General features: G+C 34.3%; 6 protein-coding genes across 13 annotated transcripts in view; 3 read left to right on the forward strand and 3 right to left on the reverse strand.

Annotated features, from left to right (window-relative positions):
- The first annotated feature begins 2,266 nt into the window (after positions 1-2,266).
- Positions 2,267-9,668, forward strand: LOC130612550 (pyroglutamylated RF-amide peptide receptor-like). Of its 2 annotated transcripts, XM_057433876.1 has the most exons (3): positions 2,267-2,461; positions 4,379-4,611; positions 8,116-9,668. In XM_057433876.1, exon 3 carries the CDS (start codon positions 8,124-8,126, stop codon positions 9,225-9,227), a length of 1,104 nt encoding a protein of 367 aa, XP_057289859.1. In that variant the 5' UTR covers positions 2,267-2,461; positions 4,379-4,611; positions 8,116-8,123; the 3' UTR covers positions 9,228-9,668. The 2 variants fall into 2 exon arrangements, with proteins under 2 accessions (XP_057289859.1, XP_057289858.1); XM_057433875.1 differs by lacking the exon at positions 4,379-4,611 and having other exon boundaries at positions 2,269-2,461; positions 8,116-9,657.
- Positions 9,669-18,841: 9,173 nt separating this feature from the next.
- Positions 18,842-21,852, forward strand: LOC130662559 (uncharacterized). Its single transcript, XM_057461454.1, has 2 exons — positions 18,842-19,032; positions 19,108-21,852. The coding sequence occupies exon 2, from the start codon at positions 20,101-20,103 to the stop codon at positions 20,788-20,790; it is 690 nt and encodes a 229-aa protein (XP_057317437.1). The 5' UTR covers positions 18,842-19,032; positions 19,108-20,100; the 3' UTR covers positions 20,791-21,852.
- A 1,356-nt stretch (positions 21,853-23,208) lies between these two features.
- Positions 23,209-44,368, reverse strand: LOC130662556 (folliculin-like). 5 transcript variants are annotated; one of them, XM_057461448.1, is made up of 21 exons: positions 44,086-44,366; positions 40,479-40,564; positions 40,307-40,373; positions 39,564-39,596; positions 39,306-39,439; positions 32,918-33,040; positions 32,765-32,830; positions 32,547-32,583; positions 32,360-32,444; positions 32,115-32,272; positions 31,927-31,981; positions 31,795-31,821; positions 31,651-31,694; positions 31,361-31,474; positions 30,323-30,376; positions 30,152-30,256; positions 26,061-26,098; positions 25,917-25,984; positions 24,943-25,045; positions 24,151-24,213; positions 23,209-23,807 (listed from the first exon to the last, which is right to left on the reverse strand). In XM_057461448.1, exons 1-21 carry the CDS (start codon positions 44,152-44,154, stop codon positions 23,684-23,686), a joined length of 1,653 nt encoding a protein of 550 aa, XP_057317431.1. In that variant the 5' UTR covers positions 44,155-44,366; the 3' UTR covers positions 23,209-23,683. The 5 variants fall into 5 exon arrangements, with proteins under 5 accessions (XP_057317431.1, XP_057317432.1, XP_057317435.1 ...); XM_057461449.1 differs by lacking the exon at positions 30,323-30,376; XM_057461452.1 differs by lacking the exon at positions 44,086-44,366 and having other exon boundaries at positions 40,307-40,378.
- Positions 33,069-39,301, reverse strand: LOC130662558 (uncharacterized). The gene is made up of 2 exons (XM_057461453.1): positions 35,853-39,301; positions 33,069-35,602 (listed from the first exon to the last, which is right to left on the reverse strand). The coding sequence occupies exons 1-2, from the start codon at positions 36,225-36,227 to the stop codon at positions 34,943-34,945; spliced, it is 1,035 nt and encodes a 344-aa protein (XP_057317436.1). The 5' UTR covers positions 36,228-39,301; the 3' UTR covers positions 33,069-34,942.
- A 9,332-nt stretch (positions 44,369-53,700) lies between the features above and the next one.
- Positions 53,701-62,040, reverse strand: LOC130612428 (lysosomal alpha-glucosidase-like). The gene is made up of 18 exons (XM_057433732.1): positions 61,580-62,040; positions 61,192-61,337; positions 60,815-60,983; positions 60,524-60,620; positions 60,334-60,446; positions 59,618-59,875; positions 58,963-59,178; positions 58,367-58,569; positions 57,305-57,438; positions 57,074-57,225; positions 56,401-56,549; positions 56,244-56,328; positions 55,285-55,341; positions 55,049-55,173; positions 54,860-54,951; positions 54,704-54,750; positions 54,291-54,440; positions 53,701-54,006 (listed from the first exon to the last, which is right to left on the reverse strand). Exons 1-18 carry the CDS (start codon positions 61,955-61,957, stop codon positions 53,905-53,907), a joined length of 2,673 nt encoding a protein of 890 aa, XP_057289715.1. The 5' UTR covers positions 61,958-62,040; the 3' UTR covers positions 53,701-53,904.
- Positions 62,041-71,092: 9,052 nt separating this feature from the next.
- Positions 71,093-72,089, forward strand: part of LOC130662384 (uncharacterized) — a 6,627-nt gene continuing 5,630 nt past the window's right edge. Inside the window, exons 1-2 of one of the 3 annotated variants that reach the window (XM_057461240.1) lie at positions 71,093-71,330; positions 71,922-72,089. The exon at positions 71,922-72,089 is cut by the window's right edge and continues 22 nt beyond it. The gene's annotated coding sequence lies outside the window, so the exon portion shown is untranslated. Of the gene's footprint in view, positions 71,331-71,461 lie in introns of those variants that run through there. The other 2 variants (XM_057461242.1, XM_057461241.1) reach the window with 2 other exon arrangements.

Genomic DNA, 72,089 nt, shown 5'->3' on the forward strand with positions numbered 1-72,089 from the left:
CTTCTGCAACATCCATATCACGGTAGCTTTTGCCACCATGTTTATTTGGAGTAAATAAATCTGACATATAATCTCCAGGTATAGTGTTCTCAATGGAATGCCTTGGTAAGTTCATCATATGGATTCTTGCCAGGGTGCCAAAACAGAGTGAGGAAAATAATTAAAATACTGTCTCTGTCTACGTCCGTAAAAAAATGCGTTATTCATTTCGATAGATGTAAATGCAGATGTAACATTATTTACCAGTTATTTAACAGAGTCTAGAGATAGCATAGTTGAGGGGATGGAAGTTGTTTTTTAAGGAAGACGCTCTGTAAAGATAGAGCATTAGCACAGCATTTTTTTGTATTTATTATTTCATATCTGAACCAGAACTGGTATCTGGATAGCGTAATGTTAGTTTAAAAAACGGGTAGTTTATTCAAAAACATCATTATAATAACACGTTATTTGTGGCCTTTTTTAAAACCACGGGAAGTAGTGAAAAATACTCATGCAGTACTTAAAGAAGGGACGAACAGCCGCGGGCACGGCTGTTGATTAAAAATTCATAAAGCCAGAGTTAATTTCAAAGACCGGATACGCTGGTCTGGAATGTTCCATAAAATCTTGACAATTGTTTAGTTTTTGTATTATTTCATTAGCATCAGATCTAGTAAAAAATGGCTTTAAAAAAAGATATGCCTGTTTTTATATTAAAGGGTTAATTAAAGCCGTTTATTTCAAAAAGGTTAATTTTTGCGTAAAAAACTTCGCAGAAGAACCACACGCAAATTATGCCCTGAACACTGTTTGTAGGAGTTTGTTACAAAATACCATTTTTTCTTTTATCCATAAATGCTAAGTTATTTGTACACAAATAATTTGTGTACAAATAATAATATTTGTACTTGTACACATTTGCCAAACTGGTGGTTATACTCAGTCACAATATTGGATCTTTCTCAGTGTTGTGATGGCAACGCATTGATAATAACATTGTTTTATCAAAAATAATAAAGAAGACAAAAGTGAAAATTCAATATAGCAAAAATGCTATTAGTTGAATAACACGACTAAAATATTTTTATTTTTATTGCTGAACTAATTCATGAGTAAATATAAAGATAAAATTTGTAAACAAAGCTGAAACCGTTGAACGTTCGATTTGTTGTTGAAAGTTTCCGGTCTGTGTATTTATCGAATTTGGCGCCATCTGTCATCATAACAAACTTTATCGTTCGAAGCTAGAGGTATGTTGTGAAAAAGCGAGCCAAATTACGAAAAAAATATTATTGGGCATGACAGATTTATAAAGTTCCAAGAAATACTAAAGAAGGTTATAAAATGCTGACGCTACAGTTGTGTGCAAAAATATTTTGGGTTATCTTCAGTTAAGATCTTATTTTTTATGTTTATTGGTAAGTACATCTTAAAATTGCTTCTTCTTGCAACAACAGCCATACTCTGTACAAATGTTGCTTGTAAGGAATATAGATATTCAGTTATGAAACATAGTTATTTGGGTGTGGTTATAGTAGTTATTTTATTAGATTTTGAGATTTAGAAGTTCCTTAATTGTTGCTTCCTCGCTTAAAATTTATTTTGTGGTTACCACAAAGAGTTTTTTGTTTGCATGCACCGCAGTTTATGCACTCTACATCCACCGTGCAAAATGCATTAGTTCAACAATAGATTTCGAAAAGCACCAATAGTTGCGTTACCAAGCGCTCATGATTCCCAGGGTTGTTTAAAAAAGACTTGATTATACAAGACTAACTCAATCTACTTAAGGAGAAAATAGATTTAGACAGAAGTGCGAAATAATATTTTTGAGAGCTCCTAATCGTAAAAACAAACACTTCCACTCTGTTAAAGTCTTTGGATGGTAGAAATTTAAGTACGCCAGATATTAAAAAGGCTACTTAAATGTGAGCACAACTAAGTCGCCAGGACACTACATCCCAATGTGGAAATATCTACGTATTCTTCACTAACCAACAGAGTTTTACCGTGACACCACCCATGCTATTCTCCTGCCTTAGAGAATTTATGTTTTCTCTTCTGTATAAATTATATTAATTACTCGCGCAATTATTCAGAGCAAAATAGAACTATTTTGTGTCGCAACACACATGTTAAATCTGTGCTTAAACTTGTCAGTTAAGAAATGTTCATGTATTTAACCTGTTATTACTCTGATGTAGACCAGCCACAAGTTTCTTTGTTTAAATATCTAGGTAACATTTACTATCAATTCAAATTAGGCTTTGACGTGGTTTGTGTCCATTGATCTTTTGATATTCCGGAGTAAAGAATAATACCCTTTGTTTACAATTTCAACATTTACAACAATCAGATCATATTTCAAGTACACGAAATAAGAATGACAACTAAACTTCGATAGATATGATCATTAGCAGGAATGTAAAGGTTGGTTTTTAAAGCATAAAAGTTTTATAAAAATGAGATTTTTTAATTGGTGAGTTTGCTTTAGCTTAAGATAGCTATAATTTATATATTTATTGCATATAATTCATAATGTTATCTTGTATATTTCTAAGATCAATGATGTCATAGAAATGACGATTATTTCTACACGTCTCTGCATGCTTTTCACTTGTATCAGCAACAGTGTCGTAAATGGTTTTCACTCCTGCCTGTAGTCCTTGGAGATGCCATCATATCGTCTTATGATCTAATAATCAACATTGCGTTGGCGTTGTGCTTACGTTTAAGTGTAATAAATTTTTCATTAAGAAGGATCTGCGATCGTCTACTATGCAATTCTTCGTGTAGAATCAGCTAATCTGTTTTCGAATATTTTACATTTTCACCTTTTACGTTAAGAGTCTCATTTTTCTTTTTTTTTATCATATATGTTGCTTCATTAGAAACTAAATCTTACAAAGTTTTTATTCGAAAATTTAAATCTTTATTTTCACGAAATTCTAGATAGAAGTAAAAAAATGTTGAGAGTGAGAAAATTAAATAATCGTCACAGCAAACAACAAGCATACAATCGATGTTTTGTTATAAAAAGAGTTAATCGCCATATGCGAACAAATTTAAAAAAAAATATTAAAAAACAGCTTAAGCATTTATAAGGACAGTTATAATAAGGGCTGTATCAAATACAGCTAGAGGTAGTAGCTTTACTTAATCTATTAGATTTTTAAATTTGGCTTAAATCATTGTGATCTACTAGGAATTGGTCCTAGTAGATCACAATGATGTACTTGCAAAGCTATTGTAAAATATTTCCGATTGATTAGACAAATTTAGAAGTTTTAAACTTATCGTCCGAATTTCTAATCCTTGAAAATTCCTTCTGAAGCACTACTTTGTTTCTGGCAAAGTTTCAAAGGATGAACAAAATAAAAACACTAGCAATCAAGCAATATTATAATTTGGTTTATTTGTAAACAAATCTGTAAACAAATCTGAAGCGATAGTAAATGTCCCAAACTTGTATTTTTGTAGCTACGTGTCATTTGAGAGCTTTTCCGCCAGGAGAAGAAAATGCTAAATTGAATCATAAAAACAAAACCTGATATATTTTACTATGTTGTTAAATCATCAAAGATGTCTTTTAAGAATCACATGATGCGACAGAAGCCTGTATCAAAATAGAAATCTATAACATTTATGTACAGCTCAACTTACAGTTGTTTTTATTTAGTTATTATGCTATTATGCGATAAATAAGCCTAAGGCTTTGGTTGGTCAATAATATAGAAGAAGAATGTCACAATTTGCATGACTTTCGCATGAATTCACAATACTTTCTTAGGTATTCTTTCCCATTTTAAGAATTACTTTTAAGAATTTTAGCATTTTTAATTTCACCGGATTTCCTTTATCACGTTGGTTCCTTTTTTATATTTTCTGTCCATTGTCTTTTTCACAAAATCAAAACATTACGAAACTTCATGAACTTAATCAAGACTTCTCCGTTTTTCCATCATCTGACACGTGAGCAACACTTGATTAGAATTTCTATGGAGACAAATGAATATAAACATTGTTGTCAAGTATTTCTTTACTTTTGCAAGTGTCAACAAAACAAATAAATCATGTTTTTAACTTTTTATAAATTATATAAATAATAATTAAATTTCCTGTGATTGAGATCGTGAGCAACTATAAAACAGGGCCCACACAAGGGTTTTGAAAGTAAAGGGGCCACATTTAAAAGAAGCTGCAAAATAAGAGTCAACCCGCTGTGCTCGGCACGAGGAACTTCGAATTTTAGATTGCTTTAGAACGACAGTGTCTAGATTGTTTTTGTTCGTTAATTAGAAGTGTCTGCTAATTTGCGGACATTGTTGGTACAGGGAATTTTGTTCGTTAATTAAAAGTGTCCGCTATTCTTTATTAAGGAAATCTTTTGTTACAGATTGCTTCTTGCGCTGGATTGTCAAGCTTTCAAATCTGTTTCACCTTCCCTCATGCGATCCACGTGAAATAGCCTGTTCAGCAACTTTAAAGCTTCTCAAAGGCTGACATGTGATTCTCCTACCAACGTCACCACTATTACTGTCGTCATTGCGTAAATTGCACCAACCGCAACATTTCCCTCAATGCAAGGTTGACGCTTATCTCCAGTCAACTTCGTCGAAGGTAATAGCGGTAAGTGACGTGCACGTTTCATCATTGAAATCCAAGTATACTTCAGCTTTCATGTCACTGTCGGTTGGCATCTCACAGGTTAACTTATCGTCACCTTCAGCCAGTTGCGCAACAATGCCACATTTTTCAAAGCAATTTTTAATCGTATTGTGAGAGACTTAACCCTATTCGGTCCGGGGGGGGGGGGGGGAGGATTCCACCCCCTCTGACGGTTTTTTTTAATAACTCCTTATTGCTTTGTTATATGGCTATGATACTTACTGAGTTTCAATATTTATCTATTAGACACTTGCATGCTAAATTTTTAGGTCCCATACCTTTCAGAGGATTTAATATTGGCCATTACTCGAAACTACCCCTAAAAATCTCTATGAAATCCTTATAATGGGGAAAATGTAATAACTCCTGTTACGATTATCCTTAGATCTTAAAAGTTGCAACACAACTTTGTTTCATCAAGAGGAATCATTTTGGATAATTTGGACACGTGACTAATCCGATTTCCCGATTTTGTCGGATTTTACCCGAAAATCGGAAAAAATTTATAAAAAATTATGCGAAAACCATCATTAAAACTTACAAAAACTGTGACAGTCATTCGTTAACCTAATTAAAAATTCTTTCTGTAGTCTTAATTTGCATCCAGCACGTTGGGTTTGACAAATAAAAGACTTGGTAAGTTTTGTTGCAGCATTTGCTTGCCGAAAACATCGAAAGTTTTTGCTTCTCCAGATGATCATTGGTTTTATAACTTTCCCATCATTAAAACTTACAAAAACTGTGACAGTCATTCGCTGCATCGATCCCTTTCCACCTTTGTTTGTTTTTGTTTTCTCTTTAGTCAAGTTCTTTACTATGGAGTGATGTGAAGAAGCAACCGCTTCCATCCATATTCTAAAATGTCCTTCAAATCATATCCTCTGATAGCTGTCAATCGCTCCATCCATGATTCTACGGTGATATCTGACTCCCCAGATATTTGTTTCTCCCAAATACCGTAAATCAATGTCTATTAGTTGAGCCAACCGTCCGATGCCTTAAAATATGCTAGCCCAAGTTGGTCTAAGAATGACCTGATGTGCATGGCTTCTTCTTTCAGTAGAGATCCAAAAATTCCCGAGGCCTCGCATTTCTCGTAACAAGCGTAGATTGCTTTATATTTCTGGTGGTTTTCTCGTTGTAAGTGGTTAAAACCTTTCCCTTGTAATTTCTCATATTCGGCTTTTGAACGAGTTTTGTTGGCCACAACATTGGTTGTTTCAGATTTTGCCAATTTTAATTTCGTCTGGCATTTCCCTGCAGCTCACCTTTCTCTTCCTTACTCTGCTTAATCTTTTGATCTGTTTATTCAAAGTTAGGCAATGTCTAAAGAACTTTCCAGCTGCTCTTTCCTTACTACTGATCAATGCCATGACTGCGGTACAGTGTTACCGTGTTGTCAAATGAAAGCGTAGCTATTTTTGTATATCAAATTTAAGTTTGAATTTTCGAAAAGTTTTAATCAAAAATTCCAAAAGTTAAAATACGTTTCCAAATAACGTTCGAATCTTCTTAATATAAGTCTTCACAGTTCAACTTAATTTCGTTCCTGGCTTTCTGGTTTATTCAAGACAAGAAATTTCAATTTGACAGACTTTTTACAGCTTGCGAAATGGAGAAGTAGGAAGATTCTTTTAAGTTCCATAGAAGAGAAAATTGAGATCGTCATTAACAACTCGTTTTGTGAATTTCTACCGCTGAATTTCTACCGCAGTCTACCGCTAGAAACTTATGAATGAAAAAGTAAAAGGACATATACCATTAAAATTCTTCCAGGCAGCTTTAAGTTCTTACAACTATACAGCACACTGCAGTGTCAGTGAAAAACATGTGAACAGAGAGGCACAATATTGACTAACAATTTTTGTTACATACACGCTCTGCGGACCACAAAAGCTTAATTTAAACTAATGAAGCCACTGCAATGCACATATAACCTGGAATGGCAGGAAGATGACGTCATCAAATAAGCCATGAATCCCAAAACTCTGTAACAGTTCGTCAAAAGTACATAATCCTTATACATTTTTTGATCAGCATTTCAAGCTTTACATAACATAAGCAACGGGTTATTGAATTTCTAAATTATATTTTTTTGTATATTATTGGTGTGTTTTTGCTGACGTTAGCAAAATCTTAAAACTTTGATCAAAAGGGGGCGACTACATATTATTTTGATCAGCGTTTCAACCTCTACACAATACCGGTTGCAGCTAATGAAAATTCATGAAAAAATTCTTTGTATTTTAAAGGGTCAATGTAGACGTCAACAAATTTCAAATGACGAATCTTTGTTATTTTTTTCTAGGAAGATTTTTTTACGAGCTTTATCGACTAGTTCTTTAGTAAAGGGCAGCTGTAAAACATGTACTTCGATTCATGATTTCATAAAACCAAAAAGAATGAATTATGGAAGATGACTGTGCAGAAAAAACGAACCTTATTGTTCTACGGCTTTAGCCGGTAGAACTTTAAAATGGGCTCTCTTTTTTGTCGCCGTTTTTACTACAGACTAGTGAGCATGGCGGGATATCAGTCTAGTGTAGCGTACAGGAATTATTAGTTTTTGACTGTTATAACATTCCGTACAACGAGTTTCAACAGGCTAAAATTCGTTTTAAGAAACAAAATAAATCATAAATAGTTTTTTATTTTTATTCTTAAGTTTCATTTAGGTTTTATAAAAGCAGTGTTTACAAACTTGAAGTCATTTTTCTACTAATTTTATATTTTTTATTCTCTTTTGCTATGCCAGTTAAAATAATTAATTATTAATAATGTGAGCATTTTTTCTGCACAATTAACTAAAGCAAATACTCCCCCGTAGAGGATTACTAGATCAGTAATACGCCGTAGAACTTCCTACCGAAACGTCTACAATCCTGGCCAAAGTTGATTGAGAAAAGGCCAAACACATGTGGATTTATTATCTTTATTATCATTATTTTGGTTTCTGTGGTCCCATGTGTAGAGATTCTCTGTTTTGTTGACATAAACTAGCCAGCAAAATTATGGTATGTGTATACTAAAACATTGCAGGTTTTCACTTATAGAATAGTAGCTAGTTTCCAGTCCCCCTCTTCCACCATTTCAATGTTGAAGTCATTGTCACAGTTTGAAAAATGCAGTTGGCCACTCAACCCACAGCCAGCCATTGGCTTTAACATTAAAATGGGGGGAGAGGGGGGCTTACATCTTTGTTTATCTTATAAGCTTATGTTGCATTGGAAATTTTATCAACAATTTTGGCCAGGATTGTAGTTTATTTTATGTTTAGTTTAAAGACATTTTATTTTTTCCTTCTATGTATCTACATTACCAAACTTAGCTTGTTTCTTTTCGCATTTCCCATTCTTTTAATGTATTTTTCAAGGGACTAACAACATTGTGTTTTTATTCAATACTGGATAATCAGTTACAAATCTTACTAAATAATGTGTTGATTACCTTTGCCTTTTTTTGTAGACAACAACATGACATCGATGAACACGACTCAAAGTACGAACATTACAAAACCCAACGAAAGAATATTCTCGGAGTCCATATTTTCCGAGTTTGAGCAGAACTTAATAACGTACAGCTTTGTTGCCATAACAGTACTTGGCATAATATCCAATGCAGTTGTATGTTACCTTATACTGCGATATAAACGATTGTGGGTAATTGTGAATATCCTGATATTGAATCTCGCCATCTCAGATATTATAGCCTGTTTCAGTGTATATCCGTTCATTTTTTTGAACATACACTCAACAGATATTCGTGGTAGTGGAGCAAACCTGTTATGCGGATTAACAGAAGGGTTATCCATATTCTTTATTGGTGCATCGGTGTCATTACTCACTCTAAGTGTTTTATCAATCAGTCGATACTTGGTAATAAATCATCCCCTAAAATTGGGATGGAGACTTGAAAAAAAGAGTATGAAGTATATATTCACATTGATTTGGTTATCGAGTACAGCACTGCTGATTCCAAGTTCCGTATCGTTCAAATATAATAACGAAAAAAGATTTTGTGATCGATATTGGGCACCTGGTGTACATACGTTAACCTATTTTACATGTACTGGAATACTCGGTGTAATTATCCCATTGACGTCTTTAACTTTCACCTACATAACATCGATGTATACGTTATTTCTTAAAAAGAGCGTGCCACAGAACAGAGTGACACGCCCTACCGGTAATTTAAAAGTTAAGCAGAGAGTTATTATATTGCTTGGAATGTTAATCGTCGTCTATTTGATTTGCTGGACACCATTTGCAATTTACTGGTTACTGTCTGTAGGACTGGATAAATATAGCGGTGAAAATGAGATTGAAGGCATTCGCATATCAAGAGTTGCAATATTTATTGCCTTATGTCAGACAGTTTTGAATCCTATTGTATATGCTTTTTCGAACGGACAACTACGAGGTGTTGCAAGGCAATCTTTGAAATTAGGAAAAACAAACTCAGTAAGTAGTGTTAGTAATGGAACGAATTTAACGACGTTTAATAGAAGACACACGTTTCATGTAAGAGACACAGAAGATCATGATATTCCGTTTAGATGTCGCGAAATGACTTTGTAAAGATTACCCTAAAATCATTGATAACGACCGACAAGTAATCATAATTGTGTTATTCGAATTTGAAATAATGTTCTGTTTAAACTGAAGACACGGTAAAGACATTATAAATTGACAAGAAGTGCCACTTACATAAACGACTGGTATCATTTGTACAAAGAAGATACAATTAAACATATCTATTATAGTGATGATCAACAATGTATATATAGTACAACCTTGAAAATAAGATGTTTGGAAAAATGTCCGTTTTCCAGCTCTTTCTCTAAGTGGGCAACATCAATTACCCATTGTTCATTAGCCAGTAGGCCGCAAAAGTTCTAATTTGGCAATGGTGTAGGTGGAAAATTTGCTAGATGCAATTTTCACAATGTCGCATTACGGGTCAATCCACTCCAGCATGCATAAAGGTCCGTACATGTCACTTGATAAAAAAGACGTTCTTGTGGTTGCGATTTTCTAAATTTCGTCCTTTTGTCCTAATATATTTTGTCCAGGGTTGTAGCTAACGTAATTTTGGCGCATTTATAGCAAAAATCGTCTAAATATGTACCATGCTGTGACCTGAAGTAAGTTATAACGTTTTATTAACATGTACTAAACAATGTACACATATAGCACATATAGCTTCTAATTCTTATTCCCATTGCGCCTTGGGCGAAGTCGCAATTGGGGTAGTGTGCGATGATATGTAGCGATAAAAAGTCCATGTGCGCTGGTGCGGGGATCCTTTACTATACAATATCCATACTCATGTGAGAATTGCGACAGTTAAAAAGTCGAAAATGATACTGTGAACAGAAAAAAAAATCTATACAGAGCTTCATTTATTTAGCGACCACACGAAAAACGGAGATAAATCACATGAGTCAACCAATGTAATGTAACTGTGCGTACAAAACATTATTAGTATTAAATAAAAATGGTTTTCGTTTAGTAAACAAAACATCTTATGCTTATCATTATTAAGGCATTATACAATGTGTGACAGGGTGGGATTACAACATTGAATTCCAAAGTGCGAGCGGATTACTAAGTGCGACGGGATTACAAAGTGATACGCTAAGATGTCTCGAACTTGAATAGATTGTTTAGCTAAAAAAGAGAAACAGAAGCAAGACAAAATATATGAATAAGTTCTTTGACCCTGTCTGTAATTCTATTGTAGCAATGCATCACACAAGATTTCCCTATGAGTATCCTATCAAACGTTTGATCGTTTTGCAAACATGCAACGTAATTACGGTAAAATTACTTCGCTATTTGTTGCTTTACACAGGGATGGCGATTGGATTTGCATGCAAGTAGCTTTTTTAACCTTTTAAAAGTTTATTTTATCACCCTCTTATAAATATAAATCTGGCAAAACAAGATATTTTTTAAATGCTAATAGCTATATGAGTGTTTTGAGATCAAATATTTTAAAGCGGCAGGTAAACTTTGTTAAGTAAATTGTCAGCTGCAGAGTTTCTTTGTGCTTTTATTCATGTACTCATGTTTGCGTTTATTGTTTCAACCATAATGATTTATGTCACCGCTTTTTGTTGCTGATTTTTAAATTGATGGGACTGATCTACCTGAGCAAGATGATTTGCTATCCAACTTGTGCTATCAATGCTTGAAGGCTGCTGTTCCATCACTAACGAAAGTTAAAATTGGGCCATCCATTCGTACTTCTTCCTTGTTTTTATGTCAAAATTAGCAAAGGATATTATTTTCAGTACTTGTCGTTTGTTCCCCAACGCCCAAGAGTTCTAACTCTGAGGCTAGCCCTAACTCTAACCCTTTCGTGACCGGAAAGAACCTTAGTTATTTTCGAACTAACGTATAAAAGTGCCTGCTTTTCCAAACTAGAAACACTATCACTTATCCAGATAAAACTTCGCATTGTGAATAGTTGTTTCTCTGGTTCCATTTGCACTCCCCATATCCTAAGAGCTTTGGTTCAGCACAAGCATTGTATATTATCTGTTGTGACGTATAAACAATATCAGCAAATTGCTTAAATACCAAACGCTTGTCTGTTTTCAAAAGCAAAAACTAACGCCTAAATTCTTTATAAGAAGACAAGTTGGGTTTACAATAAGAAGCACGTTTGTGGGCTTCAATAAACCCAGTTATTCTTATGATGTCTATTGTGTGGTCATTTAAGGTTATAAATAATTTAGAGTTAACAAAATAAAAAGAATTGATTAAGTAGATCTTTTATGATATTGACGTACGTGAAATATATTTTTTTCTTGCTAACGTTGCACGGGTTTACTTCTGAGTATTATTGCAAGGTAAGGTTCGTTAAGTCTCCGTGTTAAGTTTCTTTTTTTATTATGGGGATGTATAACAGCTATTCTTAAAAGACAAGATTCATGAAAATTTAAACGTTTCTTTTCTACAGTATACTCACGCTTAGTGAGGACCTGGATAAAAGACACTTTGTGTTTGTGTATCGATTGATCGCGTCCTTGTCCCAAGTGTCCCTTGGCCCCTGAACCAATATTATTAAGCGGCCAAATTAATCAAAAAGACCAAGTGCCCTGAGCACGGAGTTGGATTGATCGCAGGAATTTGTCAGGATGCGGCAAGTTGTCCATAAACAAAAGTAAACTTTAAAACCCTCGACATATGAGACACATTGCTCTCATGTATTAAAGTTCCACCAAAAGATTCGGTTGGTTGAATCTTTGGCTAATAACTTTATCACATGACCTTGGTTAGCCAGGCTGACTCGGCATGCCGGTCTGAAGTCAGCTCGGTATTGCGTGAAGTTTTCTTAGCTCGGGTTGAAAAATGGTTGCGTGAAAGAAAAGTTTGTGCTTTTTAATTTAAGTTTTATACGGTAAACTCAGACATAGAACATAGAATACAGTACCGGGCATAAAAGGTAATGTACAGAAACACGCGGCTCGGTAGATGGTAGTGAAGGCTTGTGCTGGGGGGCTGGAACTACCAATGGGGCTCCTGTAGTGAAAGAAAAGACAATTGCAAACTCGTATCGTTATCGTACTGTTAGCTCAGTTGGCGGAGCAGTGGGGTGCTTCCCCAATGGTCGTTGGTTCAAATCCTGCTTTCTCCAATTTTTCTGATTCTTTCTTCCGCACTTTAATTATGCACTAAACAGAAAATTTTATTTAAACCGAAGTTAGGATATACAGTTAACACCCGGTAACTCAAACCTCCAAGGGACAAGAGAAGACAGTTCGACTTAACGGATGTTCGGCTTACACAAAGCTCCCGTTAATTTGAACTTAGAGAGAAATGAGATATCAGTTCCAGTTAAGGCAAAGATATGCCATTAGTAATTCTGACTTCGACGGATATCGTTTCTTACGTTAAAGTGTTCCATATCCATAAAAGAGTTTGGAAAAAGTGCTTCAAAAAAAGGTTTATGGCGAAATTAACCCTAACAACTCTGTGGACAAATATGCTGTCGCTGTTAAGGGGAATGGGTACCTATGGAAAATACATTACCACTATTACTAAAAAAACAGTAAATCTTGGAGATGGCGATGGCAGGCAAGCGCCTTGCATTATCCAACTTATAATTTAAAAGAGGACTGACTCTAACTTGTAAGGAAGTAACTTTTGGTACGTACAAGAATGTATTTATTTTCTAATCTTTTTTCCACTCCAGCCATCCATCTGATGCTTTAAAATTTGTATGATCAAAACTTTAAGCAAATTGAAGAGTCTTCTCTTTTATCATATTGCCATCAAAAGGAACATTTTGGCCCTTTTGTAAAGAGAACCATTTAAAAACAGCTTTTTCGAAATTTCTGGCTACATTACATACCAGTATTCATTTTCGAGCATTTATTTTCTACTTAGATACTAAAAAGTTCGAGTTATCGGAAGAAATTAACCCTATTCGCTCCGGGGGTTTTCTGACATATTATGACCGGCGGGCGCACAGGGGGCGCCCCCCCTCTCGATAACTTTGCATAGGGTCATTTAAATTAAATCAATCTTGGCACACTTATAGTTCTCAGGATAATCCTAACAAGAGTTTTTATATTTTCCCAGTTATAAGGGTTTCATAGAGATTTTTAGGAGTTATTAAGAAGAAACCGTTAGGGGGCGGGATACCCCCCCCCCCCCCCCCCCCCCCCCCCCCCCCACGGACCGAATAGGGTAAAGGGGGACCAAAGAATAATTCGAGAAAACGAATGTTCGAGTTATCCGGGGTTCGAGTTAACGAGTACTTTTTATAAGGAGGTATTAAGAAATGTCCAAGAAGCCGTAGAAAACAGTTCGAGCTAATAAAGGCTCGAGTTAACCGGTGTTCGAGTTACCGGTAATCTACTGTAGTTTTTTGGGGTATTACGCCTATACAGATGTGTGACACAGTATACCTGGTGTGGCTATTAATGTTTTAACTTTCACGGAAACTTATTCCAATAAGTTAAATAACATTCATCGATTGAGTTTGTTATGCCATGGTAACAACGGGTTGTACTGTGCGCTTTACTGGATTAACAACATCTGCGTATTTGTACTCACAGCGCTCCACCTGAAGGCGTGATACAGTTTGCAGGTCTTATTAAGCGCTCCACAGGGCGTTTATCCCAGGTCACACAGTTACTTGCTTAACGACGGTTCGACGCCGATTCCCCCGGTTAGTTTTTCTCGCTGCGCTTATTCATAGGTCACCGAAAAACGTCTCGCCATCCGATATGCAAAGAAAGACAACAGGTGGTGGGATAAAGGTTGTTTCCGAAAATCTTGAATTTAGCTAATGGATGCAGAGTTTTTTTCAACATCACAGAATGAAATTTTCACTACTCTTATTTTAGACAACATACTGATTAAAAGTTAAAATTTGGCCAACGTGTATCGTCCAGCATTTTTTGCTAATACCATCCTAGACAATGCAGAAATCGATGATGAAGAATGGCGCGAAAATCTATCCAATGATTCACTCTACGAGTTACAAGTCCCGCGATCTTGCCACAAGACATCAATTTGCCGCATCTCCATATCGAATAAGATATCTTGCCGCAAAGTCAATAAGAGAAAGATTGGCCGGGCTCCATTTTCAAGTTAGCTGCTTCTCTTTGTTGTGACATTCCACGTGACTGTGGCTTCAAATGTATCGGTTGTTACTTTCTAGGTACAGCTTGGACATCTTGGTAATTATAGCCAAAACATTGTCACGCTAAGAGTAAACTGTATTTCATCTGTTGAAGTTTCTGCCGTCATCTCCATATTGAATAAGGTATCTCAGATTCTCTTTTCAGCAATTCTCCTATGGCGTATGTTTAGCTCTGATAACGTTTCACCTATGTAAATGGCAAAGCAGATAATTTTGGCGCTGGTGATTCATTGTTAGCACGAGCGGAATTTAACATTTGATTGGCTGTGGTTGTGTATGTGCTTTTTTTTGAAAAGATCGAGCTTCTTTTTAGCGATTGATGGCTTCTTATTATTATTTGGTGTAATCTCATCTCCAATATCGTCTTTGTCATCTACACTATTTTTTTTTAATTTTGGAGTTAAAAATGTTAGTTTATTAAAAACGGCTATTTGCTGATATGGTTCATCTATAGCCTAAACCCTCTTAGTATTTCGTTCTTTCATCAACTCTTTTCCAACATGTCCGCCAAAAAGATTTTGTCTGATCGAGGCCATGTTTGTATCAAAAGGTGTTGCCATTTCCGAGTAAGCTAATTCTTGTCACTAACCATGGTGAACGTCCCACAAACAAGGTTTCGATTCGAGAAGATTCTGATTAGCAGTGAAGTTCTTTTGGAATCTACCTTCGCTGGTGCTGCTTTTAGCCTTTTCTGCTTTCTTCTTTTTAGCTTCGAACTTCTTAAACAAATCTCCATTCACAATGGATTTGTTTTTACTTTCACTAGAAGACATGACTTCACGTGCCAGCTATCAATCCAAGAAATAATTTTTACTTTATGTTTTCTGTTGTTTTTGTTTTTGATTTTCGCCAGCGAAGGCGGAATCTTTAAAATCGGCTGAGGAGATAGATAGAGAGATAGACGGATAGAGACATCGCAGCTAGGCTGCCCGAAACTTAGCCGGGCTAAAGATTTTTTTTTGAGAACGAGGCTAAAATGTGTTTTAGGCCAATAAGAATCTTAACAGTGCAACAGATTGTTTTATTATCCAATGAACAATACTTTATTTTAAAGTTTATATGCTATCGAATGTTGAAGCTCGTGCAGTGTAGCATAATGAAGATCGTCTTATAATGCACCATCTTTGATGTTACGTCATTCCTTTTTGTACAATTTTGCAAGCACGTAGACTAAAGATATATTCAGCGGAACTAATTAATTTTTCATGCATTTTATTTTTATTTATTAAGTAACATTGCAGGTTAGTTACAATAATAATTGAGAATACTCAATGATTTGTTTACCCCATAATTCTCCGTTTTCAAGATCAACTTCAAATTTTAAAATCTTTTAGGCTAACGGCGGAAATCTTCAAGCCCCTGGGCTTCTTGTTTGTCTTTTCGAACAATCGAATGTAAAAAACATTCGAAAGACACTCTTTTGTGTTTTTGCACTCAGCGCAGTGATAAAAAAGAAAAAATTGATGAAAGCAACTCAAATGCATCAAACACCCATGAAACAGCAAAAATTAGTTTGATGAGCAGAATAATTTGGATGAAAAGTTTGTTCGAGAACAAACTTCATTAAACTCTATCAAACTCGCTTTTTCCTTATTTTCATTTTTCACAAAAATATGGTTCATCTAAAATGCGAAAATTTTCATCAAGATTGCAAATTTGATGAAAATTTTGACGCACATCTGCCTGCCTTAAGCAGTTTATTACTCTTTTTGTAGATAAGATATTTTAACAGCAGAACGGCAGGTTAACTAAATATATGCCTTTTAACCCTATTCGGTCCGGCGGGTATTTCGATTCCTCCATAAATTTTGACAACTTTTTAGGCTTGTCAAAATTGAATTAGACCTAGACACACTTATAGAACGTTATGAAAGAATCAAAATGGCAGCAATAAATTTTCGCTTATGTCAGCACTTTTTCTGTGACGTCATCAGAAGCTTAAAATTTGTCTAATATAACACTATCCGTGTTATATTAGAGCTATTTAACATATTTTCTTTACATAGTTTGATGAATGAAGGGCAAAAAATTGCCTGAAAATCCGTTTTTTCCCATTTTCAAGTAAAATCCAAAAAAAAAAATAATTGGATTTATCACGTGACCAAAACTTTCAGAAGGCTACCTCTCGACGAAATAAAGTTGTCTCGTAAGTTTCAAGTCCGAAGGATAATCCTAACAAAAGTGGTAACGAATAATATTTCCCCGATTATATAAGGATTTTATAGAGATTCTTAGGCTTTAGGGGTAGTTTCGAGAGTAATAGCCAATATCTATAGCTCTGAGAGGTATGAGACCCAAATATTTGGCATACAGGTGCCTTATAAATATACTCAGTAAGTATTAAAACCATGTTGCATAGCAAAAAAGAGTTATTAAAAAATAACCAGCAGGAAGGGAGGGGGTGGAATCAGCTTCCCTATTCCCCGGACTAAATAGGGTTAAGAAAAATACTTGTTTGTAATATTTATAAGCGCTACAGTTATTTATATTATACCAAGCTTTGTGTCAGCCATTGTAGAAACGCCTTCCTATTGCACGCACTCTCCCTCACTATAGCAGAATCAGAACTTCGTCGTCAGTGAAAAGATAAACCTTAGCATAGCAACTAACCTACATTAGACATTTTTGGCAAAAATAAACATTTAATATTTCACAAAAATTTAATACAAAAAGTATAAGCTGTTACTGCATTTTTGAAAAAGCGAAAAATTCTAAGATGAAATCAAAGCAAACGATATTTTGCTCGGCAGACGCCACCATATTCGCCGTCAAATTTGTCCCGTGGAAATCATTATTAAAGAAAATCCAACTTTATGCGCAAGTGACACAGAGTAATGAAGAACTAATGAGAAATTTTTGACCACAAAAGAAGCGATACAATAGTACTAATTAGTTTCGAATGACATTCACCGTCCGCAGCGAGGAAGTGTAGTTCCGACATCTAACATTTAAATAGATCAACTTAGACAGCAAGGGGGGGGGGGGGGCAGTACTGAAATAACCAAAACTCATGCGATTAACCAGCATTAGAAACAACGCATTTGCTTTCCTGTTCAACAGAGATTTTTCAGTTTTAACTGAAATCAGATTGAATTTTTAAACTTGACAGAAGAGCGCAAATAATGTTGTTAGGAATGTAAAAATAAATAAAAATAATAATTTAAAGAAGGAAAAAAGTAAAAAAGAAGAAAAAAAATTAATAAGCTAATAAAAATCATGTGTGAGCAAATAATGAATCGCAATACGTGTTCTAAAAATCAAACTGGAAAAAACATATATGCCCACTCCAAAACCTAGATTTTTTGGGTTCTCAAGTCCACAGGAGGCTGGGACCTCCGATATAGATATGCTAAATGGGCAGAATAATGGGCACAAAATTTTGCATACACAAAAAATGATGACATTATTATGTTTGTGTTGATGTCATCATTTTTGTAAATTCTTAATTTTTTACCTAATAATAGTTTCAAATACTCTGCAAGTCGTTTGGGGACAAATAAGTAGATAAATAGTAACAGAAATTTTGGTTTGATGTCCAAAATTTATTTGGAAAAAGGGGAATTCAGGAGCCATTCGTGCCATTCAATTTCTGACTCTTTACTGCAAGATAAAGCTAAAAAACATGTATCGAAATAGTTTATACGCTTTCAAAAACGAACGTAAACAATATAATTGAAGATGTTGAAAAGGGAGGGCGTCAGATCTGAACTTGATAAATTTATGAGTGATGATGAATACTTGTGAGAATACTACAAGGAAATTACAAACTTTGGAATCTGACAATTAAAAGTAGCTAACAAAGTTATTTTTAGCACAGTGTCGTTTCTCCTCATAATCTTTGCTGATAAATATAATATTAGATTTACCACCAGTGTCACTCGGAAAAATAACTGAGTATATAAAAATATATCCTGACAAAACGAAACAGCGGAAAACTTTCAACTGAAGGTTATTTGAACCATGGAATCTAGTTATGACAAAGTAAAACAATATATAGAACATCAAATTTTAAAATTTCATATCGAAGACTTGCATGGTTTGTACGTGGTTTGTATATAACATAGATTCCAGTATTTATTATTGTGTTTCGCAAGACTTTTCTTGCTTTTCTTATTTTAGTCAGGGGCGTAGTCATGGGGGGGGGGGGGAGGGCAGAATGACCGCACTCGCATATAATATCAATCACAAAAAAATACACTTTAGACATGATTGTTTCGCACGTAATTTATTGATGTGTATATTTTTTATTTATTTTTTTATTGCTGCAGTCTCAAAGTTTTTCTTAGCATCATGTTGCTTATTGGAAAAAACATATCATATAGCAAAAAACGCATCGTGTAAACATAGCTCAATAACAGACAATAAGTTTCCTGCCATTGCATTGTTTCCGCGCATTGGTTTAACATGGGTAATGTTAATTACAAGTTTTCCGTCATGGTAACCACAACTTTGTGTCCTGTTGTTTTCTTTCTATAAAAGAATTAATCAATCTTTAATTATATTTGCATTAAAGTGATTGTATGTTGATTATTGATTCAGATATACAATCAAGAGGGCAGGCTTTTATTTATTTACTTTGCTATTTGTTTCTGTGAATGAATATGTTCAAAGTAGTTTTTAAAAACACAAGAAGTTGTTATTACAAGATCTTATGGTAAGAAGTATACATAACTAGATTGTGAAACATTTACTGGGTGAAGTTTGAACTATGTGTTTTTAAACGTATGTTGTTACTCTTCTTGTTGCAGTTGTTGTTGTGGCTGCTGCTGTTAATCTCTGTTGTCGCTCTCGTTTTAGCTCAGAGTTCAGAGAAATTGTTAAAATGTAGCCTTTAAAAGTTTAAGAAGAAATGAGGAGAAATTCGTGCTAAAAAGTGTCGTGCAAAGTCTCAAAACATTTTCTAGTGAAAATTCTACTCTGCAGTTCTTTTTATTTTGCTGTATTTTCGCTCGTATATCCATTTTTTCTTGTTGTTATTTTTGTTAATTTTAGATGCTTTTGTTGTTGTTGTTGTTTTATAGTTTTTATTGCTCTTTTACATTGGTCGATGTTTTTGTTATTTTTGTTTTTTTTTTATTTTTAGTTTAAATATCCGTTGTTTAACGCCGATACAACACCATATTTTCTTTAATCGTGACTTTTTATATCATTTGCTTATTTTTCTTTCATTTATATAGATTAAGGTTTGAGCTGTTTTGATGGTAGAATAGGAATCGTCGTCATAAGAACTTCCTGCAAGTAAAGATGTTTTGTTTTTTGCAAACTGACTAATAACGATTGTTTACCAATGACTTTGTGAGACTGTAGTCATGTGCATAATCTTGGATAATAATTTCATTGATTAAAAGTAAATAGAGGAATTAAAGACTCATGGACAGAGATTTGCCATGCTTGTAGATATAACAGAACCTGATAGCGACTTGGTTAAAGTATTTTACCTTATAGGCACAAAATGTTGTGTACATATCACATTTTAATTCCACATATCACCTCACTTAAAATTTTCGGCAAACAAGTTGACGTCATAAGTTTTTATCAACTCTTAGTTGCCAGGCATGTCTGTTTTTAGAAGGAAGGGAAATTTTTTCCATGTCACACATAAATATTTTAGTGCTCCCTGTTTTCGTTTCTTGACTACTTTAAGATCTTGTGGTTTTGAAGTTAATTATTGTATATTATCAAAGTTTAAGTTATTGCCATAATTGTTATTATCATTATTTAACTCGATAAGTACTGACTATCCATTCTAGAAATAAAGTACTAATTGATGAATAAGTGAGTTTATTAAAGATGTCTTCATCAGCGTTTCACATTCCACGAATCGTGGTACAAAGTCCAGACGAAGTAGACGAGTTGCTTGGAAAATATATAAACAAACTATCTGCCCCATGCAAGATTAACACAAAAGAGAAGTTAAGAGAAAAGTTACGAACAAGAAGAGGCGGTACTAAACGAAGCCTGGAAACTACTTTAGAAACCATAAAGGAAGAATTCGACCTTGATAAGTTGAGACACCTCAAACATAAAACGTCCGAAGAAGAACAACAAAACAACAAAAAGCAATTAAGACTGCAAGATTCTTGCTTCTGTCAACAAACCTGTTGCGATAATATCAGCCAGAACTCTGCAGAGAATGACATTAATTATACCTGCAATAATGAAACATGCGATAACTCCTGTTACGATAGCAACAACAACGAATTTTTTGCGACGTCATTAAGTTTGACGTCAAAGGACACTAAAGTGACTTCATGTATAACTCCATCATTGATATCAATTAGCATGAAACCGGTTATGCCTGTTAGCATCACACCGGCGTCGGTCATTAAGCCTATACCGGTAACCTTAAAATCATCCTCATTCGGACTTAAACGAAAGTTACTGCCATTAGTGCCTGCGATGAAATGTGTACGACATTTCAGCAGTTTGACGTCAAATTTTGAAGAAAACGTATCGGCCATGAAGAAGATGAAACTTTAATTATTTCAAATGCGCAGGAAACAAAGGCGGCATTTATCTAACAGAGTTTAAAGCAGGTGTATAGGGAAATGTTTCCGGACGAGGTGGGACGGTATCTAAAGAATGAGTGAAATCACACGACGGCTATGTTTTCATTTCGCCTATCATATATTAGGTATATATACAATGTATGATCACTCCTTTGCATAAACAAATGTGTTTTATACAAGTTCTTTGGAGTGAAAAATACGTGTCACAAGTTTCGCCGTCACCTCTAACAAGACATATTAATTTCACGTTAAACGAAAAAAGAAAGGGCAATTTTGGGCAATTTATTTGTTCTTTATCAAAATTTCTCAGAATAATTTAGACTTGCTTGCAAAGCCTTGTATTAATCTAAAGATCAAAATAAGTTTTAACACAATTTTCATGTGATTTAGTATATCTACTGAAATGCTTATAAAAATCAAACCTTCGCGATTATCAGCTTTAATCTCATTGTCGACGAAGGGGTATTTCAAATAATCTTTAGAACCATCCGCTTATTGTTGTTGCTGTTATTTTTACTTTTGGGCGGACACTAAGTCTTCGTGAAGCAAGCACATCAAATAATTGTAAGAATTTGGCTAGAGTGTTGCAAAATTAAACTTAGGCGAAACTAATTCAGCTTAAAAGTCCAATTTTTTATTTTAATTTCGCTATTTCTGGTTAATAAATCGATTTTCTTATTTCGCGCTTGACCTCAAGATCATTTTCCACAATTTATTTTCGCAGTTGAGCTAAAAATCATTTCCCCCACATCTTAGGTTTTGCGGTTTGTAGGACCTGGGAGAGAGCGAAATTGTCATGCCATAATGCATTTGAAACTAAACATTGGTTGATCAGTTAGTTCAGGTTATGTTCTCTATATTTTATATAGATATTGTATATAATATACAAGTGTTAAACACGATGTAGATACAGTATATAATTGTGAAAGTTATTAGTAATTTGTTTTTTATATCTTTCTTTTTTTCTCCCTGTTGTATTTTTCTGTTATCACTACATTACTTCACGTAAGAATATAGGTATTCTTTGTCATGACATATCCGTGTGTTATTCTCAACAGAGAATGTTTCACCCCGTACATAGTGTGGTAGGTTCGTTTGCAACACCCAGTTCTGGGGAGCGGATCGTATGTTATGGTTATGTGCAAAGTAGTTCTTCTTCAATATGTTTCACGTAAGAAGATGGCCTCATATTTTAGATGTTTTAATTGCAATATCCGTACGTGGCAATAGCCTACAGATCAAAAATTGTTTTTTTTGCTCGTGTCTGCTAAAAGCTAGTTAATAAGACATGGAAGCAACATTTAATGTTGTGCTATAATGATTGTAAACTAATGTGCACTAGGATCCTCTTCCCAGGATCCTAGTGCATAGCAGTACCAATAGGAACTTCAGGCTATCCTGGTTCCTTGTTGAACAATTTCAATAATAATAATAATAAAAAGTCGGTTCCCAAAACATTAAGTGTTGAGCAACAACAGTCGTACAACAGTCGTGCAACAGTCGTACAAAAACAATGCAAGTGCTCGTGCACGACAATCACTGCCTTTAATGGGAACCAAACTTAAAACTAGATATTAGTAAAGAACGAGACCATAAATAGTTTCTTTTTCTGTTTTAATTTCTGTCGCAAACAATAACACTGGGTATGTGACGAAATAGGCTTTCATCAAGGTCAAAAACATTGAGAAAATCTTGTTAGGATGCATATCTCAGAGAGATTTATTTTGTTTTAATTGTACTTTTTTAATTTATATATGCGTCATATATACATATACAATTCTTCCCGTTTTTCTCAGAAACAAGACAATTACTACTATAATACTAGACCAATTATTGTTGGATTTTCGTTGTTTGTGTTTCAAAAAAAATTTACTTTACGCTATTTCATATATATACTTACGCCTTTTAAGATGAAGAACCATGTAATTTATGGACATACTTGAAATAAATCGGTTATTATTATTATTATTATTAACCCAACCGATTCAATTACTGGTGTCCTAATGTTTTAAAACAGCCAATGTTTTTTACAATATTGAATTATTATATTGATTAACGTTGCGATTTTCAGAGTACTTATACCTGAAACAATGTGGGACGTTCTTATTTTGCAGCCTAACCAACCTTCAGGATATCATTCTTAAAAAGCCTTTAGATAAATTGTGTGGCTGGATGGACACACAGTCTCAGCCGTTGGATCTAACTAAATCGCCAAGATCCGAAATCTTTACGACGACTTTAGCTATGAACATTTAAAATTGAAAATACGTGAATCGAATTCGGAAATAGCCTACGTACTTTTTGTGGCCATGAACGTTCAAATTTGCCACTTTGTGTAAAATATACTTTGACATATGAAGAAAAAAAAAGATATAAAGAAATAAACACATTTAACTTAATTCCGTTTTCTCTAAAAAGTCTAATTAATTTAATTTCTTCGTACAATTTAATAATACGTTCAATATCATCCGGCAAAATCACCCGGTCGTATCGCTAGTTTCCTTTGAATATTCGATTATGACGGGATTACTCATTTCGACAGATGACGATTAATCGTAAAAAAATATGATTTTGAATTTCCGTTGTTGCAACCGCAAATGTTTAGTGTCATTCTCTAATGAAAACCATATTTGTACATGATTAAGAAAACATTTATGTTACACGTTACGTCATAAGTCACATATAACGTCACAGGGTGTAACGGTTATTGGTCTCTCGGATTATTGTCATTTAATGAAGACGATCTATTAATTCGAACTTGAAAATGTACACTAGAATTTGCAGATAAGCCTTCAGTCACATCACGTTTTCATCGCCATGGTGACACACAAAACCACGTCCCTAAACGCACATGAGGTCATGTCTCATAATTCGCCTTTGTGATTGCTACAATTCAGTAAATGAGATCTGTAAGAACGACTTAATGACGTCATCCAATATTTCAAAAGGATTTCGTCCTCTGGTTTTGCTTGAAGCACTTCTAAAAGTCTAAATAAAAAAATCAGTCAAATCATCAAAGGCACATCCGTAAAAAAATATCTTGAGTATCTAGTATTTTAATAACGATCGCGAATTTCTCTATTATTTTGTTACTTAGCGTTAAACAGATTAGTATTAAAGCCAAATAAGATTGAAGTGAATCGAGCGGTGGTAACATAAGGGCGGTTTAAAAAAATGATAATAAGGTATTGTGAATTTTGCTTATTCATTCTCATTTTTTATTCCACAAAAGCGTTAATATACTTCTACGTTAAAATGTTTAAGCAACCACAAAATACATCAGTCGTGCTAATTAACGTTTTCGTGATTACACACACAAGTTAACCATTACCTGTCTTTTTCTTCAGTTGTGCGAACACCAGACTTTGAAAACTTAAACATCACTTTTACTTTCCTAAAAAAGCGGAGGTAAAATGACTTTCAATCTTAAGGTGAATTTTCACAAAGCGAATTATGAATGGCGAATTCAGCGGAGAATTAGCTGCGAAATATCTTTCCACGAGAATCAAAAAACATGTGGGGAAATTAAAAAACCTGAATGTGAGCATTGAAATTGTAAACAAGGCAGTTATTTTAAATTATTTCCAATAATAAGTTTTTCTACTAATAAACACTGAAAATTGCTAAGAGTTTACAGCAAAATATTTCGCCGCTAAAAACTAGAAACTGATTCTACTTTACGGTGATTTTTTAAAACAAAACCAAAACAAACAAAACTTAGATACATTTCGCCGGCGAATTCCCCGTGCAATTCTCACTCACACGAGTGAAAGCTACAACATAAAGATATGAAATGGTGGTTTCTTAAAAAACGTTATAAGACTTTTATAATTATAGATGTTTTCATTTGAAGCAGAGAGATACGATTTTTCTGACATACTCGAATAAATTCCGCCCTGTGATATATCGATAGTTTTTTTTTGCTATTGTTAGGCGGTTAAAAGACTATTTACATTCACACTATTGGAGGGAACCGATCTCGTATTTTTGGAAATATTTTTATCCCGCTTAACCTGGTGCGATCCTGTTTGCGTCACCGGATACACGCATTGAGCATGATTGTTGTGTCATTCGAACAAAGAGTGGTTAGTTCAAACAAATATTGAAATTTAGTTTTTCATACCCCATCCATTGTTCTTTAGCAGTTATTAACATTAAGTCGAACACACTTCTATTAATAGTATTATTACGTAATGCCTTCATGATATGCTTCAAGTATGTTGGCTCTAAGCGAAAAAGGGTGGAATTACATTGATCGCACTGATGTTTTAAAAATATTACACATATATTCCATATGAAAGTGAGACTCAAGAACTCCTTTCGTGTAGAAAACTTTGTCGATAAAATTTGAAGAATTTAATCCACATCCACATTAATCAAGTAAAGCAAAAAGTTCGTAAACATTTCACATTAACGTCATTTATCATAATACAATATAAACTGTTTTGTCTATCTATATCGAGAAATATTACCCGACGTCAAAAGTATAGACCGAGCTTGCGAGGTCGATACGCTGACCGAGGGTACTATTTCTCGGAATAGATAGACAAAAACAGTTTGTATTGTATTTATTAACTGATGCTATTTTGCAAATGTTTGTAGAAACCAGGATTATTTTCTAAAGATTTACTTGTGACAAGGTTGTAAAAACCAGGTTTTGTAAAAGAAAGAAAACGTTCGATTAGAATTTCATTGTTCCAATTTTTCAAATTCGGATTTTTACAAACCTAAACAAAACCCTAACAAAACAGTGTACGTATTAATATACCATATATTAAATATAGATGACTTGCCAATGTTTACAAAAGTTTTGCAATTATTTTTACATGCGCAAACATTTTGATAAGTAAAAAAGCAGGACCATATAGGATAAAAAGGCTGTTATTAATAAAATTATCAGATTTAGAAAACACACGCTTAAAAAGGCACCGGAATTAATATATATTATATTCTTCCCTTTTCATAAGCTTCGTTGTGGTTCATGTTTTTTATATTTTCTACCTATTGGAACGCGTGCGCATTTCAACTGGTCTTAACACAAAATCAAAACATTACATCACACGAAATGTCGTCTAACATACAGAAAGTAATTCGTACCATTTCCAACAGAATTGCCAGATACTTCAAACTGATAAGAATCAAAGGAATTTTCACAGAAACTAAAACTAAATAAGCAAACACAGTGTTAGTAGAATATGGTCCAATGTATTTAAAACAGGAACACAAAATTAATTTGCTTACTGCGATTTGGAAGAGGTTTCTGCACCTTCACCCCCATTCTAATTAATAGAGAAAAAAAAATTATAAGGAAAGGAGAACTGCGCACAGCACGGCTGCTGAATAAAAGTTCATGATGAAAGTGTTGATTTTGAAGACCAGACCGAATGGCTTGGTATGTTCCATAATTATCAATGTTACATGTTACAGACATAATGTCTTTTGAACAAAGACTAAGAATGTTTTAATAATAAAAATACTCATAGAGTTATATTGTGATGGTCACGTGTCAATGCGCACAAAATAACGAAACAAGAAAAAATTAAGATCAAAAAAAAATGTTAAACAACATGTGACGAACATATTTTATATACTGAACGTACTGAACAAATTGATATTCACTTTGTGAGTACAGATAAAGAAAATAAAGATTTGTGAATAAAAATGAAACCACCATATTGCGCGTTCGATTTGTTGTTGAATGTTTCCGATCTATAAATTTATTTAAATTTAGCGCCATCTCATCGTAACAAACTTCATCGTTCGAAGCTTGTAGATGTTGTGGAAGAGGGACTTAAAACATGAAAAAAATATTGTTGTTGGTCATGACAGATATTTCTTAAGTTCAAAGAAGTTTAAATAAAGGTTATAAAATGCTGTTTTTATTATAGCACGCAAAATATTCAAAGATCTTATTTTTGAGGTTTACTGGTAAATACATCCAAACCTACTTATTTTCATCCCATACAGCCATAAAAATTCTGTAAAAATGTTGTTAGAAAAATATATAGATATATAGTCGCGAGATAGTTATTTATTTGTTTTCTCTCGCTTAAAATTTATGTTATGGCTGCAGCAAAATTTTTTTGCGTGCCTTTCTTTTAAACACACGTCGTCAAAATGCAGGGTGGAGCCATATGGTACTAACTGACTCCGCGTTAATTTTCGTTAATCCGTGTCACATAATTAGGTCCGGCTTAAGAGTGGGTAAACTGAGTCACATATTCAATTGGAGTGCTGTACAGGTATATGTCGCAAATCCAGTGAAACGCACACCACGCTATGGGTGTCATATTATAAAAACATATTTTACAACTTGTTGTTACCCTGTTATAGCAGGAAGAACAATCGGTCAACATTTTTTTTGCAAAATAAGTTCCCGTAATAGTTCTAAGAAAAATCGTGACATCATGCTGAGCGCTAAGTACAGGTAAAATGGAGTCGCACACACAAAAACTTTATTGCAACTTTGAAAGAAAAAAGACACAGGAAACAGCCCGTCGTTACCCTGCCCAGCTAAAACAATCACTCAACAATTTCATTTGGTGGAATTTATTGTCAGTTTATAAATAAAATACATCTTAAAGCCTGTCGTTACCAGGTAATAATAGCCTAGCTAAGTATCACAGGCTAATTGAGACTGCTGTCTGCTTCAATCAATAAACCTTCGTAGCTATCTAACTGCATTCAGCATAAGAAAGTTTCTTTAAAATTACTTTGACTTTTTAGCCAGAGGTAGCTAACAACTAGGTAGCCACAACCCAGTTTTAGCTTAGTAAAAATTAGATTGGTGAATATAAGACAAAAAGAAATAATATCAATGGCTAGGATAAAAAGTTATACAAAATTAAATAGAAACCTGAAATAAATTTCAATAAATAAAGCTAGCTAGCCAGTTTTAGGTTGCTTCCTCTTCAAAATCTACGTTTGTAGCCAAAATCCTAAAATTAGTTTAAGATTTGTATTGTTAGAAAACGTAACAATATATTTATCTATAAACAAAACTAATAGAATATAAAATATATATTTATTAAAAAACAGATACAAAAGTTTCATAAAGGCAAAAAGATCAACAAAAACAGACCTACCAAACCCAACGCCACAGCTTTCAAAGGTAGATTCTACCCCGAAAATCAATTCAGACCTCGGGAATAAAAGTTTGTCGGACGCCCATCGGGTATATGTGCAGAGGGGAGGGAAAGCATTTTTTCTCCAGATAAGAAAATTTTACAGGACGTGTTAAGAGACAGATATATTTTATATATCTATATTTTTAAATTCCAAATGAAAGCTACAAATTTTTTTGGCCGAACGCATGCCTTGTTGCAAACGCAATAGCGGACAAACCACAGTCAACGCCTTTGTTTTTGAACGGCTTGATTTCAACCTTCTCATAATTTGAGTAGAATGCAATTTCTATAAAATCCTGCTGGATACGTGCGAAAGCCGAGCTATTATATACACAATATAGCTTGTTATTCTTCTTATTAAGCAGTAAATTGGCGACGAAAACCCAGTGTAAAGAGTATAAATGCAATAACTGGATACACTGTTTACCAATAGTCGTGTCAATGAAAGCTGCAATGTGTTCCTGTACCAAATTCTGCGCCACAATTATAGATTCGTTTTTTTTCTCCGAAAAAAATAACATGATTTTCTTGTTCGGATAATTGCAATTTTCTTCTTGTTTTTGCTTGTCCAAAAGATCTAACCACCTTCGTTATATGTATTTTCTTCTACGCCAATTGACAAATCTTGTTGTTCTATGCTATTTCTTCTACTCTCAGTATTCGCTCTGCTTTCTTGTCGTTAATGTGCAAGGGAATGTCAAAAATCGTGTCATCGATAGGAGCCACCTCTTACTCAATCAATTCCTCCGTGGATGAACTTTTTCTTTTTTCAACAGATATCCTTACCCTTCCAACATGGAAAGCCTTCTTCTTCATCGTCGGCAACTTCTTTAAGGTAAAGGTGGACGATTTTTTATTGCTTGTGATATTGTAGTTTCTTGGTTTCTCGGGTATAAAACCATGATCACTATAAACATGGTTTTCCATAAGATCTAAAACATAGTGTAACTTATCTTAAATAATATTGAAGACCTTAGTTTCATAAATCGAGTAAGAAAAGATTTAATTTGGGTGAACAGTTCTCTGCAATTCGAAGCTGTTGATTTTTCCGGAAACAGTGTTTTTAGACCTGGCAGGAGATTGGAAGGATCGGATGAGTCACAAGGAGCTTCTTGAATAATATCATCATCAAGTTTTTTTTTACTATGTATTTCGATCAAGAAAATTGTAAAGTTTTATCTAAAGTTATAATTATGAAGAAAATTTGTGTTTTTGATTAATCTGAATAATTTTTATTCTTATTGGATGTGTTACTTTATTATACTTTTTGGATATTATACTTTCTCTTGATGAAAAAAATTCCCCACTTACTTTTTTCTCCAAAACATTATCTGTCATGTTCGTATAAAATAAAATTTCGAAGAATTTTCAAGTTCCAATGCTGCTATCGTTATTCTTCCAAGGTGCCATAAGATTTCATGAAAAAAAAATCCATCTGTATTTAAAATTTAAAAGCACCGTTTCACAAAAACACATGCAAAAAATTTATCTGTTGGCGCGCTTATAATGTTATGTGGTTTAGACGTATTGCTTGTAACCATATATGGGGGCTTACTTTACCCGACTGGTTTTTGAAGATAGAATCTTTTTTCTCATATTACTTTCGTCAGCATATCGAAGCCGCGTAAACTTGCTGATTGATTATTGATACAAATCGGGTCTTGTGATTGGCCAACTATCCGCTAGTGGTCAAAACAAAACCTGTTAAAATCAAGTTCTGCAAAAATTTCGAAACAAAGCTGCAGCACGGCCGGGACTTCAAAATAAATGTGCGGCGCGACCATTTTGAAGACACATAACGCAGCTATTATTACAGGTTATTTCGCCTTTAATATTAAATACATCGTTCTTTAGCCTTATTTACAAAATACATATTTTTGTGTTATTTCGGTGTTTTGGGGTTGTTGTTTTTGTATTTTGTATATGGATAAAATAATTTTTTGGACAATGTACAGCATGTGTTTTTATTATGCTTTGGTACTTCTTGGTATATTAATTTTATGAGACACCACAAAATATTGGCTGTATGTATAATAGTAATTCCAGCGAGATATATATCCAGCGAAATTTAATAAAATGAGAGGAGAAGCGAAACTAATAAAACACTGACACTCTGAAGTTCAAGAAATTAATAAAATGTCAACAACATAAAAATGAAGTAAAGGAGCTCCATAAAACAACATGTAAAATTTTATCAGTCCATACCTCTTTGTCGATTATTTTGATCTGCACAAAAAGTTGAGATTGTAACACATGGAATGGTATTTCGACGCCCAATGGAAGTCCAAGGAAATTACACCGCCATGAATCCTTTATTAAAAAAAATTAATTTAATTTAATTTAATTGCTTTAGGTAAATAAGAAATATTAGTGTACCTGATATTCTTTTTCATAGTATAACGCTCGAAAACAACCAGCCGGAATAAATTGCTAGATTGAGAAAGTTTTTATTTTATTAACTACATTTTTAAAATATAATAGACTAAAGAAAGAAAAAATAATATTAATACGAATGTTTAAAGTTAAAGGACAAAAGTCAAACAATAAAAACTCTTCTCGAGATTTTTCATAAGGAACTAGCAAATGTCAGGAGTGCATAATTAATGCCTGAACGAGAAAGTTCGTCTCTGAATGGTAAATGACAAAAGTAGCCACAAGAAAATAGGTTATCATAAAGATGGAAGGTATGGTTAGAAAACTACAATGATGAATGAGAGAGGAAGGTGTCGTTATGATAGATAATAAGATCAGCCACAAGAAGAGTTGTTACCATTGGTTATCATACCTTAATGCTATTAATTTTCGCGCGCCTTTTATTATCACGCAGGAAAGGTGCGCGAAAATAAAAGGCGCGCGGAAAAGACCTATTTTCGCGCACTCGGCTGCGCGAAAATTAAAGGGTGTGCGAATTAGTGAAAAACACTTTTTAGCTATTTCTAAGCCTTTGATGATGGTCATTTTTTCATTTAAGTACTTTTCCGGTCGAAAGGCTGCATTAAGAACAACAGTAAAAGAGAGCTACTGAGTTTAACTTTAATAAATCTTGAAAAGAAAATTAATTTAGACCCTTTTTCTACAAAATAGTTTTATTGTTTAGTATATCATGATTATTTTGTATCAACGGACTTACTTAAAACCACAAGAAAAGAGTCATTTGAAAGCTGAAAAACCGTCTATCAATTACTTTTAAAATTTTCTCACTTCAAAAAAAAAATTGTAAATTTGAAGGTGCGCGAAAATTAAAGGGTGCGCGAATCGGCGTTTTTGAAGGGTGCGCGAAAATTAAAGACGCGAAAATAGTGTGCGCGAAAATAAAAGGCGCGCGAAAATTAATGGCATTAAGGTATCGTTATCATATCGTACTAAAATTGTTTGACTAGAATGGATTTCCGCAGTATAAGTGCAACTTCAAACCTTGAGTACTTTCAACATTGACTTGACAGTCACTTCATTTTCACCTTGAACAACAAGTTGATCTCCACGAACAACATGGAAAGCAACTACATGAAAATTTGCATCGCCAAGTACCTAAAGCCAATTCACACATGCTTCAAACGACATTACCTTTTTTCCTTGTATGCAGCACGTTTTATTATAAGGTGAATTAAAAATGTTTAGAGTTAAATTTATTTACGAAATTAAAAACACTAAATTACACACTTGAAGGGGAATTCGATCCTTTAAAAGCATAAATTTCAACTAACTTTGTACACATGTCCAATAGATTCAAACACTGGACCTTCACTTGCTAAATAAAAAATAGTTAAAATATGTCAAGTTTATTCGTTTTTGTCTGGACTGTGCATGGAGAACGCAAATTAGGGGCGGAAAATTTCGGATGCACTTACAATCTGGATAAGGAGATAAAGCCAGCGCTAAAATAGAAATAAAAATTTTGACTTTAAACATTAGTATCTTGCATATGAAAATTGTGTCATAGAAACAATATAGCAGACATTGATACAACCTTTATCGAATACCTTGCAATTCTTCTAATGGAGGTTCAACTTCATCTTCGTCATATAAATAATCTTCCTAAAATTAGAAAAATAGTTTTTTCCTGCAGGTTTCTTTATATTTTAAACTATGTCAATAATCTCTAGCAAGATTAGTGTGTTGCCAACCTAGCGAAGAGTTTTAATAAAACCTTTATACTGATGTCACACACCACAGGTGGTCCTTCAAGTAATTTCTCAGTAAAACGCTGACCAGATGCTTTTAATATCCATGAAAATGACTGATGAAGATTTTGGAAGATATTCTTATCTTTTGTTATCTGCATCAATGATCGATAAACCTGGCCACCTCTAGCTCGTCGAAATTGATCTAAATTTAAGGATGAGAAGTGGTTATAAATTTGCACAACAAATAGTTAATCATTTGGAAGATTCGTTTTTTAAAATCAAAACAAACCTGGAGTCATAAAGGCATTCCTTGGTTGGAGAAGGGCTTCTCTTTGTGGCTTCTCGGCATGCTCTGTTTTATACACCTGTTCAGCCTAAGAATATTATTCTAGTACTATAACTAGTACTAAATATTCTATGTTTCTCTCAAAGTATTACGTGTAGATGCAAACAATGACAGTGTCTAGCTTTCTTACCTTAGATTGCATGTCATCAATAATACTTTTGAAATTACTAAAATAAATTTCACATTTAATTGCAAAAGAACCTAGCTATTGACTGACAGGTTTAAATCTGCAAGTTCCAAATCACTACTAGTAAGGATTCACAAAATAGTGACGCCCAAATATGTATGGCGGCCGAAAATCTTAGTTTTCTATAGACTAACAACTAATTTACGTATAAATATAAGAACCTAATTAAGAATTGCCAAGAATTTGCAAGATAGATTCTGTCCATCATAACACAGATCAAGCTGTACCTAAAAAATAAATACATAACCCAATTTCCATATGTAATTTCATAAAAATAAACATATCATTTATTAGCATAGCTAACATAAACTAACCATCTTTGAAAACCTCTTGACTGTAAGTCTTTTAAGAAAAAGGTGTAACTGAAGACATAACCACTTGCTTCGTCACCAAACATAATAGGACCCTCTCTTCCAGGACAAACTTCACAACTTAAACTAAACACATTAATTTCTTTTATGTACATATTATTTAGAATATATAAACAGTAAATTATATGAACAATAAAAACCAGTCATCCTAGCGCAAGCAATTGCACACACACGACTCCACACTTACCTGAAAGAGAATTGGGCGTACTGTTTCCAGGTTTTAGGGATACATGAAACACCCAGATTATTTTTGTCAATTTTTGATTTTTTTAACATTTAAAATTTTATAATTCATAGAATATTTAACTTAAATAAAAAATATAACTTTCTTTCTTAGTTTTAACAAAATTTATCTCAAAAACGATTTTTGCTTGATGCACTACATGTTAGGCTAAGAGGTAGAAGTATTTATTCAAAAGTTGTCTGATATTTTCTTAACAATGAATTTAAGATTTAACACGGAGTGAAAGTGAAAATTTAAAACAGAGAAGCACGAAAAGCAAGTTTTAGATATCAACTAGTCGATAAGGCCCGTGGAAAAATCGACTAAGGCAAAAGGACAATGGAAAAAATGTATCAAATGAATTTTAATGATGTCGGCAGTAGCCCTCGGTACAAACCTGTTGCCTCTATTGTGTAGAACTTGAAACGCTAACCAAGAAATTGTACATGATGTGCTTTTAACAATAAAAAGTGGCAATCAAAAGAAGTTATAGAATTTTTAATACGTCATAGAAATTTTGACGACGTCACCAATGCATATTTGAAATTTTTTTGGAGATTTTGTTATCAATTACCTCCATTGGATAGAGCTTAAACTTCTGTTCAAGTATTGTACCTTAAGGGAATTAATTTTCGCGGATCAACATGATTTGGAAATTTCGCGGGAATTTAATTTCGCGGATAAAGTGTACTTTAAAGGAAGAAACTTTAGCTGGAAAAAAGTTTCACGGTTCGGAAAAAACGCGAAAATTTTGCATTTCGCGGGAAAAGACTTTCGAGGACGAGCAATTTGGAAAGTTTTTACGGGAAAAAAACTTCGCAGACCGATGATAATGAAGTATAAACAAAGTATATGAAAGTTATTATTTCATCAAAAAAAAAATAAAAAATAAAAAAATAAATACTAATCATGATTATAATGTCTTCGCAATCTTCTCGTTGACAAAAATTACAAAAAATTATAGTTCTGATTCTGTATCACCTTTGTTATAGTTTATAAGCCTTTCTTCTCAACGTCATTTCTATAAACTCAGCTGATTAAAAAAAAAGGCAACGATACTTGTTTTTTGCTTTTACTGAGTAGTTAAATACAATTAACATAAAAAGCCTTCACTGGGAACTAAATTTACAAAAAATTCGCAGGAAAAAACTTTCGCGGACAACACGTTTTGAAAAATTCGCGGGAAAAAACTTTGGCGGACAACACATTTTAGAAAAATTCGCGGGAAAAACTTTGGCGGAAAACACGTTTTAGAAAATTTCGCGGAAGAAACTGTTGCGGAAAGGCCCTAAAAACGGGAATTTAATTTTGCGGATCCAAATTTCGTAAAATTTTAAAAGTAAGAAATACGAATTTTAGTAACTCTTAATATATCTTTTCTTTAACTATCCGCCATATCATCCTCTAAAATAGAAAATATATTCCCAACGTCATCCTCATAATTAGAATCACTATCCGGATTGTTTTCATGTGTGTACATGTCTCTTTCAAGACTATTTTCCTAACGATCTTCATTTTCGAATGAGTCACACGCTAGGAGGGGATCAATATCATTAAAAGGATCGATGTTGGCCAACTCTCCTAGCCCTTTCCTTACAGCAGCTGACATTCAAGTAACTTCCCAGGCTTTTAAACATACAGGGTTTCCAGCAGTTGAAGTCATGTGATCATATACTTCTATAATCCACTTAGCGTGCAGTGGTTTAATGACAGAAAGTTTCATACTGACATTTATGTTGTTTAATTCATTTCCGTCGTTCTCTCAAGACGTCCTGCACTAATTCTGTCATTTGTCCCTTAAAAACATCCATTATTAAAAGGACATGATAGCAAATATGGAGATCAAGGGAACGTCGTTCTTTTTCAACAAAAGGGATGATAATTTTCTTTAGCATATTCAACGATTCTTTCTCATTACTGTAATGTTTCTCGTTTGCACGAAAGCTACAGCAGGAATACTTTTTGAAGTTTTTCCACCATAAATAAGCACCACTCAAAGTAATTGCAAATGTAGTAGTTATCATTCTTTTGTCTGTTAAGCCAGCGATTGACACGGTCTTACTGCCTTTTTCTGCCATGGTCTTGTTACATCCAGGTACAAACTTAGTTGGAGTTTGGTCCAAATTAATCACGAGAGACGGAGGAATTTGGTTTTTTTCGATTTTTTTGACAATAGAGTACAAGTATGATTCCTGTATTCCCTTTTTCAACTTCTCCGATATTGACACTTTGCCGGTCGTTGCTAGACGCCTTCGAAGCCCCATACGCTTGAAAAGGCTTTTCGCACATGACGATTCTTCAATATTAATGTGATTAAGGTTGAGTTCTGGGTGGCGTTTTATCAAAGCCTGGGCAGTTGCAACAGCTACAGCTTTTGAAATAACACCACCACGTGACCTTTGGGCCTAAAACAAATAAATTATAAAATGAGTTAAATCAATCATTGGGCTTACTGTTACATGGAAATCAATAACAAGAGTAAAAGTGCATTATTTATAAGAAACACCTACAAAACACAACCAAATAAAAACATAGGGGCTAGCACGGAGGGCTTATACATGAAAAAAGTTAGCAATGAGAAAAAAGGTGTGCCAGGGGCTTATACATAGTGGTGGTCATATACCTATGGAGATTTACGGTATGTTTTCCTCTTACCTTAATATAATCTTGAATCTTCTTATCAAGAACATCACCCGACATTAAAGGTCTGCCTCTTCGCTCCATTGATAATTTGTTTAAAACAGCCCTGGATTCCATATTAGCTTTTTTTACTTCTTCTCTGTATTTTTTGCGAAATGTTCTAATGGTACTTTCATTCAGTGCAGTAAATCTGCTTGAAAATTTGCGTACAGCTGCCGCAGGACCGTTTTCGTTTGCATATTTTCCAATGTCAAAACGATCAACATTCGAATATTTCACGTACTGTTTTCTTTTACCTGAAGACGCGTCCTGGACTTGTTTTTGAACTGCGCAAAAATCCAGCTTACCCATCGATGTATCTTGACGTGACGCCATCTTCAAAGCATGCATTAAAAAAATAAAAAAGATTCATAATGAATGGACGATTTTTTCTTCAATGATTTTCGAACGTGTTTTTCGAACGTGTTTATATTCTTGTTCGATTCCATTCAAATGTTCAATCTTCTTACAGAGAAACTTTTTTCTAATACAACAACCATTCAATATTAAAGATTTGCAAAGCCAGAGATTCAAGATGATAAACTGTAATCAAGTGTATGAACGCAAACAGAACCTAACAATTTACAGCAGCGGTTTGTGGCTTTCATGTATTTCAAAAAACGTGGAAACCAACTGAGAACGAAACTTTGATTTGCTTGCATGAAACTGGAAATGAGTATGATCCTTTTAGTATTAAAACATGCCAGATTGATAATTTAAGGAAAATAGTTAAACACTTACCTAGAGAGTTCTCACGTGCTACAAAATTCTTACTCGATAGAGGTGGAACCATTAATGCAAAACTGATTGCGACGCATTATAGAAAATCGCCTTTATTCAAAGGAGGACTTAAAATTCCTTGCATGGTGACTGTGTCTATGCCAGGCACTGTGAGGAACCATATGGTAATGGATCGATACAAAGAAATCGTCACTAGACCTTATTGCGAGCCGAAGAATGAAGTTATAATCGGGAGTTTTTTGGAGGGAGCTGATGTTGTTGAGGCTGCTATAGCTGTACCACCAAAAAAAGCAAAAAGAAAACACAACTCAAGGAAAAACCAGCTCCACGATGTAAAGATATTAGAACCCTTTTAAATAGAAGCAATATACGAAATGAAAATGAAGAAACCGCCATTGTTATTGATTAAACATTGTGAAACTAAAAGTAGTGTTTTCATTGTATCAACCTTACAAATTTTAGTCTCAAATCACCAATTTTAGTCTCAAAACACAAATTTTATACTTTAACATATATACGATAAAGTTCCGAGTGTATTTCAATTTCAAAATTCACATGGAATCACAAAACATACTTCATAATTGCAGTGTAGGTTCATTTACTGAACGTGTTTTCGAAATTTCGCGGGAATTTGATTTCGCGGATGAGGCACATTTGGATTTTCACCAAAAACCGTCAAATCCGCGAAATTTAATACCCGCGAAAATTAATTCCCCTAAAGTATAGAATCGACAAACGATTAAGGAGATATAAGGGTTTATATTTTTTGCACACGTCAGCAAAAACACACCAATAAACAAAAAGCATTTGTTTAAAAATTCGGAAACCTTGCCCATATTGTGTAGAGCTTGAAACACTGATCAAAAAAATGTATACCATAACGTACTTTTGACGAATGGTTGCCGACCAGCCTGTTTATTTAGCAACAGTTGGGTTGATGAAGCTTTAAGGAACTGGTTCCATTTTGGTTCTTGGCAGTCCGTATTAACCCACGCAGGAGATGACGTCAGTTATTTCCACCTGTTTTCAAGTGTTTTGTGCATTTTAAGTGCATTGTAATGATTTCGTTAATTCAAATTGAACTATTGACATTAAATAAATGTTATTGAGGTTGTGACGTTTAATTTGCCGATAAGGATTTGAAATATGCATTTTTTGGGACTTTGAAAATAAATGAATACCTCGACTATGCCTGTCACATATTTGTATTAAAATATAGTTAATAAAGCCCACGGAAAAATCCACTGGGGCAGGATAAAAATTTTGATAACGCCACCAACCCATCTACAAAAAAAAATTAGAACCTTGTTTTCACGTTGCCTCTATTGTGTAGTGCTTAAACTGCTGATCAAGAAAATGTATATTATCAAGTGCTTTTGATGAGCGGTTAATGAAGGCTTTAAAATTTTTGCTAACGTCAGCAATGGCCCGTCAGACCCCAAAATGCTTTTTTAGAAATTTGTACACCTGTTGCCTCCATCGTATAGATCCTGAAACGGTGATCAAGAAAATGTATAGGATCGTGTACTTTTGACAAACGGTTACAGAGATATTAGGCTATGAAGATTTTTGATGACGTCTTCAACCCGTCTATTCTGAAACAGACTCGGGGATCCACGTTTGGGAAACTTACCCAATTTGGTCCCAGATGGTCCCTAGATACCCACGCGATGAAAAATCATTGACGTCACCACCTGGTTTCCAGGTTATTTGGACTCAAAGTTTTAAGAGCACTGTAATGGGCTCATTAATTTAATATAGGATATTGACGTTAAAGTAGTGTTATCGAAAATTTCAAATTTTATGACGCTACGTCGCGCCGTAACGTCATAAAATTTAACATTTAAGACAAACTTTTTTGGGCAACTTTAAAAGAAAATTTTGGCGACTTCAAAAGAAAATGAACACATCCACCGTCACATACACTTCGTATTATTATGTAATATAATAATATAATATAATATAATATAATATAATAAAATATAATACAAAAAACCTGGAACAAAGTATAGCTACTAAAATTTTCGAACAAAACTATCATTGTGATTACCGCGTTCAGCAATACTTTGTGTTAGAGGATCAAGAAATACAAAAAAAAAATTAATAAAAGTAGATGTTGATTGCCTCGAATCAAATAAAATGAGGCGACTTGTCAGCTGAGAGATTTTCTGTGTATGTTTAGTATTGTCAACTTTATGTTACAATTGTTATCTTTTAATGTATAATGTCTTTGTCATTTATGTTATTGTAACTACTATTATCGAGGTTCATTATTAGAGAAATATAATAAAAGCAAAACGAAGACACTGTTATTAATAGACAAGTTGTAAATGCCTGTATCTTTTAGGAGTCAGCAACTTGGAAAAGGTGTTGGATAATTTGTTATATTTTGCATCATGCCTTTATGCCGAATATAACACTATTTGATATAAAATTTATCTAGTTTCTTTGTATAATGTATACTTTTGCATAATTTTATTTGAGTTTAAGAAAAATAGACAGTATATATACGAGTAATAGGTGTTTCATGTATCCCTAATCACACACGTAAAAAAACCTGCAAAATTTTATTTTCTTACGATTTTCAACATAAATACACAAACTATTTGCAAACACATCTGTACGTTTAGCCTCGTCTTTATTGACAAAGCTGAAAACAACAAAAACAAAACAGCAACAAAGTTTTACCTTCTAACACAAGCATGTCTTAGAATACTGTACAGTTCCTGTTCTTCAGGATACTGCATGCTGATGTAGCTAATATGAGATTCCTTATCAATGCTTAAAAATCCAGGCTCTCCCTGATTAAGAGATCGACATGCCTAAATTAAATATTAAAACTTAATATATATTTGTTTCATCTATAAAACACTTGATATGTATGTATGGATTGTACAAACACTTGGTATCAATGGTAAATTTGGTATCTCCAAACATGGTACTAACCTCGCACGTAGTATGACGGGACCCTGATGAAGTCTAAAAAATAATGGGTTATGTCATACTAATTAAATATTTAAAAGGCGAACACATGTTTTTTCTGTCATTTATTTCCTGTGAGCTTGTTTTCTTTACCAACACAGATAAAACCAAATATAACAAATAAAATGATTTGTAGTAAATTTGATTGATTTTACCGGGCACACAATTAAAAACACAAAACATTCGTAAAAAACATTTTAGCTTACTTTTGATCATAATTTAATGTGATTGTTAAAACGGGTTTAAAATTAAGTGTGTATCAAGAGTCTTGACATGTCTTATTTAGTGACAGCAAAATCATCAATTTTTTCAGTTAGTTCCAAAATAATAGAATTAAATGTAATTATCATAAAGTTATTAGTTGTCTGCAAGATTATTGATTCAGGCCAATCCTGCGATCAGTGTACTACTACAGGAGACAACTTAAACAACAAAAATAAGACAGAGATGGTTTAAAAAAAGTCTAAATTGCTTACAACTCTTATGAAGATGCACATTTACAAAAAAAGGCAGGCATTATGTAATGCATAAAGTTTTGTACCTTTCTTAATCCAAAAAAAGACAAAGAAATAGGAACAACATCTTATATCTGTAAGGCTAATTTTAAGTACTAAATTTTATACTCTCAATATTGGTCTTACAGGTGCAGCACATGAATTAGTTACAATTTTTGTTTTTTATAAAAAATATAAACACAGATCTTTTACCCGTCGCACTTTCTGTTTTTCATCATCCTTTTTAACTGTCTCTTCAGAAAAAGATCCAGAGTGCAATCTAGACTTGAAGGATATAAAGTTGCAGCTAATGTATAGTTTCCATATCATAAACAATATAAGAATATAAGAAACACAAAAAGGCAATAAGACATTATTGACTGACCTATTTTGCGAGATTCCACATAATGAAGGTGATGCAGCAACACCATTTAGTACTTGATCAGGTGTATGGTTTGAACAATGGAAGGACTGAAAAAAAAATTATAAAGTTCTTATACTTCACATATGTGAGTTTTTGTTTTATAAGTACACGGTTTTTTTCATATAATTTTATGAAAAACATAGCCCACTCAATGTTCACAAAAATTAAGTTTAATACAGGATTTGAAATAGAACTGAAAAGCACATTGACAACCTAGAAAATTAAGAGGCACAGTTAGTCGCATTTTAACAAAATATGATATAAATAAAGGCAATAAAACTTCCAATAAAAAGTCAGAAAAAACTGCTAATGTTTTAATTATAGTGAATATATATACATATACACAGTTATTTATATACATAGTAGACTCCTGGTTATTTGGAGCTCCACGGGGGATAGGAATTTACTTCGAATAATCGAAATTTTGAATAACTGAAAATTTTCTTATTTTGGTCCAATTTTCACTCTGACGGATTTTTTGGAGGGACTTGAATAAAAAAGTAGTCATATCAAGTTCCTACTCTACAATTTTAAACGCAACGAGTGTTTCAAATGTTAAAATATACAAATATATTGTTTACTTAAAACAAATATCAACAATAACCATTATTCATATCTATATTCTTATGAGGTGTTTGTGAAATAGTTTTCAATAAAAGTTTGCGTTTTCCCCACGGTGCTGGTTACATTTGTTGGTTATCGCGTGTAGTTTTTTCCTTATTTCACCACCCTCTTTATAAAAAAAAAGTCACAGGTAAGGCGATAAATATGGGTGATGACAAAGGAATGTGAATCCCTTGTTTGCTTGAATTTTCTGGAAATGGTGAAAGCATTTAACTTTAAAAAAAATTGCTTTGTACAAATCGAAATCATATGTTTTTTTACATTATTTTGGTCAGCGTTTCAACCAGTACATTACACGCAAAGAGTGAACTGAATTTAGCCATATTTTTTATATGCACTACTGATGTCAGCAGAACATCTAAACAACCTATGTTTTTATTGTTCTTCTGCCTGAGTGGATTTCTCCACAGGCCTTATTGACTAGTATATATTAGGTGCGGATTTAGGATTCTTTATAGTGTAAAATAGCCTTGAAGAGGCTTATTTGCTTGTCAGGGCCATCAAAAACAACTTTTTAATAAGGGCGTTTTGAGCCTCCAAACAGGACCACCGCCCCTCAACATCCCCTGATGGTCAAAACAGCTTAAAATCAACCACCTAATCTTTCATTTACTTCAAGTCACGTAAATTTTACTTCTTTCGTACAACTTTGAACAAGAATTACAAACATCAAATTTTCTTGCTTTTTTATTTAAATTTAGTATTACAGTTATGTCTCAAATATTGCATAAAATCTGAGACGGAATTGAGTTTCTTCAGCATCAGGGCATAGTAGATTCAAATTTGATACAACTGTACTTAATTTTTGTCGTTGCAGCTAAAAAATAAAAACACACTTCTGAATGTAACCTGCAAGGGTTTGCGGAATATTTTTGTACGAAAATGAAAAATAGAATATAAAAAGAAGCAGCATTGTTTATCAAATTAATCACAGTTAATTCCGCTATTGCATTGTTTTTTAAACAGAATTTAAAGCAATTAGAATGTTTTAAAATCATAACCTTTTAATCGACATGTGAGGTGAAATAAACTCTATTTAAAAACTGAATTCAATTTTGATTGAAAACATAAATCATCGAAAACCTATAAAGCTAACAAAACAAAAAATGCTATAGATATTTTGTGGACAATTAAAAAAATAAACGCTAGAAATTAGCTAAACCAAATATGTACAACCTGAAATTACATATGGCTAAATTCTCCACAAAATTGACTGAATATTGCTCTTCTTGATTCAATGTTATCAGTTTATAGTTCTTTCATTGTCTGTCACTTCACTATTAGCTCCTACCAACAGCTATAGCTACATGCACTTTAGAATATCGAACAACAAAATCCGACGTACGATGTAAAAAAACAATATAAAAATATTGCAAGATAATGTAAACAAATGTATACCAATTAAGTTTAAATGTTCGCTAAGACAATTAACAAGTTTCACTTACGCTTCTCTTTAATGTAGGCAACAAAAGTCACTTTGTTTTGAAGTCTACGTAATTCTTACCTGCATATGTTAGTCCTGAATCGTTTGCTGTACAGTTTGCATTTTACACCAGTTGCCTACACCAGAAGAATACACCAGAGAAATTCTTGCCCAGTCAGATGGGTAGCTTACATCAGCAGAACTGGTGTAAATAGTAAAGCAGGCACACAGAAAATGAAATAATTTGCAGGCAGAAAGAGCAGCTATTTGTATTTTCTGATAGAAAGAAGACTGGGTATTATCCAAATTTGCTCAGATTTCAGGCGTAAAAATAAAAGAAAAAAAACAGGCTCACAGAGATACACCTTAACGTTTTGAAGACAAATTTTACTTTTTAACACCAGTACACCATAGCTAAATCTGCCCCTTTATGTACATAAAGGAGCTCTGGAACTTCTCATTTGATGTGGCGCTGTAGATTAGTGGTTATAGCTTTCGTATTCTGTGCGGGAGACCGGGGTTCGATTCCTCTTGACGGCGATTCAACATGGGCGAGTAAATGTTACCATAGCCCCGGGTTAACCCAAGCCATGTGAGGCAAATTGGGGAGATGGCTCCATGTGTGGGCCGTTGAATGTTGCCGGGAGTTGTCTAGTAGAGCGCGGGCCCTAATTGGGTCTGCGTAGCTAAAAAACGAGCATTAAATACTCTAGGACTCTCCATCTAAGCCATGGCCACCCCTGGAAATAATAGACAGGGTATATCCCTCGATATTAGTGAGGCTAGCCATGTAAAATATGCACATCTATCTATCTATCTATCTATCTATCTATCTATCTATCTATGTGCTGCACTTACTTGTTCATATATACTATATAGCTATTCTGCAAAACTAAAAAAAGCTATATAGCTTTTTTGTTTCAATTTTTTCAGAACGGGAGGCAACATAATTTCCGCTTCGGAAAATCTTTTAAAATTTAATGAAGATCCTGTGAAATAGATACAATTGCCTCAATAAAATATGTGCAATACTGAAAAAGTCGTTTTTAGAAATATTTGTAAAATAGCATGCTTTCAGCCAAGGTTATCTAAAATTTAAGGAGAACAACAAATGCAAAAGTCATGCAGCAACCTGCCGCCCCACAAGAACTGATAGAAGAAACAAGAAATAATAATTGAGAAAAACAACTCAAATGCATTATTATTCTTAGCTATATAGCTATATTCCTTAAAATATGTTATATAATTAGAGTAAATAGCCAATTTTGCCTATCTATATTGTCCTTTTTATCTCTCAGATATACGTGTGTACATACAAACTTTGTAAACATTCTCAACTCATGAATAGTTTAAAACCTTAAATGATGTTTGCGTGAGAAGAAATCGACAGGAAAAGACCTCTTTTCATCAAATCCTAGCACTTTTTTCTGCCACGCAAAATGCTATTAAACAAATAATATCATGCAGAAATTCATCTATAGCTAGTTAGCTATACTATATGCACACAATTCATCTTTTTACCTGGGTATAAAATAATATACTAGGTCCATGCAGCTCACAGAAATGACACAATCCAATGACAGCATTCATAATTGATAGCAGTTTTTTGACTCTGGTTATTCTCTGACTTGTTGGCTTGCTAGCTATATATAGCTAGTTATTTTTTACAAATTTTGCGAAATATGTAATTTCTGAATTATTTAGCCAAAAACTGATTCGATACTGCGAGGTCAGGAGAAGAGATTCTAAACAAATTTCTACCATCTTTGTTGTTTCTTGTTTACTACAATTCACTGGATTTAAAATCAGACAGACAATTCATAAAAAAATAATATTTTCAGTACCGCTACACTAGACTGGTAGAGAGATGTGCATATTTTACATGGCTAGCCTCACAAATATCGAGGGATATACCCTGTCTATTATTTCCAGGAGGGGCCATGGCTTAGATGGAGAGTCCTGGAGTATTTAATGCTCATTTTGAGCTACGCAGATCCAATTAGTAGGACCCACGCTCTACTAGACAACTCCCGGCAACATCCAACGGCCCACACAGTGTGCCATCTCCCGAATTTCCCTCACATGGCTTGGGTTAACCCGGGGCTATGGTAACATTCACTCGCCCATGTTGAATCGCCGTCAAGAGGAATCGAACCCCGGTCTCCCGCACAGAGTACGAAAGCTATAACCACTAATCTACGGCGCCACTGGTATCCTGCCGTGCTTCACTAGTCTCGGTAGTAAAAACGGCGACAAAAAAGGGAAAAGCACTTTATGAAAGGGTCCATATAGTCTGTGAATATGTCGTATCCGACATTAGCGCATTCTTCTCCCCGACGGCAGCTCAACTGCATCTGACACACGACGTTAAGCACTTTATCAACGTCGTAATATTGTTAATACATATTACTGCCTAGTGTAATATCTTTGTAATATACAGTAATACACTGTAGTACTTAGTAATACGCCGTATTTTACACTGTAATACCTTGTAATATTCAGTAACATCCTGTAATACCCTGTAGTATTAAGTAATACACTGTAATACTTTGTAGTAATCGGTAATATACTGTAATACCCTGTAGTATTCGGTAATATACTGTAATACCTTGTAGTATTCAGTCATACACTGTAGTACCCTGTAGTATTCGGTAATATACTGTAATAGCTTGTAGTATTCAGTAATACACTGTAATACAGTATTCAGTAATACACTGTAATACCTTTAGTATTCGGTAATATAGTGCAATACCCTGTAGTATTCAGTAATACACTGTAATACTTTGTAGTAACCGGTAAACACTGTAATACCCTGTAGTATTCAGTAATATACTGTAATACCCTGTAGTATTCAGTAATACACTGTAATACCTTGTAGTATTCGGTAAACTCCTTTGCATCAAATGTAAAGTTTTTTACAGGGAGAAAGTAACCATTATGGAGAAAAAAAGTTTGCAAAAAGTGAGGAAATTTTGCGCAAGTAAAGTATTTTTATCCACTAAAAATTTTACAGACTTTTTTTTGGCCTTATAATTATTTTCTCTTTTTTTGCAGATTTTGTCCTAATTCGTAAAATTACTTGTGAAATATTATTTAGAGTACTATTCAGGAGACATGCGCAGAATACGCGCAGAGTTGAGTGAAAAAAGAATGTGACAATTACCAAGTAATAGGGTTTTTGGTTATGACGCGGCAGCAAATTCTAAAGATATGTCTCGGATAGATAGCTCAAGGTTTTAAAGCAAACTCTTTTAACAGACCTTGAAGTAAAGTACCCATCATGCATCCTACTTTCTGATCGTATAGTTCGGAACCATTCTCGACACTAGAGCTCTTTGAAATAACTTTCGAGGTTTTAATCTCAAATAGCCCCGGAGACGATATTGGTCCTGAACGTCTTTAGTTCAGCTTTTTTAGAATATCTAGCTTAAGATCTCTCGATGCACCGGCTGGCATTGTTCTTCAAATTTCAAAAATCTTTTTTTATATATAAAATCGAGCTTATAAAATTTTACTGAGAAGAGTAGAAGTAGGGGTTCACTCAAAGTACAGCAACTATAGCGGCAATCCCTCGCTTCTGATTCCCTCTGCAGCTACTCTTCAGGCACCTCGCCTAGAAATGGGTAATTCCCTAAAAAGTCTTAACTATAGCGACAATCCCTCGCTTCCGACCCCCTCCGCAGCTACCACCAAAAAGTCTTAACTGTAGCGATAAAAGCACCGCTTTCGAGTCACTCTGCACCCCCTCAAAACCCTGTGACGCCACATACCTCAAATGAGTAAAAAAATAACTGACGCATGCACAAAACAGCAACGACATCATGCTGAAGCCATCATGCGCAAGTTGAGTAGAGAGGGGGGAGTCCCTACTCAAGCTACGACCTTTCAGGATAGACCTATAGTGCTTGATGAGCACACTAAGATGAAAGTAATTAACTGGCTTGACAGAAAAAAATGGGACATATTGTGCAGGAAGCTGAAATTTGACTTGGAGTGCCGCATTGTCTACGGAAACCATGTTAGGAGAGTTGTGGTGAATGCATTAACCCAGCGTTTAGCAGCATATGCATTGAATTTTTGACAAAAAAGGGTGAGAAACAAGAAGTGAAACATCAGGCCATTTTCAGAAAGTGTCGGAAGGTGAGATGTGAAAGTGCATACAAATCACTTGCACCCCCAAATAATCAGAGACTTTCTAAAGCTTGTACCTCATGCTTGGAAAAAGAGTGTATTATCAGAAATAAGATCAAGATCGCTAGGCGCAACAGAATCAGACAGCAATATCTCTGATGATCAAGAAGTTTGGTAATTTTTCTTAAGTAGAGAAGGGAAGCACAAGAGAACTACTACGACACTGAGAATATACAAGACGAATACAACAGAGTCGAGGACCTTCAGCACATATTCAACGAAGACGTACAGATGTTGGAGAATGGGAATCGTGTCAAGACATGGCGGTTCAACAAGAACCTTGACCAATCGCTCACACATGCTATCATGGAGAAAATCACGCCAAGCATTGAGATGAGAGTGACATCCACAAAGGCGGAGGGGAGTCATCTCCTTAATGGAAGAACAAAGGCTCTAAAGGCTCTCTTTCGAGTATTGTGGACATCGAAGCTTTCATAGAAGAATGTGAGATGAAGAAATCAAGAGCTAAGCAGCTGTACCGGATGCAGACCTCTTCCAGACTGGTTAGCTAAGCAGCTGTACCGTGATACCATCTGCTAAGTAGCATTTGCAGACGTGGCTGCAGTAATTCCTGAAGCCACTGTACCACCATCTTTGATGACAGAACTGTAGGATGCGAAATGGAGAACAAATTGTAGTATGTCGTGTAATCCTGATTCGTAGAAAGGTCTCTAGTCAGGTTAAACGTTTTACCAAGGGGGATACAGAAGGCATTGCCGTAGGCTGCGACTATCACCTTCTTTTCATCCGTTCTCACATGATCACTAGCTGGATCTGAATTATGTGGTTGGTTCAATATTAATGGACTTATCAAAAGCTTTTGACTGTGTCCCCCACGATCTACTTATAGCCAAACTTCATGCTTACGGTTTTGATGTAAAATCACTTGAGTATATTCTATCGTATCTTACAAACAGAGAACAATCCACACGAGTAAATGCGGAGTATAGTATATTTGAATTAATTTTGTCAGGTGTGCCTCAGGGTTCTGTGTTGGGCCCAATTATTTTTAATATATTTATGAATGATTTATTTTATTTTATTGTAAATAGTGACCTACATAATTACGCAGACGACAATACGATATCAGCTTATTCAAACACTATTAAAAATCTCATTAAGACTTTAGAAAGGGAATCCGAAATTGCCCTTTCTTGGTTAAATAATAACAAAATGATAGCAAATCCAAACAAATTTCATTCAATCCTTCTATCAAGAGCCAAAATTGATAACTCGAAGCTTGATATAAACATTGGCGATAGAGTCATACAATCAGAAAGGTCCGTAAAACTTTTAGGAGTAACAATTGATGATAAATTAAATTTCAACTTGCACATTAGTAATCTTTGTCGAAAAGCCTCAGCCCAGCTGAATGCATTATTTAGATTTAAAAATGTACTATCTTTGCAAACAAGATCTATTTTAGCACAAAGCTTCGTGTATGCAAATTTTAATTATTGTCCCTTAGTTTGGCATTTCTCTTCTTCGAAATCTCTTTTGAAAATTGAAAAACTCCACAACAGGGCTTTAAGTTTTATTCATGATGACCCAAGACCAGTTGATTGCCCCCCAAATAAACATTATATGGAATTACTAAGGCACAGATATTTATGCATAGAAATATTTAAAATTCGGAGAAACATCAGTCCTTCTTTCATGAAAGATATTTTCCTTTTTGAGGAAACTGATAGGCCAGTAAGAAGTCAAAACATGAACAACCTAAAAACCATCAGTGTAAAAAAACCTTTGGTCTAAACAGTTTGCGATGTTTAGCCCCAAAAGTTTGGAATAAACTTCCTTTTCATACGAAGAGTTGCGAAGATCTAGTTAAATTTAAGCAAATGATTAAAAAATGGAATGGCTCTTACTGTTCATGCACAAAGTGTCGGCAATTGATTCCATAACTTGGGTAATCAATACGAAAAGGGGAGAGGGGGAAATGTTAATATTTTAATTATTATTTATTCATTATTTATTATAGTTTTCATCTAAATTGTAAATATATAAAAATATTTGGTCGGTTTTGATTAGTTTTTTGCAAAATATTATTTTTTTTAAAGAACTATTGTATATAATAACCGACGGTAAATAAATTAAATCAATCAATCAATCAATCTAGCGTTCCCTTGCAAAGCGCGGAGAGTACCGTCATTCGGGTTAATGCCTTCTAGGATCAAGTTATTTTTACTTTCAAACTTGGGCAACCACAAGTCCTTGTATACAGCAAGCATCGAGGTGCAGACTTTTCTCTATATTGCTAACGATAGTGCACTTCGTGTTTGTGCCCGTTAGCTCAAGATCAAAGAGCAGCTTAAGACTTCCTGGAAATATCACGTCGTTCTACCCCATGTTAGTCGAAAGATAGAACTGACAAGTGGTAAAGATCCTGTCATATGTTTAGCAGATATCCTTAGTGCTGTCGTTGCACAATGGGCTGCAAAATTGACCGGAATATTCAAGTAATCTAACGCTTGACAAGCCCATCCAACTCAAACAGGATCGTTCAGGTAAGTGGTTGGAGCCTTGATGGGGTACTTGCTAAACTCTGAAAATATCACAGGGACATGTGACTCTGCTAGGGGTAGATGAGGCTAGGGGTAAAGGCTCAGAAATATAAAAGTATAAGACAACTTCCTGAATCGAAGCCGAATTCCATCGTTGATGTCATCTCAAAGGCCATACGGAGCGGTGTTGTGAGCGATTATGAGTTCAGTCTGATTATTCAGGAAAAGCAGCGCTATATGCTGCTAAAGGAACAGATGCGTAAGAGAGTAAAGCGTATCATCAATATCATCGGTGAACGAAAGCGTGCTCTGTCTCAAAAAAATACAACCTGTTCGATACGCCTCTGCCAGCTAGATGAGGACCCACCTTATACACCTTGGCGGTAATGTGCATGATATGCAACGCAGATGTTTTAGATCTTTATTCTACAAAACTCCAGAATGTTACCATGTTCCTTTAGCACACCCAATAACCACCCCAGTGTCTTGATATATGAGCAACTCATTATCATGTACAACACGTTTTGACTTCTAATACAGCTCTTCAGCCAGGATCTCGAGATTTCGCTGGCAGGTTATTTTTACACAAGGCTCGCAATAAGGACCATCCGTCTGCGTTAACGCATCTTTAAACTTGACTTTTCGGATAACATTTTCCAATTCTGCTCTTGATATTTTCGATCTTCCATTGATACTTAAACTAGTCGCTTTCTTCTTCAGGATGTTCATTTATTATATACATAACCTCTCAACCAGCATAACCTTTAACATGCTATGAAGCTCTCGTCATCATTATCTTTAAACTCACTAACGTAGCAAGCGCCATACCTTTTAACCTTCTTGTATTTCCACTCTTCCAATTAGGTTTGTACGTAATAGCTGCGCCCCTATCTATAGATGATTCCTATTTTGATGATGGCTATACGTTCGTGTGATCCTCGGGATAATTCTTTTTTCTTATGAAAGTTGGTTCTAATTTTACCCTCACACTCACCCTCACACTTTCTTCACACTTATGTTGGTGAAGCAATGCCCCTCCAAGACCTCTACCTTATCCAAGTTTTCCTCATCCTTGGCCAACCACTCAAGGTAATCGCCAAGATCAAACGACATAGTGAATACACCAATCCGACACTGCCGTGACCGCGTCTAATATGGAGGCCTGGGATCCATGAGAGGGTGAAAAATTTCAAAGCCGTAGGCCATTTTAACTTGAGCAAACGAAGTATAAACATCATTCACTAACAAAAACCAGCAATATTTATATTTAAGAATGGATTTCGATATGGTAGTAAAGATGAAAGTTGAAGAATTGAAAGTCTTTTTAAGACTTTGTAATTTAAAACTTACAGGAAGAAGAAAGAGTTAGTTGCAAGAGTGTTTGCTGCTATAGAAAATAAAGTTCAGCCTGTGAAAGGAGCTGCTGAAATCGAGCTCGAACTAAAAAATGATTTTGAAAGCAAATCGAAATTCGACAACAGAACTATTCCAGATCCATTCAAGATACCTTATGGATGGCGTGATGAAGCTGAGAGCATGGCCTTTTGGCCTTTATTATTGTACCCTAACATTTCCAGTTATTTAATGTTTTATCCTGCAGAACTGGGAAGCAAGGATTTGAGTGACTATAAATATTGCAAAGCTTATAGCTGCTATACATCTGGTTGGTTAAAGCCACTCTATTCCATGATTTAACTGGAAGGTCATATTGTATATTTAAAGGACAATGCAAGAAGTCCCAGCATTTGAATGATTCACCACATAAATTGTGGCTAATTATTGAAAAAATACATAGATTACATAGAGCAGCGCATGCCTTGACAATGTCATCAGCATGCTGCATCATAGTAATAGGTAAAACAGTTTTCAAGATGCGGTAGAACTTCACACGATTAATAGCACGTTCCACATGTATTCGTAGATTGGCAATTTCCTTAGTGTTCTTGCACTCAGTTGATGTCATCTGACTTTTAATCCTAGCACCAGTTGGAACACTCAAGCTACAAAGTTTTAGCAGTAGTTCTAGCGTTGCCTAGAATTTTGCTTAATATCTGTATCCATGTCGTAAAAGTGTTGCCGACCGCTTCGGAATTTCACCCACTATTTAGTGGGTGAAATTCCGAAGCGGTCGGCAAGGTCTTCATTTAGTAACCCTAAACGCAATCTCATCAAAGTTAGCAAAAATTCGTCACGATGTGTAAGGATTTTGCTTGCTGGATTAGAATAAGTATGTTTGACTTTGTTCACTCTGTTTGCTCCTCTCTCAACTATTTTTTCACCCCTTCTTCGTACTTAGTCTCAAGACCGCGCCGCAATACAAAATGGTAGCCCAGCATGTCGGATTGGTGTATGCAGAATTCTCGCTGAATTGAGAGACACCCTGTCAGAAGATATTTTTAGGGTCTGTATTAGCAATGGAGATAGCTTGCCTTGATGAAGGCATCCAATCACATATCACTCAACTTTGCTCTTGTTTGCTGGTAAAGAGTCGTTAAGAAAGCAAGTTTCTGATATTCACATATTGTATTCATATATTTCGCAAAAAACATAACATCCACATTTAACTTACCTCTGATCGTCGCCGTGTGTCATTACTAAGCTCTAGACATTTTTCCACAATTTTTCATCTTCCTTTTTCTCGTCCTCTGAAAAACACCAGTCTATGACTTTGTCGGAATGCTACACTTCTAGTGCCACTTCGTTCTTAATTCTAGCCTTCTGTGCTTTCCGCTGGTGATAGGCATCGAGCCGTTAATAGAGCTTGTCAGTACCTAGGTCGGGAAAGCAATATCCGTTTCCCTTCAAAATTTGGGTTGTAACAAACAAGTTCGGGGCATACTCGAGTGCAATGGGCTCATCTTCAACGGCTCTGCTGCACATCTGAAAAATGAACAACCCATTTCTCTTTCTCACACATTCTCAAGTAGATCAACTTTGAACTCACTTTGCGCATGATAGCTTCAGCATGATGTAGTTGCCCTTTTGTGCATGCGCCAGTTATTTAATACGATATATCTGTGACGTCACAGGGCTTTGAGGGGGTAGCTGCGTAGGAGGTCGGAAGCGAGGAATTGTCGCTATAGTTAAGGCTTTTTAGGGAATTACCCATTTCTAGGCGAGGTGCCTGAAGGCGGGCTTACATGTACAGTTTTCTTTCTAATGTTACGAGCATTTCGAAATATTTTAAAACATTTCGAAAGTTTTTACCACCTGCTTTAAAAGCCCTTTCGAAAGAAAAATTTTTCTTCTGAAAGTTTTTCAAAGAATGCTGACATCCTGACTATATCACATGACGCACTTTCGTTCATCACTTTGAGTTCGACGTTTTGTATCTCTAAACAAACGAAGATACATCATTTCACAAACAAAACAAAAAAAACAACTATGGGTGAATTCGATGCAGCGTGTAGATTTTGCAACAGACAGGCACCATGTACGCCATAAGCAGAGAAAGAAGAAAGGTAAAGTTTATTTGAAGTAATATTTCCAGTAAATAATAAAAAAGGTGCAGATTTATCACTTTTTCTTTTTTGCAATAAAATTGATATAGTGTAAAAAGCTTGAAATTTTTCTTCGAAAGATTTCTTTACCAAGAAAACTGTACGTGTTAGCCTGCCTTAAGAGTAGCTGCGGCAGGGACTCGGAAGCGAGGGATTGTCGCACCCCAGGAATAGATGTGTCAATTATAAACAAGACATTACACTAGCTCGGCCTCTCCTAAAAAGCTATTATGAAATTTCAGTAGTGATGATTTTACTACACTATTTACTCAGAATTTTCTATTCAGTTTCTGTTAATACTGTTACTAACAAGGGTCCTTCATTAGCAATCCCTAGTGCATTTAAAGCTCCCATTTGAGCTGCGAAAGCCATGCAAGCACATCAATCACTAAACTAGACAACCACCTAAGATGTCAATCCTATTGATGAACGCTAAGCAGGAAAGATCGATTCACAGTTTTGTAGTCTCTAACATGACTACCGTGGAGCTTGACCAAACGATCTTCCGCACTAGAAAATTTCAGTGTTATTTTTTGATGAATGCTTTAAACACACGACGGAAGGCTGACAACCAATCTCATAAGGTTAGGATGTAAGGACTGAGTATTGTTTCCGTTGTGTTTTTCAGTTGAAACATATACAAATTACTTAAGGATGCGAATGCTACCTGTTATTGTTGTCTATTTGAAATGTCTAGATCTTAGGTATGTCTACAAAATTATTTACAACTGCCGAGTTAGGTCATTACCACGGAAATTCTGTAACAGGACGAGACAATTAATCTTGTAATGTCAGATTTTGTCCGAATTTTTTAGAATTAAAATTATATTACTTTTCTGAAAGACGATCTTAAAAAAAGTCAACTGTTGTCCGCTTGGCGTTAAGCTAATAAAAGACACTTTTTTTCTTCGACGTAAGTTAGCAACACTGACAACTACAAGTTCTTGTAGAAAACAAGATTTTTAAAAACAAAATTTTACAATAACAGTACTGACATGAACAAACAAACAATTATTATCATATTTTAAACGGATTCAATATAAAACAACAAAAGGTAAAATGTGTTTCTAAATTTTTAACAACCATATGCTCCTAACGTCTTGCATCTTTTTCAGAAACAACAAAAACAAAAAGCAAATAAATCTTTACACCAACAAGGTCTTAGGGAGCATGTTAATCTCATCTTCAGACCAATCAATCGAGTTTTGTTCAGTAACAGATAGTTGCAACTGTCGCAGTGACAGTACCTGGAAAACAAGTGGTTATTAGATGGTATAAAGTGCAGTACTAAATTAGAAGTACCACCTACACTTCAACCCCGAACTTCTACAAGTCCAAGATTTTTTTTAAACTTTCGGAATTCGAAAATTTGAGGTTTTTAAAAAAGTCGAATTTACTCAAAACACTAAGAACACTTTGCACCTTTGTTTGATAATAAAACACGAAATATTACTTTGCTACTTGTGTGATGACGACATAACAATTTTTAAGCTAATGCTAACTGGACTAAAAACGTTTTCTTTTAGTTTACCTTTGTAGTTGTGTTGTAGTCAAACTGCATGCTCGCACCATTAACCAATACCTTTGATGGTGATTTAGTTACACCAAAAATGGTCACGTGATTAAGAGTTTTAAATTCAGGAGTATAACCTTTTCGAGTGGAAACGGACTGAAATTTACCCTAAATTTAAGCAAAATTGAATCAATGTAATGAAATAAACAACTCTGAAATCAATGAAGACGACATCCATCATACTCCCGACAAATATTTGCTACACAATGAACAGTAAAAGCAGCTTCAATATTGTCCTGCTAATAAGGCTTTTTGTCTAAGCCAGGAATTCAAACTTAACATTTGTGAAATCGCTTAGCCTTTATTCCTACCACACAATAAATATTGTTTCGGAAAATGATATTGTTTTCAAAATACATCAAGTTACTTACGCCATGACAGTCTAGGTTTAAAAGAGTTGTCGCAGTTACCCCTTCGTCTGAAGAGAAAATTAAATTTAAGAAATTAAATTAAATCCCAATGTAACAGATCTTAGCACTGATTATTTTCCTGCGTTTTTTAAAGAAATTTGAATTTTCTTTACTTACCCAGGAGTTGGTCTCCATCATCCAAATAAAAATCTCCATTCGCCTTTTCATTCTCATCAAGTGCAATTATCAAACCAAAGTCGTTTTGCCGACTAGAAAGTATTATTGTAGAGTTAACAATTTATAATTTAGTTCCACTCTTTACTTGCGTGGCTTATAAAACTTAAAACGGATTTAGCACACAATTACCTCTTGGTTGTAGTGATAGCAGGGTCTTGGGTCGGTAAAATATTGCCTCCTCTGATGTGCAAGTTCACTTTATCAAATGCTGCAGGTAAAGTTAAGTATTCTCCATTGCTATCTATGATTGTTCCCTGTATAATACATATAACAAAAAAAACATTTCGATGCGATATAAAACAAATATGGAGCAAATTTCCAATTATTCTTGGTTCGATTTGAAATATATATATATATATACTAACCGAATAGTATTCGTACCAGCGGCCCTGTGGTAAGTAAGCACTCACTGATGATGCTCCCTGAAATAAGAGGAGAATTATTTTTGAAACAATCTCGGTTATAAAGGACATAAAAATATTTAGAGGGATAAAATGCCAAAGCTAGTTACATCGTGTAAGGGCGGGTTTCCACTCAAACAAATGTGGTCAGATCGATCGACATCGATCGAATCGTTTTTATTAAAATTGGTTTCCACTTAAATTCGACCATGCCTCGATCGATGACGATCCATTCAAATAAAATTTGAAAACAATGACACAAATTTGATATGAAATAATGATATTGAGCATGTACTTAAAATTTTATGACGTATAAATACGATAAAAATATTTTCGTAATATTCTTCTAAAATTTCTCATTTGCGTCCAAACATTTTGCTTTGTGAGACTGTCTTTAAAACTTCTCGAGAAAGTGTATCAAGACACTGAAATCTGCGATCTTATTCTGCAAATATTATCTCAAATTCCTCAACATTCTTTTGCGAATAATCACTTATCGGTGATGCATTTTCATGTTTTAACGTGTTCGTGTTAAATAGTGCATTGATGTTGCTGCATCAAATATGCAATTAAATTTCTGTTCGTTTAAAATGTTTTCAGCCATTTTTCACCTTTTCCCGCTTCTTAGTGAAGTTCATTTCTTCACCAATTTGTTTACATCGCGTGGGTATAAATCATTCTCATTGGATAAATTTCTTTTGGTCGACAAAAAAGTAAAAAGCAATCCTACTTTTAAATTCGATCGAATTCGATCACCAGGTCAACGTTCTGTTTTTAGTAACATCGATGTGATCGAAGTCGATCGATTCGACCATATTCATTTGAGTGGAAACCCGCCTTAAACAAGCCCTCAAAATATATTATAGTGCATTTGAACACAACGGAATAAGCAACAGTCTTAGAATATAAAACGTTGTGTTTACCTGCGTAACGACGGGACTAATTAAAAGACCACTACCCCACATAAATTGTGCATCAATGCCATAAGTTTGACTATCGTTTGGAAATCTAAGAGACAAGGCTTAATATTAAAATTATATGAAAAGAATTCATTGCATTTAAGAGATCAGGTTTACTTACTCAAAGAATAATGGTCGGGCAACAGTAGAACCAGAAGTATGAGAAAAATAAAACAGCGTGTAGAGGTATGGTAACAAAGTGTAACGAACATTCAGTGCAGTTTTTGATGCAGTTATTAACTGTTCTCCAAATGCTGCAGGATCTTGATCCTATGAAAGAAAGAACATTGTTTACGCTCTAGTTTGTTTACTGGTTTGTATTTATTTAAACTGGGCCTAAATCAATTCTGAAGACAGTATTGTGGTTTGTGAACCGAATAAATTTCCACTACCATAGTAATTCTCGCAAATAATGCTTCTCTTGCGTTCAAACATATTTGCATAGAACGTACTAATATTAGCACAGTTTTTAATTAAGCGTGTCAGTTTAAAAAGTAACACAGAAAACCACAACATTTAATGTTACCTTTGCCTCGGGCTAAATTGTAAAAAAACATTAACAAGAAAAAAAAAATTAGTTGTGACTACGTGAAACTACTTAGTTTTATCCATAAATTACCTGCAGTGTTTGCAATAGGGTATCGTGAACAAATACTATTTATAAAGATTGCCATCAAATTCATGGATTGGTAAAAATGTTTTGAGGCATTGAAAGGAGGAACAATAAAATTGACTGTGCATTATCCAGCAGGGCAAAACGTGAAGTCTCTTTACTTTAAGGTATGTTAACATACCCTAGCTCCAAGTGTGTTATGATTTCTCGAGAATGGATAAAATGCTCCTAACTGCATCCATCGACTACATAACTCTTCATTAGTATCTCCAAGAAATCCACAAATGTCTGAACCAGCAATTGGTATGCCGAACATGTTAAAGTTTAGTAACCCTAATAAGCAAGCATAGAGGATTTTGATAATAATGCAAAATTGAACCTGTGAAGAACAACATAATAAAGATTTTTTTACCAGCTATTGATAAATACAAATCGTCCCACGTGCTATGGTTATCGCCCAACCAATGACCTGCATGTTTTCCAGTGCCAGTGAATGTAGAACGTGTGATGACCATTGACCTTTTACCGAGCACTTTCTTCAGAGCGCTATAAAATTCAAGCGCAATCTTAATAATACTTCAGATTTAGCATAAAAAAGACGTGTGGTTCTATTGATAAAGATTTTCTTTTTTCCTTAGGTATTTCTATAAATGAACTGAAAAGGAATCTGGTGGGACTCTATATGGTGGTACAATTAAAACTAGAAAGTGTCCGTTGTAACGAAAGTGTTTGCTAGGTAGCCTAGACTTGCAATTTAAAAAACTATACCATCTTCTCTCCCTTACTTAAAAATAAATGCTGCAAATGATTCTAATAGGTGTAAACTGAAAATAATCTTGAATTAACTTGGGTTACAAAGCCGTTTTAAAAATAGTTTAAGGTAACAGTAACCCTTTTAGAAATCACTTAATTAGTTATAAAAGGTTATTTTCAGACTATATTGTCCATATTGTTTCTATTTTAACACGCTTGTCACGATTTCACCAAAAATATTTAGCTTAAACAAACTTCGATCTCCACAGCGCCCCACCTCGAGAACTCTAACTTCTGGTAGCATTTTCTTTTTTTAAAAAAATTTTTAACACGAGCTTTGTAAATCATGCAGCTTTAAAATAGTGTGCGAATTTTTTTTGATTTTAAATATTTTTCTTTTGACAGCGGCTACATTCAGCATAATATGTGAATGAGATTTCTTGCAAAACAAACAAAAGGCTTGTAAAAAATAGACATGAAAAAAAGTTTTCGCACACCCTTTTGATAGTCCAACCCAAAGGTTTTTTTTAAGAAATCAAGGAAAGAAATTTTACATCTTTTTGTTACTCACGCAAATGTCATTGTTTCCACGTAGAAACAAATGCGATAGCCAATTTTTATTAATATTGGTAAAGACATGTTACTACTTAAAGATCATCTTATTAATATGTCGTCGAGTTAAATAACTTCGAAGAATACTTAAGAAAATATCATTACTTACTTCATGGTTTGGACAGATTCAGAGTAGCCATACAAGCTATGCAAGTCGTAGTGAACACCATTGTATTGTTTCGCACTCATACATATTGTCTTGTCAGAAAGCAGCCCCCCATAGATATGAGGCACATATGGAGGATGTTCCATGGTGTTGCTTGGACAGCCATCGATAGAGCCTTGCACAAAATTCGATGGCTCGTTCATATCCTATAGTTAGATACACAAACGCATACTTACCGAAACAGATACTGTAGCGTTAGATAGACGATGTATCATGAATTTATAGCATATCCTTTGATTATAAAGATCAAACCGTCATTCACAAAGACTAATGTCAAATTAAAACCACGAAAAAAGAAACCATCTTAATTCAATATTTCATTGTCTTTCATCGAAAAACCATGTTCCAAAAGATAAACGTTTTAAAGACAGAGTAATGGTTAAATAAGAAATGAATAATTCTATTTAAAAACAATTGGAGTAGATAAGCTTTTTATGCAAACGTAATTAAAGCAGATGAATAGATGGCAGGAGCAGTAGCATTTGGACAAATATACATGAATATATATGCCAAATCGCTCCTTATCAAAACAGACTTACGATCCACAAACCATCAAACTTTATCATTTCGTGAAAGTTGCTGATGTGTTTGTGCCAATAAATTGAAGTGTTTGGATTAAAGAAATCTGGAAATGCTGTGTCTCCAGGCCAAACTTTTCCAACAAGAATTTTGTCTTTGTCATCTTTTATGAAAATATTGTTTTCTACACCTTCGTCATACGGTTCGTACCCTGTCGTGGTACTGATAGCAGGATCCTTACAAAAGTTAGTGAAAATAAGAAAGCAAGATTTACAGGATACCGATCTCCTGCTGACGTTTACTACATCCAAAAAGCACTCCCTAAATATATCGATGCCCATGAAATCTTTTAATGAATTTGAGAGGAACTGTATATAAATATTTTAACTAATTAAGCTCTCGTATCCAAACTTTTATTTTTTTAATACCTTATTAAGTATCATTTGCATAGTACTTACACTTGATTATTTTGCAGGGAGTCCAAAATAAAGTTTTAGGGAAATCATTATAAACAAGACAGTGGATGCTCTATGTTCCGGTCCTTAGATTATATCCCTTTGTATATTAGATTCTGATCATCGACATTTCGTGCATCATTAGTACAAAGTAGCGATTCGGCTACCATTTTGAAAGAAATGGTAGCCGAAAAGAAAATTATTATTTCGTACTACTTACTGTCATCAGAATGTAGTGCATGCCTTCACTATGCAGCTTGTCGACGAATTCAGGTAAGCCTTTGTACTTGACGTTATCAACGGTAAAATCACGATAGCTTTGCATATAATCGATATCGTTCCATTGTGTGTCTTGTGGAATTTCATTGGCTGCCATTCGTTCACGAACTTCTTCCATGTGTTCGATAGTATTATAACCATAACGACATAAATGAAAACCCAGAGACCAGTAGGGTGGCATAGTTGTTTTTCCAACGACCTAATAAATTTGTATTATGCATGTATAATGTGAACCCTGCTTCATCTGTTGTTCTTAGTACTGATAATGACCATCAAGATATTCTTTAAAACAGGGTTATCGCTTATGAGTATATTCCAGCGCTTTCAAGTACGAAACGCTGGCGTAGTCAAACTCGGCCACAGGTGGACAAAAAATAACATTTTAATTGATTAAAATCCTAAACAAAGGTTATCCGAAAATTAAAGCAGCATCAATTTTATTACATTAAAAATTAACTTATCAGGGAAATATAACACCCAGTTTTTATTGTTAACCTTTAATATATACATATATTATGATTTTTTAATTCTTGCTTAGTAAAATTTGTCTATTTTGTCCATTTTGTTTGTGGAAATTGTGGAATTTGTCTTCAAAAACTTTTTTAACGGAATTTTTTTCGGAAACAAAAAATCTCAGCAGTAGCTAACCTAACTTACTTCCGATAGTTGCATAACAACATTATTTGGTGTTGGACCAAGAAAGATGTAGTAATCTAGGATCCCTCCAATGGTTCGATAAGTAATAGCTGGTGTGGGTTGCAAAATGATGTCTATTACAGCAAATAGTCGTTATAAAAGTATGTCACTTAAAACTACCAAAACAGCAATAAGAGGAATATGTGCTTACCCATAGCGTTACTATTCTTTAAAAATACGCCATTTGCTTTTCCATCATCTTCAACATTGACGTAAAATGGATGAACTCCGTACAGATTACCGCCTCCCTATGAAGTTAAGTCTCATGGATGTGTAGTTTAAAAAAGTAATTTTCGATACTATAACAGAACAACTCCCCGCCTATAGCTACATCTTATCACAGGAGACGGCTTTCTTTTAAAAGCAGCCCTCCAGAAGGATAGGCAATATTGTTTTATTTATTTACTAAATTATAGCTTTTTAATTAAAGAATGAAAAATACCTCAGGGTCAGCGATATCTCTTGAAAACAAAGTAAGCTGGTTCCATTTAGTGCTCAGTTTTAGTCCTAACACATGCTCTCCCAATCCATAAATATTATTGGATGGTAAATATGATGACATCTGCAGAAATTGATTTGAGTAAATAAAACCACCAACGCTTGAGTTAAAACTAAAAGAAAAAATACCAGCAATTCTAATAAATTTGTAAATGCTGTTTAAAGTTCTTTGCATTTGAGATTCGTAATGGTATTTTGTCGGTCATCTGTACTGAGGTTATTAGAGATAAAAAATACTTTTGTTCATTACAGAAATTTGATATTGTGAACTGATAAAATTTTTGCCGACCCTGAGTATACATGTTACAAACTAACACTTACATTGTTCGGCCGTTGGGTAGTCTCGTGACAGCAAATCCGAAAGGGAAACTCGTGTATGTAATCTGATAATTTGAAGATGAAGCTTTTTGATTCACTTCAGGTGTTGGAAGTGGTACTTCATAACGTTTTACATTTGCGTCGAGGATCTGGAAAAGTATATGTGGGAAAATAAACAAAGTACTTTATTCATATCTTGCTTATAAAGTACTATTTTAGTAAAACCAAAAAGTTGTTTTTGTATTAGAAACTGGCATATCTTAGTTACCGAATTTAATGAGAACATTTAAGTCGAAAATAAGTTTTAAAAGGCTTATAATTTAATTATAACATATGGCTTAAAGATAAAGTGTCGATTGGCAAAGAAATAACTTTGGTTTCACTCTTATACCTTTACTCGAAGTCGATTATCAGTTTCAATTCTAAATTCCGCTTTTAACTTTTCCACATTGTCGCCGTAGGGTCCACCTGATCCTTTTAAGCACAAATCTAATACAAAGCCAGCAGTTGTATTTGTTCGACCACAAACTTCATATCCAAAATTACCTTTACCATAATAGCAATAAGGCACATTAAGTTCTGTGTTGGATACTCCGCTAGCCTGCCTCCAGCAGCAACCCCTGGCAATGCAATCTTTTTCAGTTGCTAATGGATCAGGAAAACAGTCAAAGCGATGGGTATCGTCTACATCGCATACATCATTAGATGATCTTGGAGATGTCCGAACCAGTGGTAAAACAAACACCATTAATATACCAATGGGTAGCATTGTTGTTTTCTGGTTGCTTCAGGATATCTTTAAAAAATGCAATGCATTAAGAAAAACATATTCCTGATTAAGAAATCATTGTCGAAAATTGTTAAGAGACTATCCTGTCGTTCTTGTAAGGAAATGAGTCAAGCTTATATACAATGTCACTAAAAGTGACATCATTTTCATTTAACTTTAAAATCATTGACAATCTTTTAATCTATTGCATGAGTACGATATATTATTGCAGATGTTAAAATAAAAGTAATCCAGGGAGCCCATTGCAATATATACATAAAGATACATAAAATTTAAAAATAATAATAGAATGAAAACTTGTAGCTAACTAAATTGTAGCCTATACCCATAACATAACCACATAAAGTAAATAAAAAATCTTCAGCCAGCTGTTTTATATGTCCAGTGGCATGCTGGAACTCCAGATGCAAAGAAATTGTTGTCATTCCTAAATAGAAACTACAATATCACATGGTTTGCACAAGCAACATCGTCATTAATTACTCCCTCCATTGCAGAAGATCTTTGTTAATCACAAAATTGGAAGATGCAAAAATGTCAGGGGGAGATCGATATTATTTATATGTCACAGTTATCAAAATAAGTTCCACAAGCATGAAAACATATTTTTATACAACAAGCTTATAAAAACATAATATGTTTTTCTAACGTAAACAAAGTAAGATAGTTGGAGTGTGTATTTCTTGTCCACAACATTAATCTTTGCAACGCTTATTGTGACAAAAAAATGAATGCCATTTCGTTTTTATTGTTGTATTCAGACCTTCGTCAGACCTTCCTTAAATAATGAAGATTCTGGTGAGTTTGGCCTAATTGATTGGTTAATAAAATAAAATTCTCGTTTCTTTAATTGTTAAATCTGTCGATTACAAGAAAGCATGACATAGTTTAGTAGCTCGATAGAGTTTGTTGTCTGTTTAAGCTCGAAGCTGTAGAAATTTGGGCGTCTTATATTTTAATGAGACAAAATGCTTCCATCAAGTGCTGTTGCTGACCAGTAACATTCGCTCAACAAATTCTTGAAAGCATCGCGAGTCGGTACTTTACTCTCAATATGTTGTTAAAAAGTAATTTTATTTTGTTTTTGGACGCACACTTATGTGACGTTTCCTTGTTTTTGTGTTCTTATAATTTGGTACGCATGGTCACCTTGTGGCACTTGCCTGCATTACTCTGCAAAGTTTATTGTGGCAGTTAAAGAAATTATTGATTTGTTTTGAGATGGCAATTATAAGCAGATAACATTCTTTTCTCACTTACTATTTACACCTGGTCGTAAATCATCTTTTATTTTTTGTAAACATACAAAACAACAAAACAACACCTTTTAAAGTAGCAGCAAGACACATTTTGGTTGTCAGTGATGATAGACACAAAATACAATGTCAACAATGTTACTATAAATGGTATGATGAAAAAAAAATCGTGCAAATGATATTTTCCACTGATATAATTGTTATAGAAATTATAAAGATGGCGTGCGAGACACCATTCATTTATATAAAAAAAATATAGTATGGAAAATATTATGACTATCCGATGGAACCCGTGGATAAATCCACGGTTTCGCCCGTCTTTTATATACCGCATTTATACGGCTATTATTATAGAGAAGGGATCTTTCGTGCGCTCGATTTTATATTAGGCTATTATACTAGTAAATGTCTTGTTAATTTATTTTCCTTTCACATTTCTTTTTTTATGTTTAATGTTTAAAGATAACTACTTTAAGATTCATCGCTTTGCCTGGTTACCCTAGTAACCGTTTTTCCATTACCTCAGGCAAAATTTTGTTCTGATTTTGTTACGCAACAATTTTGTAAAAATGAATCAAAGATGAGAGGTTTTACTATGAAAGTTAAGGTGAAAAAAGATTTACCCTTCTTACAAGCAACGGTATATCTATCGACAACAATATTTTTTACCAACTGAATAGAGCACTACACAGCCCATGACATACACTAATCCCTTGTGTCCTGTAGTATTGTTCGAATAAGCACTGCTATTTCAATAAACAAATGGTCTCACAGTAAAACTTAATTAGAAAGCATTAAACAAACTTATAACAAAAAGAAAACTAAAAAATACAACAAATTCAACTAAAACAGGGACACAATTTTTTACAAATAGATGTTTCACAACAATCTATTTCTATGTAGAATCCTAATCGTAATCCTAGCGCCTGATTCGGGTGGACGGGCTGTTCTAAGGACAAGCTCCACAATGACACTTGCACACTTCAATCACGCGTACAATTTCCGTCATTAAACAGTCACATCACATCAAGATTTTTTATATTCATATTTAATTATTTTATAAAACAGTCAGTTACTTTCTATCTTTAGAGAATTCATTTTCGTGAGAATTAGTTTTTCTTAATTTTTTTAATGTCGCGAAAGTAAGATTGACTACTTGCTTCTTAAAAATTCCCGCAAAATTTAGATACTTTTCTGTCAATAACGGTCTGGTGAATTATTTGGAATTGTTAAATTCACGAAAATTAGTTTGCGCAAAAATTAAAATTGTCTTTTAAATTTTTTTTTTGCTCTGGCCATTAGTGTAACTTTGAAAAAGAGCATATTCCAGTTATGTGAAGGATATTTTAAGATTTCGGATTACATCCGAGATCTCATTAAAACGAGCGGTCTTTTTCTTCTTCTTCTTCAATTTTTTAACCGATTGCCGTAACGTCACGACTTTTAAAGTCCGACCTGGCCCCGCGTTCTAGGTCTTCCGTACCTATCTTAGTATTCGTAAAATTGGGAAAGAATGAAGACTGCTTTACGAATTTAATCACAAATATTGTTATAGACTGGTGTTTTAATATTATTTAATTTGCTATGCTAGATACTCCTTTAAATTTTCATTTCCAGTTATGTTTTTAACGAGGCCGATTTTGTTCAACTAAACCAAGCGCAAGGGGTTAAGGTACGAGTCAGCTTGTTCACCAATCTTCAAATCGAAGTGTTTTGAAGTGAAGAGAAATATTTGGTTGGGTTAGTATAGTTATTCAACTGCCTAAATTTCAGTTCTATCGACGTTTAAAATATTTTTTTCATTGCGTCTATGTTTTCACATGTTAAAATGAAAATATCATCACGGTTGCTAGCCATGCATAAATCTAAAACAAACCAACTTTAAGATTTTAGCTTTAAACGTAGATATCATGGCAGCATCCTGCTGAAACCTAGCTTTATTTATTCTTATTATTTTAAAGCTTGGTATATTATTATTTATTTTTATGCTGGGGTTGTAGTTCTTTAGCTACCTCTGGCTGGAAAGTAGAAGTAGCCAAATGCAGTTTAGCTAGCTACAACAAAATTCTTAATAAATATTTCTTATGAAAAATGCAGTAAGTAAGTAACAACACCTTTTACTACTGTCATAAAAACTTACTCTGCAAAATAAAATTGGTGGAGAATTAATTTTATTGCACGGGTAACGACAGGCTGTTTCCCGTGTTTTTATTTAAACTGAAGTTGCAATAAAGTTTTTTTGGAAAAGGGTATTATCGCCTATACACTTGTGCAACACCGTTTACCTGTACTAAACGCTCAGCCCATTGTTAGCAACAGATTGTTTCCTGTTGTTTTGTTTAAATTGAAGACGTGATAAGTTTTCTGTACTAAGCGCTCAGTCCAATGTTAACGACAGCCTGTTTCCTGTGTTTCTGAAGTTGCGATAAATTTTTTTTTGAAAAAGGATATTATGCCTATATGGACGAGCGACATTGTTTGTCTGTACTAAGCACTTAGACAAGAGTAATATTTATTTTTGAACTTTCACCGGGAATATTCTCCAAAAAATAAAAAAAGGCTGGTCAACTGTTTTTGCTATGACATGGTAGCAAGGAGTTGCAAACTGTGTTTTTATTTACTTTTTAAGTTACTTTTTGAAAAATATATCACACCGAAAACACCATAATGTTGTGCGCCTATTTTTTGAAAAATAAAAAAACACTGAAAACACCATAATGAAAACACCATAATAACCTTGGTCAATTTACAACATACTATACTAAAGCGCTCCACCTAAATGTGTGGTACAGTTTATGGTTTTATTAATTGCTCTTCCGGGCGTTGAACGCCAGGTAACACAGTTGCTTGTGGCTTAACCTGGTGTTTCAATGGCAGTCCCTGACTAGTCTAAATATTAACACCATGGAATCACATTTTGGATTTAGTCTATTTAGTTAATTCTAAACCGATGAAGGTAGTCTTAACCTTTTTATTTCTTTCGCCAACTTCAATTTTTTTTTTTTTTTTGTTTTTAAAATTTGTATGATCCAACTTTATGGTCAAATCGTAGATATCTTAAACGTTTTTAGTCATGTTGCAGGTATAATAAAACATTTCAGAAATATCGCTACACCACAAACAATAATATTTAGTAAGTTGATATGCTAAAACGTCTTCCTTTCTTTCTTACGAATGTTAAGCATAGCACAGTATTGTTAAGTATTAATTTTCACAGATACTTTTTGTACATAAGGGAGACCTTAATTCTAATATAATTGAAAGTTTTTAAAGATCTACGATAAGTTGCGTCACGGTAATGTATTGTCGAGAAAACATATTTCATAGAGAAGGGGGTGACCAACAAAAAAGGTGTACGTGCAGTTATACACTAGAAATGCTTAAAGATATACTAATAACATTGAAATAATGTTAAAACCAGGTCGAAATAAATCAAAAATTAAAACCTTAAAAAATCCAAGCAATTTTTTTGGTTGGCAACTGGCAAATGGCGTGTTAATAGGATTGGATCTTACTCTTTCGCATGGTCGGTGCGACCAGAAGAAATGTTTCCACAAGCATCTGATTCTGAAGTCTGATTTACTTGCATTTTTCTACCGCTTTGGGCTATTTAACATATGACTTTCACTTTGCCCGCTAACAATAACACATTAGTTTTTTCTAGCCTGTATCTCACGCACTGCATGAAACAATTTGCAAGATAATACCATGGAATAATACCTGTTTATTTGAAATGACAGAACAAGATTGTAGAAGTTCTATACAAAACAGGCTCCTGGCGACCTCGAACGGTATATATAGGAAACAAAATTGCACACGAAAAAGAATCCGAAATCTTTTAGCCTGCAAGGGCTTTTCATTTATAATTAATTCAATAAAAGGTCAACTGAAATTTCTGGAGACGTATTAGATGACATTCGTATTCTTTCGCACAGCTTTAAGTAAGCCGCAAAATATTCAATACGATATACAAAACTTACAAAAAATATATATATAATTTTTCATCCTGATGCAACTATATTATTGATGCGAATATCTAACAAGAAAGTTATTCCAACATGAATAGAGTACAATTAGTAAGGCGTATTATTAACAATATCTACTTTCAATTCGAAGTGTCTGCTGGTAACAAAACAGGCAACTGTGATCTTCTACCGCAACTTATACGTACGTGCTTGTTCCTTTAAGATTCACATCTGCATTAGCCAAATTATACGACGATTCACCGATCCGCAGTAAGAAGTTCTATCATATGTCTTTTGTTTCTCAGAAATCCTAGCACTAAATTCATACTTTTAGAAATGTTTTATCATTGCATCTCAGTGAGGCGCGTTTTTTTTATTTTCAACAAACAAATGTAAAGTGAACTGTGTACATGCCAGACGGTATTTTATTTTGTGCCAAAAGTCAGGGAGACAGTATCTGAACTCCGTCCTTAGGGAATAATTTTCGAGTAATCGCAGACAAACATATTTTGATAAAATACAAAAAAATACAACTACACAATAATATAAGCAAGTATTTACAAAATATACAAATAGGTTGCAGAACGCCACGCAAAAACAACCATCTTCGAGCGTATGAAGCGCTATTTTTTCGACATCTATAAATTAACTAGTCCATAAAGCGTGTGGAAAAATTCACTGAGGCATGATAAAAATAAAAAATAAACGTCATTTGAATTTTGATGACATCAGCAACCCAGTCACAAAAAATAATAATTGGGAACCTTGTTTTCACGTTGCCACTATTGTGTAGAGCTTAAAGCGAAAAAAAATGTATATGATCATATGTTTTTGACGAACGCCTAAGAGGAGATATAGGGGTTAAATTTTTTTTATTGATCTTGAAAAGCTGATCAAGAAAGTGTATAGGATCATGTATCTTTGACAAACGGTTGCAGAGATATTAGGGTTTAAAGGTTTTTTGATGACGTAATCAACCCGTTCATTCCGAAACGGAATCGGGGACCCAGATTTGCAAAACTTATCCAATTTGGTCGCAAGTGGTCTTTAGTTACTCACGCGGTGAAAAATGACTGACGTTACCACCTCGTTTCCAAGTTATTTGGCCTCAAAGTTTTTAGTGCATTGTAATGGCTTCATTAATTTAAATTGAAATAATGAAACCTCTCGGAAATCGTGTGATCTAATAAAATTTGCAAGACTTCGATTTCCAATTCGAATCATTTGACACACGGTTTTTAGAATGCCCCAGTTACGTTATGTTTTTGCTAAAGGGACTGAGAAATACCCAAGATATTCGGGGTAAAACTTAAGCAGAGATTTTTAGCTTCATTGGGGTCGTCAAATCCAAGGGGGCAAGAAGTCCATGCGACTAAGCGAATGTCCGAGATTCTGCTGTATTACATAATAAAAACTTTTTTGTACTGTGGTAACCAAGTGTTTGGATGGGTTATGTGAGAGCAGATCAACTTTAATAAGGGACACTCAAAAGGGAAAATAATAACAATCCAGCCGTGCTGTGTGTGATTTTTAATGGTTTTAACTCTTATAAAATAGACCTCAGATGAAATAGAGACATGAAGATAAAGTGGTCATGAATCTCTCCCTCTAAGGTTCTCCATTTACCTCATGTTTCTCCAGGTCTTCTAAGATGTGATAAATCAATCCTCTCGAATTTTGCTGTGAATTTTGTTTTAACATGAAACTCTGGATGGTACTGTTTTCTTGGGTATAAAGAAACAGTGCAGGCAAATGATTGTTTTATAACTATATCCAGACTTTAAATGAATGAAAAAACCTTTACAACCGAGCTGTAGAATAATTTTTACCTGATTGATACCAAAAAATGGTTAGCTGCAAAAAATACAATTAACTGATTATTATGTGGCTTATTTTATTAGAACTTTGGATACTGTTTTAATACTGCAATGTGAATTATAAAGCTTGCGGTTTGCACAACCAAACAGTAGTAAGGGTTGTACCCAGTGTACAGCCGCTTAACAGGCGGCTCCACACGTTTGGCGGCTGGGTGTTAAAGTTAGTATCTTGATTTTCTTTTTTTCATGATTGGTTTGTTACGAAGATTCTCTTCTTGAAATTTCTCAGACTAATTTGTCTTGTTTGCACAAAACTACATTTTCAGTAAGTTAAGACTTAGCTCTAGTAAGAATTGAATTAACAACTCGAAGCATTTTTTTCTCATAATGATGGTTTGCAAGTTCTGGAATTTAGCTGTTTAGACGCACATAAACCATTTTGGCCAAAATATCAATTTTGGCAGAAATACATTTGTTTAAAATAATTCTTGTGATTGAAATAAGTCAGAAAAATTCAAACACGTTTTAAGAGATGTAAATTTTTGAAAAAAAAGACATCTGTCTTGTCCAGTTGAGTTGTGGGATCAGTCCTCACATAAGGCCGTTGTTTAGTTGAAAAAGAATTTTAGAGGTTTTCACAGCTATCTCATTTCGGGGGTACAAACACCTTAGAACTGACTTTGCGATCCCTCCTGGACAAAATTGACAGGATATATTGCCAACATTCGCGATGTTAGGTGCATAAAATATGGATCAGCACTACTCTGATATCTTTTAAAAACTAATATTTATAATGAATTATAATATGGTATTATGCGGAAGATTTACCCCATTTATACTGGGCTTTGGAACATGAAAATGTGAAGTTGGAATCCATGACGTTACGTCTTGTTACTTTGCAGTGTTATGGTTACGTTGCCACACCCTGGTTAGTTTTGTTGCGTCGCAGTCATTCGGCCACGTAATGGTTCTTAAGTCACGTTGGCTTCTATGACACATCATGGCTTCTATGATACGTCATGGCTTCTATGACACGTGAAGGCTTCTGTGACACGTCATGGCTTCTATGACACGTCATGGCTTCTGTGACACGTCATGGCTTCTATGTGACGTCCTGGCTTCTATGTGACGTCATGGCTTCTATGACACGTCATGGCTTCTATGACACGTCATGGCTTCTATGACACGTTATGGCTTCTATGTGACGTCATGATTACTTTGTCACGCCACAAATATTTGATCATGTCATAGCAATCTACGTCACGTTACGTTACATGTCATATTTGTTTGACACTGAATTTTTATTTTATATCACATTTGTTTTGTCACGTCATATATATTTTTTGACGTCATAGTAATCTCGTCAATAATATCGCCTGTTACAGAATATTGTTGACCCTAAAAAAAGACGTACCAGCCTTGCAATTGCAAGGAGCTTGAAAGCATAGTAGTGTGTTTTTAATTTCACTGTGTGGAAGAAAATTTGCATCGGATATCAAATTTAAATGATCTTGTACGTCAAACAAGGATGACCAGAAGAAGTAATGTATGAGTTTGTGTAGAAAAGAAGAAAGGAAAGATGTGGAAACTATAAATAATTTAATTTTGTTTTGCAGTAGCGACGACGTTCGGTAGAATTCGTTGAAGTTATATTTTTAGAACATCACACCTAACGAAATTAAAATTCGGGAGGCTGTAATTGTGAAAGACACTCGTTTTAAAGCAGCTGCCGAATTTTTTTTTTTTTAACATGCGTGGCTTTCTTTGTTCTTTCAAGTGCATACAACTGATAAAATTGTCGGTGAGTTAAAAAATACGATCGAATTCGGCCTAAAAATAACATGAGCGAAAAACTCGCCCACTCGTTCCCTCCTCCAACGTTTGGAGCTGAAGAACAAAAGCTTCACAGGAGTTTTCAATTTTTATGTAGTAAAAAATTGGTTTTTCTTTTCTTCGTTTATTTTTAATTATAAGCGCTTATGAATTTTTAATCCAAGTCGATTTAAGTCGAATTGTATTTTCCGATTGAATTTCATAAAGAAATCCAACATCTCAAATTTTCAGTGATTACGGCTAATGTCATTTTCGCAAATGTTAACAGCCTCGCCAAACTCGTTTCCAGTTCCCGCGGCTTGTTTTTAGTCACATATAATATATTTTTGTTTTCACATGATTTTTTCTTCCTTTTGTTGTTTAAGAAGTCTTTCTTATTTGAGCAGAATGTTTTGCAAACGGTGTAATGTTTTCTCCATATGAGTCATGCTGTTTTGACGTGAAAGTACAATTTTTATAAAAAAAATTGTAAGAACTGCAGGTATGTACTAACAATATGTACGATTTCTAATAAAAGCGTAATAGCAACTTGTTTATTTTCCAGAAAATGTGATAAAAGGCTTATAGATGTTTATCAGTGTACGAAGTTTTGCAAGTTTGACATAATGGTGTCTACAACGCCCTGCTCTGAAATAATGTTGTCTACAACGCCGTGCTAAGAAAAAAATGAATTACTCACCTCAATCTGCTACCTTGATCATACGTGGCCGACAAAAAAAGGAGAATACACAAAGTTAAGCTGATAGCACAAAGACAACAACTAAATGACCAAGTTATTTTTAATAATTTAAATAATACACGCGAACATGTGATAGTATGGTTATATGTGTAAATAAAAATAAAGAAATTCCTCCTTGATAACAAGCCCGTGTAATAAAAATTTTGGCACGGCTAGAATTCTTTAATTTTTACCACATCTTTGAATTTTTGCTGTGAATTTAAAATTGTTGGAGGAATTTTAAAATAAACTTTCATTTGCTTCGTTCTTTGTGCCGTATATTTGACGCTGGCAACAGATAAAGTTGACTTAAACAGGTAGATAGAATATTTTTATGAGTACTGTGCTTTTTAGTGGCTGTCTAACCAAAGTATTTCAGTCATTGTCTCAACCCGTCCATCAGTATTAACATTCAAAGTCGCACGAAATACAACGCAGAGATTGACCAACAATTTTGTTGTTGTGAGATGAATTAAAAAGTCTGGAAACGAATTGTAACGCTCCTAGACAGCTGCCAATCTT

Source organism: Hydractinia symbiolongicarpus, chromosome 10 (assembly GCF_029227915.1).
Source record: "Hydractinia symbiolongicarpus strain clone_291-10 chromosome 10, HSymV2.1, whole genome shotgun sequence".
Taxonomy (NCBI): domain Eukaryota; kingdom Metazoa; phylum Cnidaria; class Hydrozoa; order Anthoathecata; family Hydractiniidae; genus Hydractinia; species Hydractinia symbiolongicarpus.

Excerpts from the sequence above, each read along its gene's own strand:
- LOC130662559 (XM_057461454.1), top strand. The coding sequence starts at position 20,101 with ATGTCTTCATCAGCGTTTCACATTCCACGAATCGTGGTACAAAGTCCA.
- LOC130612428 (XM_057433732.1), bottom strand. The coding sequence starts at position 61,957 with ATGCTACCCATTGGTATATTAATGGTGTTTGTTTTACCACTGGTTCGG. Across the intron at positions 60,621-60,814 it reads GAGATATCGCTGACCCTGAG|GGAGGCGGTAATCTGTACGG; the intron begins GTATTTTTCATT and ends TTAACTTCATAG. Across the intron at positions 58,570-58,962 it reads AGTTTGATGGTTTGTGGATC|GATATGAACGAGCCATCGAA; the intron begins GTAAGTCTGTTT and ends ATCTAACTATAG.
- LOC130662556 (XM_057461448.1), bottom strand. The coding sequence starts at position 44,154 with ATGAATGCTGTCATTGGATTGTGTCATTTCTGTGAGCTGCATGGACCT. Across the intron at positions 31,822-31,926 it reads TCCATTAGAAGAATTGCAAG|CGCTGGCTTTATCTCCTTAT; the intron begins GTATTCGATAAA and ends TTTCTATTTTAG. Across the intron at positions 31,475-31,650 it reads CTATTGGACATGTGTACAAA|GTACTTGGCGATGCAAATTT; the intron begins GTTAGTTGAAAT and ends AATTGGCTTTAG.
- LOC130662558 (XM_057461453.1), bottom strand. The coding sequence starts at position 36,227 with ATGCATGCTTTGAAGATGGCGTCACGTCAAGATACATCGATGGGTAAG. Across the intron at positions 35,603-35,852 it reads AGATTCAAGATTATATTAAG|GCCCAAAGGTCACGTGGTGG; the intron begins GTAAGAGGAAAA and ends TATTTGTTTTAG.
- LOC130612550 (XM_057433876.1), top strand. The coding sequence starts at position 8,124 with ATGACATCGATGAACACGACTCAAAGTACGAACATTACAAAACCCAAC.